The sequence below is a fragment of the Pollachius pollachius genome (assembly GCF_949987615.1).
Source record: "Pollachius pollachius genome assembly, chromosome: 17".
Taxonomy (NCBI): domain Eukaryota; kingdom Metazoa; phylum Chordata; class Actinopteri; order Gadiformes; family Gadidae; genus Pollachius; species Pollachius pollachius.
In genome coordinates this window covers 21,245,419-21,317,507 of record NC_136950.1, presented here as the reverse complement: position 1 = coordinate 21,317,507, position 72,089 = coordinate 21,245,419, and the positions used below count along the sequence as shown (strand labels likewise).

Below are 72,089 nucleotides of genomic sequence, written 5' to 3'. Positions count from 1 at the left end.
GATAATAGACAACTGCTTAGTCGCATGAATAGGCACGGGCTACAACTTGGATCTGGCAATGTAGCCTACCTCGAGTCCCACCTGCCGTACCCCTCACATTGCTCTCCCACCGTCAACCCTGCAATCTCCCCAGCACACGTCTGGACGCTTAAATAAACGCAACAATAATGTCAATCCGGAACCATAAGTCATTCAGGACCGCCCACATTGCCTATGGTGGCCCCAAAGGTTACAACTTTGACTGGCTACAATTCGTCCCCGTTTTCTTTTAATTGTCGTCCCGACAATTGACTTCGTTAACACCAAGGCCTAAACATGGCTGACGTTGAGCAGCTTGAACCAGGCACCTGGGAATTCGTAGCCCCACCCCCTATCGTCACTGGTAGATGATGGGGATTGGAATGTCTACCAGCTGTATCACGGGTAGACCTTCGTACAACCCCTTCGAACGGACAGGGTCGTGGAGTGACGGGAGCAATTGGAATGTCTGTGTCCACCGGCAGGTCAGAGGGGGCTTTCTCAACTGGGATTGCGACCAGTAAGACGTCTGGACGGCCAGTAGATGGCCTTATGGAGTCAGCCGGGCCAACCACGATGCAGAGTTCACCGTCTTCTTCCTCTGCATTCCTTGGACCCTGGCGGGTTTGTATTTCTCTGGGTGGGGAAACAGAACAATCACAAGGTACCGGCTTAAGCATAGCGTGATGTACATGGCGTACTTGAGACAAGTCCTGTTGAGGTGCCCTAATCCGTTCACGGGCCACCTCCACCGCCACCTGGAGTCGCCGTTGATGTTCTCGGACCCACCCGCAGACCTCCCCGGCTACAGGTTCCACCACGCGACCTAGCAGGAAATCTACAGGGAGCTGAGGTTCTCTACCGAACATCAAAAGGAATGGGGACTCACCAGTAGATCGTGGTAGCTGAACAACAGCTGTGGGAGATGCTCTGGCCAGCGGGGTTTCTGCTCAACAGGTAAGGTACGGAGTAAATTATGTATTGTCCGGTTAAAACGCTCACATTGTCCGTTACCTTGTGGATGGTAGGGAGTTGTACAGGATTTTTTTATGCCATACATGGCACACAGCTGCTGGATAAGGGTACTCTCAAAGTTTCGGCCCTGGTCGGAATGGAGTCTAGCTGGAACTCCATACTTGTAGAATCATTCCCGGACAAGTATTTCTGCAACCGTCGATGCTCTCTGGTCACGGGTGGGAATGGCCTGCGTAAACTTTGCGAATGCATCGGTTAAACAAGCACCTGTTCCCTACCATCTCTAGCAGGTTCTAAGAGAGTCAAGTCAATAGCCAGGACCTGGTTGGGCTTGGATGCCAACAAATTACCCATAGCGGCCCTAACCCGTGACTGGGTATCTCTCACACAGTTGGCACCACTGTTTGATAGTCTGCCCCATACCCGGCCGGTTGCACCTCTGCCGGATCAGCTCAGTGGTGCGCTCAGTTCCTTGATGGCCATGGTTGTGGTGTAGTTGGCGAAAGACCTCCTCCCTAGGACACTCGGGGAGTAGCAGCTGGTGGACTTTACTCCCTCCATCCGACCTTCTGTATACCCGGTACAGTAATCCATCCTCCAGGGTGAGACGATCCCATTGTCTCAATAGACCCAGGGTTTCAGGGGGAAGGCCATGCTTCTCAATACGTCCCGGCATTCGTTGCTTCTGCCAGAAGAAAAGGAGAGCAACAATAGAGGCAGCAGCAGCCTGTAAGGCCATCAAGTCAGCATTTGACAGTTCTGGAAGAGCAGAAATGGCTGCCTGGGTTGCCGTGAGAGCTGGCATCTCTCGTGCAGCTTGCTGTACAGCCAAAGGAAACAGGGTTCCCGCATGTGCAGGTAGATCCCTTGCAGCAGACGGGTTGGATTGTCTGGACAGGGCATCAGCGTTCTGGTTGGTTCGTCCCGGATGGTAACGGATAGTGTAGTCAAATTCAGCCAACTGAGACACCCAGCGTTGTTCAGTGGCAACCAGCTTGGTGCCAGGCAGACGTCCGGATGCTTAAATAGCCCCAACAATAATGTGAATCCGGAACCATAAGTCATTCAGGACCGCCCACATTACCTACGGTGGCCCTAAAGGTTACAACTTTGACCGGCTACATATGTAAATAGTGGTGCACTTAAGATAATTAGCACACTTTGGGCCCTCTCTTTTCATGCCTGTTACTGATCAGCCACAAACCCCCTCATTACTTGTGTTTCCTGTTGTCGTTAGTGTAAAGTTTGTCACCTGTGTTCACCTGTGTTCCATGTGTTTCCTTTCCTTAGTGCCCCAGTCTGGCAGTTCCTGGTTTGTTGTGGAGCTTGGTTTCAGGCAGTGTAGTTGTATGAAGTAATGCTTCCTTTTGCATCCACCCTGAGTTTGAGCGTTTGTTCAGGTGCACTCTCCTGGGTTAGCTGGGACACTACCTTCCCCTTATCCACCTTTTTCCAGGCTAAACAATGGATGCCCCCATGACGACCAGTCCGGTTTCCCATTTCCGGTTAGAAGTGAGAATACGTAGCTGGTAGTACTTCAGTGAGAGGATGAGTTCGGGCTCCACTTGTGCTGTTGTTGTAACTTTTACAACTATTTCCGTAGCCTTTAAGAAATGTGCTAGAGTGCAAATGTGCTAGCCACTATGTAAACAGCACTCGACCGGAAATGGAAAACCAGTGGGCCAGTATGTATCATGGGAAATAGAACGGTCGCGGAATAAGGTGGATATACAATGCGACTTTGGGTGGAAGATACTGGTAGAATAGCTCAATATGTAACTCTTGATTATCTAAATGACAGTTTGGGATTATAGGTCAATTTTCCTTCTATATCTAAAAGCAAATGGCATAAATTAAAGTTATAAGTTTGATTATCTGACAATTCTATATTTCTACCGTCAGATGTGAAAGTGGTGCTGATTGGCTGCTGTTCATCACAGGGTGTATTCTGATTGGTGTTTCACTCATAGAGCGAACAGGGCTCCATTCCAATGCTCTCTAAGCTCAAGGAAGGGGAGTGAACACATACACTCCAAGCATTGGTAAAGTCACACACCCCAGCTCGATCCCTCCGTTCAACTACCTCAGCTGGACGTCTGGTACCGCCATCGCTAAGAGCAAGCAAAGGTCGATCAGCAAAGTCACAACTTTTCTCTGTTTTGGGACCTCAGTGGTGGAACGAGCTCCCTGCCGATGTCATGATCGCAGAGTCGCTCACCAGCTTCCGCAAAAGACTCAAAACTCACCTGTTCAGAGTTCACCTCGACTCTACATAGCTACCCAGCCCCTTCCAGCCACCATCGTATGTTGTACGTCCTGGCACCTAATGTACGCACTTATTGTATGCACTTAATCTACATTGCACTTATTCATAGTACTTAATTGTGTAACATCTGCAGTAGCTGCTAACATTGCTGTACACGGGGAATGGGTTAGCCTAGCGATCGTTAGTACTTGCACTTGGCTCTATGAACATCTTTACTGTACTGACAGCGATATATTGTTTCACTTCTTATGACAAATGTACTTATTGTAAGTCACTTTGGATAAAAGCATCTGCTAAATGCCCTAAATGTAAATGTACTACTACCACACTACCGCCACAATGGTACACTTTGCTTACTTGGCAAAACTGTGTGTTTGCTATATTAAATAAAATGCAATTGTTCTTTGATTTGGTTTCCCCAGACAATTTCGTTGTTCCTCCGAAAACATAGCCCACACGTATGGGATGTTCTGGTGAAATAACAAGGATAGTCTTCTTGTTTGCACAGGTGATGAAATTCATTCCCCCTGTAATTAGAAAATTACGCTTCACCTGCAAACAAACAAACGCTGTGATAAATTAGCTTCGTGGCCTACTGGTGTGTACATGTACCGACAGCATAATGAAACGCTCAGACACTGACGAACAAAGACACCAGCTGAGAGGAATCTTGTAGTTCTGTTGATTCTCAAGAGGCAAATTTCCAGCTGAGACCCAAAGACTTTAATATGTTTGACTTTGAAAAGGATTTAAAGTTGTGGATTGAAGATATTCTTGTAAATATCATCCCCTTTGTTTGAGTGTTTGACGCTGAATGAACAGAACATGTGTGTGTGTGGGTGGGTGTGTGTGTGTGCGAGAGAGAGAGAGAGAGAGAGAGAGAGAGAGAGAGAGAGAGAGAGAGAGAGTGTGTGTGTCTGTGTGAATTTGTGTGGGTTCCTGGAGATAGACCATTGATGAGTAACTGCCATGAATTTCTTGCTACCGGCAAACGTTTCTCTGAAGTCTATTACATAATTTAGAATCAGGGCGGCGTGCTGCGGCGGCCCGCGGTGAAGCCAGACGATCACCTGACTTGGCACCGGCGTCCTAGGGTGCGACACCCTGCAAAGTCACCCTCAGAAAGACGCGTGTCACAAAGACACGATCCAAAGCCCTCCTACGAACAGAGACGTCTTTCAAAAGGAAAAACCCTTACAAAATATATACCAAATGGCTCCATATTAAGCACGAGGCACTTTATTTCGTTTTATGGCCGCCACCTAGTTCAGGATTTTCTTTATGAGTCTCGCAAAGCGCAACGGAACGCCATCTGCGCCGCCATAAAAGTACCCGCCATGTTTGAGGATTGATCGTACTTTTGTACTTTTGGGATGGGGGGGGGGAGGGTGCAGACACGTGTTGGGTTTATACTCTGACACATGCCGATTTAATGCTAATCACGCAGTAGCCGTAGTGATGAGACTGTAGAGATGAGCAAGAGAGAGAGAGAGAGAGGGAGAGAGAGAGAGAGAGAGAGAGAGAGAGAGAGAGAGAGAGACAGCAGCAGTAGCAGCAGGGGGTAGCGCCCTGTATGCTCCTGGAATGAACCTGCTACCAGTCTGTCTCTCCCTCTCTCTCTCTCTCTCTCTGTCTCTCCCTCTCTCTCTCTCTCTCTCTCTCTCTCTCTCTCTCTCTCTCTCTCTCTCTCTCTCTCTCTCTCTCTCTCTCTCTCTCTCTCTCTCTCTCTCTCTCCCTCTCTCTCTCTCTCTCTTTCTGATCATGTGGTCTCCACATAGGAGGGAGAGGAACCTACTTCCCCTTCTTCTCGCTCTTCTCTGGGCAGTAGAAGCATGAGGAGGGGAGGAGTGTCCAGGCCTCCAGATGCTTTAATTTGTAGATTATGTTATTGATATTTGAGCATGGCAAACGCTCTCTCCGTGCAACACCTGTTGTGTTATTTACCATTGTTGATTCAAACGAAAAAAACATTTGTGTCCCCTTTAACGCATAACTAGATGTGTGGAACGTTTGTTGCATATTTCCAAGCCTCTTAATACGTTGCGGGTCTCCCAACGATTCCCACAGACCTCTTTTTACATCGACACCCATTCTATATTACTTAGCATTAAACCTAAACGCCACACAGTCAATTAGTCTTCTCATTTCCCGAGTTACGTGTATTTAAAAAGAGAGGCAACCTCAACAGCGACTTAATAAATTGCCCTCAATTATTTTGCATTAGGCTGCTGTTGAACGATCCATTAGACAGCAGATACTAAAACAATGCACTCAGCCGCGTGGCGGTTTGAACAGAATCCACCGCATTGTGAGAGAGGAGTGGGAACGGGGCTAGCACTCTCGCCCCGCTCCTGGTAAAAAGAAGGCCTGTTTTTTCAGAAATACCTTAACAACGGTGATGGTTATTCAAAAACACTTTGGCCCTGAACCATTTTGATCCAAACCGTGTGCCCTTACGGAAATGCATAAAGCATAATGCTTCTCATTCGAACATCTTTGGAATTTCACAACCGTATAAAGTGTCCACTAGAAATGGAGATAAAAATCCCAGGTAGGAATGGTCATTTCAGTGTGACCTTGGTGAGCAGAGAGACGCCCAGCCAGCCACGATGAGCCCTGGCCAACTACCCGGGGGTCTGGAGGCTGGACATGTGGTCATGGAGACGATGGATAGGTCAAAAAAAGAAAGATTAATGATGCATTCATGTGGTTTCATCATAGTCGACGATTGAGTGGAAAAACGTTGATTTGTGTTGGGATATTACTCGAAACCTCTCTGGTACAGATATTATATTATATTATATTATATTATATGATATTATATTAGATTGGATTGGATTGGATTAAATTCGATAATAGATTGCAATGGTGTTGTGTTAATGTTAAAATGTTGTTGTCCAATATTTGGGTTTGAGAATCAGAGTCAGGAATACATTTGGTTCTAAATCAAACGTGTTGCATTCGGTGTTTGACCGCGGATGCTAATCACGGCCTACCATGTAGGCTACCCCTGAAATCAAAAGAGCATACTAATGAACAGAAATCTATAGCAATCCCAATAGGCAAATCTGTCATTTAGATTTTGCTTCTGGGGGTGGGGGTGGGGGAGAAAAAAAGAAGACTGAAGGAAAAAGATGGAGGCAGGAGGATGAGGCGACGGTATGAGGGGTGAACATGTATATTTTCCATCTGCCCTTTTTTCTTGTGTACATGAAACCTGCTGACGTCAATCAAACCATTATTGGCGCCCTTTTGCGAGGTAGCCTGGCGGTTAGCATGTCTACTAGCCTGCTTACTGTTGCAGCTGGTTTTTCTTTTAAATATGAGTGGGTCCTACGAACCGTTATCCTGCGATAAAGTGCTTTATTTTCTTCAGGTAGGGGGGATGTGGGGGGGTGGGGGGGGAATGGTGCACTGCGTATCGACGCATCGAAGTTACGGCGCAACAATTTTAGCACCTTGAAAGGCGACCAAGTCGCCCTGAACACAGACACTAAGCCCCGTGATGTTTAAACATTATTAAATATATTATTTTGTTTGTTTTGCCCTTTCTTCTCTAAATCCAAAGATATTACTGGCATTCCAGATTTTTATCTTTTTGTTCCATTCTGTGTCAGATGCGTAACGGTGATAGATGCGCTTAGCCTCTACGATATACCATACAATAGATTTTATTGATCGGGACATATAAGGGCTGTTTTTTTTCTAATATTTTCACAATGTACATTTAGTGAGCGACGTCACTGAACATTAAATCAGTCAAAGCTACGCAGATCTGAAATGTATAGAGAACACACAAGTAATCGGAATATGTACTTTTATAAATAATATATTATTTAATAAAAGGGCTCTAAATCGTCTCCAATGGCTGAAATATGTCGCCTTTTTTAGTCTTTTTAATAAACTCTGAATAGTAGGCGGCCTATTTGGCTTATTTTCAATAAGAGGTTCAGCATCCAAACGCAACAACCATGGACAGCACAAAACCAAAACCAAAAAAAAAAGATCTTCCACCCGTGCAAAAAAAAAGGCTTTTTAGCGCACTTCTCTGGATGCGCGTAATAATCCCACACATCTCACCTGGACGGAAACCAAAGGGCTATACAAACATAAAACAGAGCATCACACACGCAGCCTGCAGCTCGGGAAACACACGCTCCTCTCCCAAATCTCCTCTTATTCTGGTCCATCCTCCCCCAAGTACATTATGTCTTGTGCCTTTTTCTCGGGCAAAGTTAGTTTTTCCAAGCGTTACAAATCCAAACACCCGACGAGCGCACATAACGCACGGGCCGATCAAACTGTGGGTTCACCATCCAGACTGCGTTGAAGTTGATTGATCGATTGATTGATTGACGTGTATATATGAAACTCCAAGGAAACGTTTATATTTGACTATATAGTAGTAGACAAGTGTAGAGAGAGATACAGATATTCGTCGTCGGCTTCCTTGGCTGACCCGTTCCTTTCAGTTCAGAATAAAATGGGGATGTGGTCTTTGTGTGTGTGGGGGGGGGGGGGGGGGTCTTCTCCCCTTCCCCTCGACCTCCGAGAAGACCAAGAAGAGTCACTTGCGCCACGGATCGAGGGGGGGGGAGGGTGGGGGGGAGTGGTGATGGTTCGGGGCGGGGGGGGGGGGGGGGGGGGGGGGGGGGGGGGCGGCGAATCCACGGGGTTTTGCGGGATTATACGGGGAAGACCAGAAAGCCCGAGAAGGTGGAATATTTCCATCCGCCCATGAGGGTTCCCCTCTCTAGCTTCAGGTACACGCGGTCCTCGCGCTCCACCATCAGCAGCACCCCGTTGCTGGCCGCTTCTCTCGTGACGTCCTGGTCACCGGCGAACGCGGAGATCACCGGGTAGTCGTTCTGCATCAGGTTCACCTTTCAGGGACGAGAAACGGTATCAGATATTGTGTACGTGTGTGCGCGCGCCCGTGTGTGTTTGTGTGTGTGAAAAGCGAGTGTGTGCTTACGTGTGTGTGCGTACTTGTGTGTGTCAGTGTATGTTGCGTCTAACTACAGGGAAGGTTATGATGAGGAATCGTGAACTCGGCGGCAGCGCTCCTTGGACACTTGTTGGATGATGGGGAGGGAGACGCGGTGACCGTGAACGCTCACCTGTATGGTTTGTCTGTTGTAGACCTTTACAACGTGGAAGCTGAAGCTATAGATGCCCCGCCTCGGAGCCTGGAACACGCTGGCTTTGAGGTCGAAATGGTTGCCGATGTTCACTAAAACCTGCGAGGGGAACAGTTTCTGGGCATGAGGACGTGCCGTTGGAGGCGCACGCAGGAGAGGCTGCATGCTTCGACCACACTATTGGCCTGAAACTAATTATCCCTATTTAGTGGGCACACGACAATTAGGATAGAGTGGTTCCTGAATTAAACTAGTCCAGTATTTATTTTATTGAAATTAAATGGTTGGTTGTTTGAGCCAACAATAAGTAAAAAAAAAGGCACAGTGTCATTAGAGAGGCGTGAGCAATTATCACACCAAACCATCCGCCCCGAAGCGATGCACGACATGTCTGCACAATGGAGGCGTACACACACACACACACACACACACACACACACACACACACACACACACACACACACACACACAATTAAGGATCTTCTCCAAAAAAGGTTTCAAAAGTACGCCACACTATTACGCACAGCATTAAACTATAGAACGTGCACAATAGACGCACGCCAATGCATCAGGCCTTCAGTGAATGGACATATATCCATAAGTTATAAACGACCACATCACACATTCTCTCATTCTTCTTTTTCAATTGAAGGCATGCAGGCAGGCTATGCACCAATTGGTTGTGCAGGATCCACCATAAACACACATTCGGGGTGACTCAAACAGATTTTGAGGGGGTTCGGGATGGGGTTCGGGGGATTGGGGACACCTGACCTGGTCGAAATAGATGGTCATGGACGTGTTGCTCATCTCGGAAGGCTCGTGATTGGTCCCGCGCACGGCGGAAAATGCCACCTTCGCCCCGGCGGAACGCACGGATATCCCGAGCGAGGAAGTTACTCCTCCGTCCGAGGACGGGTTCGAGTCGCACACCACCAGGCACTTCCCCTCCAGCACTATGGGCTCCGTGTCGTTCTGGCCGAGGCATAGCACCGTGCCGGGTCCCGTGAGCAGCAGGGTCACAGCCAGGAGGACGGCGCAGGGTCCCGGGCAGCGTGCTGGCAGCCGCATGGTCGGAACGCTGGTCCTGTGTGCGCACACTGATACAAGCCGGCAGCCCCTTGGAGGTTTGTTAGCACTCGATCACCTCGGTCCACTTGGTCCCCTCTCGCGCGCTCTCTCTCTCCCCCTCTGTCTCTGTCTCTCTCTCTCTCTCTCTCTCTCTCGCGCGCGCGCCCTCTCTTTTGCTCTCTCTCCCTCCCTCGATCTCTCTCTCTCTCTCTCTCACACTCTCTGATTCTGTCTCACTTTCTCAAACAAGAGCGCACCCCTTCTGCCGTATACTTATTGCGCCTCCCTCCCCTCCCTCCTGTACTCTTTGAGTGGATTAAGGAAGCACGTTTATGGCTATTAAAGTATAAACTATTACGCACCATTACGCACCGATACTATGAAGTTATATTTGGAGATAATGCCCAAAATGATATTCCGATTGATTCCAGGCAAAGACAGGTTTGTTGCCGTCGTTGTTGTTTAAAACCAAAATGCTACCTGTTAAAAAAGTAGGTCCATTTAAAAAAACACTCTATCCTCTCTCCATCCCGCTGGCGCGAGTTCTCGCTATGCGTACGCAGCGACGTGCAGACTGAACTGAGCCGCTGGATCGCCGGCGCAAAGGAGAAGAGGAAGAAAAGGATGAGAAGATGATGAAGAAGAAAAAGAAGAAGAAGAAGAAGAAGAAGAAGAAGTAGAAGAAGAAGGAGTCGCCTCTTGGCTTCCTTTGGAGACAGGATTCACGCCCATTCTCCGGAGGCAGGAGGGCAGCGACGGCGGTGAAACGCCATCAAAGTTAACCTCAGGGCGCACGGACTGTGGGGGTTGGTTTAATGAGCGGCCACTTGTTCTGACGGCGGCGCTCAGTTGCACCTCTCCAAGTATGCAATTTATATAGTGGCAGGCATGGTGGGCTGATGTCGTTTTGCGTATTGATTAATCCGTCATGAATGAGAGGGGGGCGGGGGGGAGGGGGGGGACAGCAAATAACCTTGCTTAGCGTGGTGAATTCGGCATGCATATGAATCTTGACAATTTGGGAGAGAACGAGTGCTTCTTTTCAAGAAAGGTACGTGCGCGCCATCTACTGGTTGATGTTGAGGCTGCAGCGTGTGTCAATCATGCTGTTATTATTATTGTTATTATTATTATTATTATTATTATTATTATTATTATTATTATGATTGTACTCTTTTAGCATCACTAATGGATTATCTTATTCGTTTGCTTGTTTTAATTTGTGTGATCTTTATATGTTTCACCATTTTGTAACGTGTGTGTGGGTATCCGCCCACTCAGCCATTAGTGGCTCCACTGTAAAATCATGCCGGCTTTGGGATGGCACACACACACACACACACACACGCACACGCACACACACACGCACGCACGCACACACACACACACACACACACACACACACACACACACACACACACACACACACACACACACACACACACACACACACACACACAAAACCCTTTCCCAACACTGTTTTGACAAAAATCACACTGTCAGTGCCGACTGGCCGGCCGTGCGGAAGAGTGACTTGAGGTCGCTGGGAGCCTCGACTGACCCTGGGACTGCAGAAGGACACATTACTTTAGATATCATAAAATGTCAAGTATGGAGGGCATGGGAGAGGACGGCGTGTGCGTAGCCCATGACATTACCACACCGGAGGCTCCCGGTGACCCGAGAGGGCCATCACGTCCATCAGGGAAGGGAATGAGTAGAATCAGGACTTCATGGTGACTTAGCCAGACGTGCTAGCGGACAGTAAGAAGAGGTGGCTCATAGGATTACGGCTCGAAGATGTTGAACACGTGAATGGATAAGTGTAGGTGGCCACAACACGCTGTACGTTAGGCTTTTAAAGACTTACATGAAGTGATGTACATGTAAAGAGACATTATTGATTTCTTGAGACTATGAAATTCTGTGAAATGGGTGAAATGTAACAGCTACATTGAATTTAACCCAATGAAGGATTCGAATTTTAGGCTATATGACTATTTTATTATAGTCTACATTTCATAAGATAAAAATGCAATGAAAAATAACAAAAAATAATTAATACATTTAAGAAAATTCAGACACATTGATTCGGCTTGTGTGGTCGGTAATAGTTTCTTTCGATTTTATTGGATGTGCTTTTATCTTTTAATTCGAAACCGGAAACCGAGGCAGTCGATTACCTCCCCTGCGTTCCAATACCAATACCTCCGCTTTTGGGCTATTTTGGGCCCCAATCCTCTGCGCAGCAGGAGATACGAGGTTGGCACTACAGGGGTGCTGAGTGACATCACCTGTGGCATGTGGTATTTTTTTTCATTCCATGTACAATAGATCGTTTCTTTGTAAGGGGTAGCTGCAGAAAGCGCTACAAGTAAAAAAAAAAAAGTATGCGATTTGGAACGCCGCCCTGAACCAGTTCACCATGGCGACCGCACGCGGAGGGTTCAGTCGGGTCAGCGAAGGTGCAGAGAGAGGTAACCTCACCGTACCTCACTTTACCGTACCCGAAGGGACGAGTACCGCTGAGGAACCCTGCACAGATACTACACCGTCACTAGACATAAGGTGTGCAAGGGAAAGCACACGGAGCAACTGTTATCTTATTCCTTATGTTTTGAACAAATATCAGCACTGGGGATAAGTGGTGTTTCACTATGATACTATGATAACCTTAACCCTGTTTTCAAACCTTTGTTTCACAATGATGTTATGATAACCGTAACACTGTTTCTAAACCTTGGTTGCACTATGATCCTATGATAACCTTAACCCTGTTTTCAAACCTTTGCTTCACAATGATGTTATGATAACCGTAACACTGTTTCTAAACCTTGGTTGCGCTATGATCCTGTGATAACCTTAAACCTGTCCTTAAACCTTGGTTTCAATATGATACGATACTTTTTTTGGTGACATGAACGTTTACTATTTTATTTTTGAGCCGTGTCCTCTGAAACATTGTAAATGTATCCCATACGAAACATTACATGTACCCCATACGTTACCTGAATTGTAACGTTATGTGATTCTATAGTTTAACGTCCACTTAGCTGAAACATTGTACACATGCCCCATAGTTTACCTGCAGCATTATATATTATGCACCCCATATGCAATGTGAAAAATTACATATACCCCATAGGATAACTGAAACATGACATGTACGCTTAAGGTAATATGAATCATTATACATGTACCCTTAAGTAAATATTAACAATGTTAATGTACCCGTACATCACCTGAAACATTTTAGAGCAAATGTCAAAACAAAATGCCACCATATCTTCGAAATCGGAGTTGCGTCGGGCCAAAGGTGAAAAGTCATCATCAAAAACGCAGAAGCAATGTTTAATTCAAAGGTAAGTGTCAGATCAAGAGATTCTCCCAGTTTGTCAGGGTCAGCGGTTGCTGTGTGTATTTATCTATCTTAACTTGATACAGAATTGATAAAAATCGACACCTTGTTTCCTCTAAACTAGCCCTTTTTTAATGCTCAATAAGTGGTGACTGAATGTTTTTTTGTTTAACCCATCGTCCCCTGTCTCAGAATGCCCTCCGAGGTCCTTGTGAAGATTCTGCACTACCTCGATGCATCTTCCCTTTTCTGCATTAGCCATGTCAACAAGTTCTTCAATCGGCTCGCTAATGATGAGTAAGTACATTGCAGATATGCATTAAATATTTAATGTTTGTGCACACGTCTTCCTTATTGCAGTTAATGGTGGAACCATTATCTCCTTGAATTATTGAGAATAGTGTTCATTCGTAAGATGTTCTCACAGGGATTTAAATAGTTTCTTAAATCAAAGGTCAACATTTTTCACACCGTAGCTTCGCACTTCTCTCTCCTCCCGAACGCCAAAACACTTTCTTCACACTAAATTGCCTTTTTATAGTTTATAAACCTTCTTCAGCACTGCATAGGAGCCTGTCTTTCTTTTGTCCGAATGAATTCAATAGATAAGGTCATGCAAACACGTATAGCGCATTGTCACAGTAACGTCTCACAGGGGGCCACGTGTCCACTATGATGTTTACCTACTAGGTGGGTTGTGATAGTGTAATCACCAACCCACCTAGTGGTTAACCACAGGCCTTTAACATGGTGGTGTTGTTGCTGGCTGATCACCTGTGATTCCCGCCCCCTGCAGCACCATCTGGCTGAGGCTGTACTTGTACGAGATTGGCGGGGGGAAGGAACGGAGGCCCAAAGGACCCGTGGAGAACACGGTGCCCAAGCGGACCGCGGTGTCCGCGGTGTCCGCGGCGGCGGCCGAGCCCCCAGGGCGGGCCCCCGGCCACTGGAAGAGGCGCTACTTGAAGGCGAGGGCCGGGTACAACGTGTCCGAGTGGATGAGAGACCTCCGGGCCATCAGCCCTTACACCGGGCTGCCGAGCCAGACGGAGTCCTTGCTCCGGTGAGAGGCTCCCAACCCCCCCACCCACTGGCACACACACAACTTCCCAACACCCACGCTTTCCCAAAGCCTGTTCGCGTCAAGCGCGTCCGCTGTCGGGTCGATGCGCTAGCCCCTTGATGTCGGGCACTCGTGCGTGACTCCCAGCTACTGGGCTCTGCTGTTCAGTGGTTTCGTCGGTATGATCTTTGACATGAGATCAGTGGTATTTACCTGTCCATCATTTTTCAGCTATTTTGAGTGTTTTCATGTGATTTGGGGACCGTATACAGTTTGAGGTGAGGATAGATTCAGCATGTGTTACGTAGTGCTTTATTCTCAAACTAAGGGCCGACATATTTCAGTGGCAAACAAGAGTGGAGAACGAGGCTCGTTCTCCGTGGTTATCTTCAGCACTTGGTTTCAAACCCGAGGCTGGTCTCAGCTCGGTGCAGCCAGAAGATGTAGTCCATTTTTGCCAATCAAACCACGGCCAAGATGCGACGATGAGACTTTATTTATCCTGCCAGGAAATGATTGGACCACAGCATCTTCCTGCGTTTTGACTTCTTTAATCTCCACAAGCATTGGAAATAAGCATTAGCATTATCTTCATATAATATCGATCTTGATTCCGGTCGTTTCGGGACGTGCCAGGTATAAACTCGTATAAAGATGTTTGACCGCCAGGCCGCTGGCACTCTTTTAGACATCAAAACGAAAGGTTGATCCGAGACACAGACGCTTACCACAGCAGAGTACTGCTTGTTTTCCCTCCGTCTAATGGCACGTTCTTATTAAAGGTGAGACAGGAGGTCTCCGTCTCCATGTGTGGGGCCCTCGGGGGCGGGGGTTGTGCTGTGTGGGTGTGTGTGTGGGGGGGGGGGGGGGGCGACTCATCCCTCCTCCTGTTGATCTGACCTCTGGTCATCGGCTCCGCGGCCCAGTGGCGTTGGGACTCTGCGACCGCTGCCTCCGGAGAGGCTGGCCGAGTACAATATAATTGTGTTCCTTGGCGTGGCTGTGCGATTGTTGTTGAAATAAACGACTCCCTCCCCCCCCCCCCCCCCCCCCCCCCCCCGGAGCCCAGGCAGACGGTTTCCGGGGGGGGGGGGAGGGGGGTTATGTCTGTGAGGAAACGCAGGGCTGTGCAATTTAGCCCCGTGATAATCATTTGACAAAGCGTCAAGTCCTCGTTCTGCTGGTGGAAGTGAATTCCCATGAGTCAGCCAGCTCCCCCGGTCCCCTCTGCATCATCCTCGATGCGCCCGCTCTCATTCACGGCGGACTTTGTTGTTTGGGCGCTCGGGAACAACACAGCAGGGACATCCCATAATCGCAGGTTCGGACACAATCGGGTCACGTGCTCTGTCATGAGCAGAGAGTTTTCTCTCTCCTTTGGTCGTGTCTCGCCCTGTCTCACTGGTTAGTGTTCGGTTTCAGACACATGGTACAATGTGTTAAGGCCCCCACCTCATTAAACAGATTCAGTGGATTCAGATTAAAGAGTGCTACACTGCAAACAGCCTCTAAGTGAGGGCCCAGGAATGGCAGGGGAAAAGGTAGATGAGGACTCCCACAGCAGTTACAGCAGTCCACTCCGAGCTATCGAACGTTTCCTTTGGAAAGGCCGAAGTAAACACTGACTGGAAGTTAAATGATTATTTACTGTATTAATTGTTATCATAAGCCACTCATGGATTGTAAATTCCTGCAGATTTTAAGTGAGTTAGTCTTTTTAAAAGGATGAAACTTGTTAGGATGCCACCAAAATTAAAAAGTTAGTGGCATCTGTATAAGTACAAAACCCTACCCTCAAACCCCCGTCAATAGTGGGCATTGGAAAAACAAATGTAGGAACGCTCGTTTGGCTCTTCCCAGGAAGCGACGCGTCGCGTGGGAGCTGACCGTGACCCTCGGATCGGGGCGGGAGGCGGCCTTTGAGCAGAGCCAGGTGCACTTCTTCCAGTCGGCCGTCACCGTGTCCTGGAGCCACAGCCGCTGGCCGCTCTGCAGCCAGGTGGCCTCCCTACAGCTGCACGCCGTGGTGAGGGTGGCTCTGACCTGCCCCAGCCTCCAAAGGTGTGTGTCGACTCATCGATGGCCGTCTTCATGGACCCTGTGTTGGAGGATTGCAAATTGCTGGGCTCAATAAGAAGAACTCTTAAGCAAATAGCCAAATACTGCTCTGTGTCAGCAATCCTAGGCAGTCTGCATTTATGGAGAAGGCGCTGTCATCTCTACCCATCATATAACTCTACAGTATAACTATATTTTTATCTCTACTGATTCACTCGGTTGTGGATACCTGCAAAGTGTTTGGGTTGTTGCGTGAGACATAATTGGCTCTTTATTAATATTTGGATGCTATGGTGTTGTAGTATTGGTCTGTGTGTGTGTGTTGATAAACGGCACCCGTTTTTACATTTGGTATAAAAAAAAAAGAACAAAAAGCCTTTTCAAGAAGGCTTTGTATTTCCCTGGCCCCTGAACAACCAGCGACCAGTTTGAGTTCATGTTATTTGTAACCAAACTAACCAAATTCCCTTTGGTCAGTAAACAACATGTCTCAAGTAATGTGGAGTTTACTCTGCGCAATTATTGCTGTTTTCAGCAAGAATTAGGTTCCCCCCCAGAGGAGCTGAACTGATGATTGGCATGCCACCCATATAACGTCCGCACGGACCTCGGAATAGAAGCCAATGTTTCACACGTTATCAACCGCAAACACCGGCGTTCATTAGGCCTTTTGACTTCCAGGAGTGAACAATGTATTGGTCCGGGTCAAGCACTGAGACCACCCCCCCCCCCCGAGCCTTCACTGAGGCTTGACCCTGGAAACCACGATCTGTTAAAACGTGCTGCCTGCTCACCAACCGTGCAATATATGCATATTTTAGATCGACACCTGATTCTGTGCACTGTGTACCTCTGCGTCTCTGTCCCACTGGGTTCCCGTCCGGTTGGCCTTCGGCAGACCGGGCTGGCGCTCCCTCATGGCCTCGGTCGACGCCCAGGCGCTCTCTGATAGGGCGCCCCTCGTGGGCCACGACCTGCTGGTCAAGGTGCTGGTCCTCCAGGGCGTGCTGGTTGGCGTCTGGAGGGTGAGTCCCAGAGCCGCCCGTCCCACAGTGGGACCTTCCAGGTCACACTTGGCTCCACTTAAAAATAGTAGTTTAGTTGTTTAGCATCTTACCCTAGCGACCTGTGTTGTGTACGGGGAGTGGGTTAACCTAGTGATTGTTAGTGCTTTGTTCTATGAACATCCTTATTGTACCGACAGAGATATATTGTTGTTTTTCTTTCTTCTGACAAATGAACTTTGTTGTAAGTCACTTTGGATAAAAGTGTGGCTAAACGCCCCTGAATGTAAACGGGTTCTTTGGTTAAAAATGTAAAGTTACCAGAAAGTAGTGATTTGTGTTGAATTTTACGTTTGGCTTTTACAGCGTAAATTCATTGCATTGAAAGCTGGTCGTACAACGGTGTTCCAAACTGAATTGAGACGCTGTGGTGGATTGACTCCAGTGGTCCGGGGGCATGCCCCCCGGACCACTGGAGGGTAACTTAACCTTTTGAACTGCGCACTGTGACGGAGCTCAGATGCTTTCCGTTCTTCATGCTGAGGGCCAGGGGCTAAGGGGTTTCCCGGTTGTCTCTGCAGGGCACGGCCTCCATTGCCTTCGTCATCGCCTGTTTCCATTTCCACCGGCTGGTTGAGAGGAGTCTGCTGGGCACTTCCATTTGGTCAGTTTACGTACACTTTGGACTTCTGTGGGTTGTGTTAGGGCTCTGGTTTGGGTGATTGGGGTTATCTCAATGTAAAGACTAAATGCAGGACGAGTCTTGGCTATTCAACCACCTTTTGATAGATATTATTTATCTGAAATATTAATTATTGCGCTTTATTTTCAAGCAGTATGCCATTTTTTAATGCAGTGTAGGCACAGCCCCCTCTAGTGGTAGTTGGTAGGAATGGACTGAAGTGAATAATCATTAGAAGACAAAGGAGGGAGAGACCCCTGAAATCCATGTCAAGCCATTTCAATGACTCTTTGGCCTCTCCCCAGTCCCTACTCTGGACCAGTCGATAAAGCCCCCTTTGATGACATAGACCCGGAGTATGGTCTCCATGGTTACACCCTACACATCGTGCTTCACAACACGGTGGCTGAAATAATGTCCGGCCGCTTCTCTCATCTCTTCTGCCGGAAAGGTGAGTCTCTATTACATTTTGCACGTTTTATTAAAACGTCTATTTTGGATAACCAATCTTTGTTGGAACGCACCCTGGTCATTTAAGTCCACACCGTGGTTTGGACGGACTGTTGACCTGTGGCGACATCGCTGCAACCCCTGGTCCTTACCTGCACTGCCTCGGTGTCTCCCCCAGATCAGATCCAGAACGGTCACATTGAGCTGGTGGCCATTAGCCGGGCCGATCTGTCCCAACACACGCCGCTGTCGGGCAACATCAGCCTGCCCTGGAGGTGTGAGGGCCTGGACGGCACGGTGGAGGTAACACTTTCGCCCCCGCTTGGTGTATCGTGGCAGGTAGACGCCCGTGGGGTGTGACTTTCAAATTTTGCATTTGATTTATTATTCGAAAGGCGATTTTTTTTATTTTTAGAGATATAGTAGATCAGGCAGAACGTTTTTATAGAAAAACTATTTAACATGGGATACAGTTTATGTTTTAGTTTTTTAAAGTGTAAGAGCACATTACTTGCGTGGGGGGACCATTAGGAAATATAATACAACTAATCTAGTAAACTCTCAACCAAGTTTCAACATTGCCCTTTCATGACTTTTCTGAAATGTGTCTTGTTCACACACCAGTGTCCTTAAAAAATAGGAAATTGTATATAACAAGGTTAGAGGTAATAATCGGCTTTATAGCTGTAAACAGGATCGCAGCTGTAACTGCAAATTCGCAGTGTACCTTTTCTCCAGCAGGCGTCACCATGGTGCCAGTTTGCTATACGATTAATAATGAAATGGCAGAGTACATTACTAATTCGAAGCAATTGCACTTGGGCCAAAATAACAAATGTTGTTATAATTATGAATATTTATTTTCACTCAGGAACTTATTCCCAGTGATGTAACAAATTGGATATTTTTACATTAGAAAAATGTCTTAGTTGTAACATCTGAATGTCTCGACTCATTCAAATTTTTTAAGGCTACTAATAAAGCATTGCAAAACATTATTATTGTAATATAAAGCTTTGGTACTTTGGGGGTTATTGGTGAGCAAAAATAAATCCCATGCAGTCCTATCTATAAAACAAACACATCTTGAAGGGACCAGGCATTGTATGTGGCATTTTACACCCTGAGAGAAAAAAAATGGACAAAAAAAAAAGTTAAGAAATAAAGTGGGGAATTAATCTTTCTACGCTGCCCGATGAGGACGTACTTGATTTGACAGAACTTGCAAGGCTTAATACTACTGGCAACCGTGATGACAGTACTTGATTCTCATTGTATTTGTGGTGCATTTACCACAGACACAGTGAGTAGTATTTAGTCAATAGTTGTGTTCCCTATACATCTCGCGCCCTGACACTGGTGCGCCTCTGAAGGAGCTGGTCCAGAGAGTGTGCCCGGCGCAGACCATTTGAGTGATCTGCTTTCTGTTCAGCTGCCTTCTGAGCCACGACCATTCCCCTTTCAGCAGTAAAATACAATTATTATTTTTCTCTCTGGATTGTTTTGCCTGTGTGTTGATTATACGGAACGTGTGCAACGATGCCTTCGAGGTCGAGCACGTTGTAGAATACAGCAGCTGGCCTTCTGCGCGTTCCACCTTCCACCGCATAGCCCATGGTCATGTGGTCCGTAAGGTCGGCCCCCATTTGGGTTTTATCAAAGCCGAAGGTACTGTTCAACGATCCCCACTGTTCAGTAGGGAGGTGTTCTTTATTAGCCTTTGCCTGTTCAATTGTGAGTGTGGCATTTACATGCTTGATCCGAGTGGGTGAAAGTGTTTCTGCGCCACATTGTGATCGATGAAGACCGTGGTGTGATAAAGGTGATCGATGAAGGCTGTGTTACAATTACAATTACAATTAGGGCATTTAGCAGAATGTGTTGTGATAAAGGTGATCGATGAAGGCCGTGATGTGATAAAGGTTATCAAATGAAGGCCGTGGTGTGATAAAGGTGATCCGATGAAGGCCGTGTTGTGAGCCTAAGGTGATCTGTAGTGGTGCAACGGATCACAAAACTGTGACAAATGTGACTTGGCTTTCAAATGCTTTTTTGGATTTATTTCAACATCAACAATGAATAACTAAAAAAAAATATATAGATATAAATATTTCAATACAAAATAAAGTACAATCTGAGGCATTATTCTTCTTCTTTTTAAGATGGATAGTAAAAATAAAAACTGTGAGGGTTGATCCGATCATGGATCATCCGTGATCCGTTGCACCACTAGTGATCGATGAAGGCTGTGTTGTGATAAAGGTGATCCGATGAAGGCCGTGGTGAGATTAAGGTGATCCGGTGAAGGCCGTGGTGAGCTAAAGGTGATCCGGTGAAGGCCGTGGTGAGCTAAAGGTGATCCGGTGAAGGCCGTGGTGTTCTCTAAAGGTGATCCGGTGAAGGCCGTGGTGTTAAAGGTGATCCGGTGAAGGCCTTGTTGTTCTCTAAAGGTGATCCGGTGAAGGCCGTGGTGAGCTAAAGGTGATCCGGTGAAGGCCGTGGTGAGCTAAAGGTGATCCGGTGAAGGCCGTGGTGAGCTAAAGGTGATCCGGTGAAGGCCGTGGTGTTCTCTAAAGGTGATCCGGTGAAGGTCGTGGTGTTCTCTAAAGGTGATCCGGTGAAGGCCGTGGTGTTAAAGGTGATCTGGTGAAGGCCTTGTTGTTCTCTAAAGGTGATCCGGTGAAGGTCGTGGTGTTCTCTAAAGGTGATCCGGTGAAGGCCGTGGTGTTAAAGGTGATCCGGTGAAGGCCGTGGTGTTCTCTAAAGGTGATCCGGTGAAGGCCTTGTTGTTCTCTAAAGGTGATCCGGTGAAGGCCGTGGTGTTCTCTAAAGGTGATCCGGTGAAGGTCGTGGTGTTCTCTAAAGGTGATCCGGTGAAGGCCGTGGTGTTAAAGGTGATCCGGTGAAGGCCTTGTTCTTCTCTAAAGGTGATCCGGTGAAGGCCGTGGTGAGCTAAAGGTGATCCGGTGAAGGCCGTGGTGTTCTCTAAAGGTGATCCGGTGAAGGTCGTGGTGTTCTCTAAAGGTGATCCGGTGAAGGTCGTGGTGTTCTCTAAAGGTGATCCGGTGAAGGCCGTGGTGTTCTCTAAAGGTGATCCGGTGAAGGCCTTGTTCTTCTCTAAAGGTGATCCGGTGAAGGCCGTGGTGTTAAAGGTGATCCGGTGAAGGCCGTGGTGTTCTCTAAAGGTGATCCAGTGAAGGTCGTGGTGTTCTCTAAAGGTGATCCGGTGAAGGCCGTGGTGAGCTAAAGGTGACCCGGTGAAGGTCGTGGTGTTCTCTAAAGGTGATCCGGTGAAGGCCGTGGTGTTAAAGGTGATCCGGTGAAGGCCGTGGTGTTAAAGGTGATCCGGTGAAGGCCGTGGTGTTAAAGGTGATCCGGTGAAGGCCTTGTTGTTCTCTAAAGGTGATCCGGTGAAGGCCTTGTTGTTCTCTAAAGGTGATCCGGTGAAGGCCGTGGTGTTAAAGGTGATCCGGTGAAGGCCTTGTTGTTCTCTAAAGGTGATCCGGTGAAGGCCGTGGTGTTAAAGGTGATCCGGTGAAGGTCGTGTTGTTCTCTAAAGGTGACGCGCTGTTCTCCCCGCCGGTAGAACTGCTGCCTGATGAGCTTCACCCTGCTGGACGAAGCCCAGCAGCCCTTCTGGTGCCTCAGCTCTCCCGTTTACATGGCGCCCGCCAAGAAGCCCGTGGCGTACGACTACGACGGAGAGCACTTCTCACTGTGCTGCCTCCGCCCGGAGGGCCGCGTGGCGATGGAGCTGGTGCGGACGGATCGGCAGAGGCAGCTCTTCCTCATCGACCTCCGGCTGTACGTCGGTCTACAGGAAGTACACCGCCACTTTGGGAAGAGCTACTGAAGTGTGTGTGTGTGTGTGTGTGTGTGTGTGTGTGTGTGTGTGTGTGTGTGTGTGTGTGTGTGTGTGTGTGTGTGTGTGTGTGTGTGTGTGTGTGTGTGTGTGTGTCAGAAACATTGGTGGATGTGATTTATATATCTGACTTAGTTTTTACCAAGTTATATGTTGGTGTTTTTAAGGTGTCAGCCTTTCTAAAGTTGTTATGCTACAACTATATTATTTAAAAATAATTTAGTTTGCTTAGGATAGTAGTAGTAGTAGTGTGAATATTAGTTAAGCCATTGTCAATTGTTTTTTGTTCATTTATTTCAAGTTCGGGTTTCCCTTGAGTTGAATTTAATTGGAGTAAAAACATGCATAGTTCATATGCATTATTCAATTTTGTTTAGTTTTTACATAATTTGTCATCAATGCCATAATCTTAACGGTATTAATAAATACATCAAAAAGTGAACACACTGCATTCAGATGATAATTAATTGATGACTAATGCATCACAAAAGCTCTGAAAGAAGCACACCTTTACAGGGAAAACAAAACAACATAAAATTGATACAGAAGGAAAAGGATGAAATTAATTGTATTGACTTAGCTATGTGGTTTGGTGTCCTATATAAAGCTCATAACCCTTTGGCCCAAACTAAACAATTTTGTAAATCTTTTTTAAATCGATTGTATTTAACAGTCTATATTCTAATTCTATGTTTGTTACTTGATCCGACTGAACTACATGCCACATGGCTTCATAGCGGGATAGCGATTTCTTAGCCTGGCGCCTTGTCTGCCATTCTGGCTAAGGCAATGCCTAACGTCACGGTTTGAGTGTCACTGGATGTGTGAAGGTCTGTCAGGGACAGCGCTTGATTCTATTGTCTGCGTCAGAAAACATTTTTCACTGCCAAATATGCCCGTCTTATGCCCGCCTTTTTCCCGGCATGGTCTGCACGTTTACACTGACTGAGGTAATATACTGGCCTGATTTCGCAACCCAATAAACCCTCTCGTACCCTATGCATTGGCGGTTTGATTTTGATGTAAATGCGATTAGACTGCTTCGCGGTTCCAGAGGCGGGTCTGGTGTTTCCGCCAGGTGTTGTTGCGTTGTCTCCACAACAGAGACAACGCAGTGATATCAATATGAGTAGTTATAACTGGAGCGACGGTGAAAGATGCTGACCGTCATGGGAGAGAAGGTGATGCAATCGCATTTAACACAGAAGGGGAAAGATGGTGCGATCTACGAGAAAGTATCAGAGGAACTTTCCTTAGGAGGCTTTTGTCGGGGAATAAAAACAGAATATGTTGGCGTTTTTGCACTTGAAAAATAGTAAATCACGTTTGTAGCCTACACTCAGATGTATACTCATTCTTGCATGAGTGTCTTGAATCATGAAAAAAATTAAAGCATTTGGAGTATGCAAATTATTCTAAAGAGGTTTACTCTCCGTGCGTAGCCCCGCCTCCTCCAGTGAACCAACAAAGCCGGCTCCTTGACGAAGGGGAGATGGAAAAATGCATTTCTAGTTATACTTCTAACATGTTGGTCAAAGCACAGTTGAGGGTCCAACAGGACACCAAGATTTCTGACAGAAGCACTCTGTGGGTTCCAACCGCAGTGAGACATTCTCAAATTCTCTCTGGTCCGGCTTTGAGCCAATAATTATCAGCTCTGTCTTCCCAGTCTTGAGCTGCAGGAAGTTCTGTGACATCCAACTCTTCACCGCAGCCAGACAGGACTCAACCTTCTGGATTTGGGCCGAGTCCCTTGGTTCTACAGGAATAAAGAGTCGGGTGTCATCCGCGTAGTAGGGGTGTAAATCTCTGGTTTCATCACGATACGATATTAAATCGATTCATTGGACAACAATGCGATATTTGCCGATATCAAAAGTCTGCCGCGATACTATTTCGATTCGATTGATTCAGGTGCATGCGATCGATATGAGACGATATCATATGCCCATTTAACGCAACCTCTTACATTCACATCAACTTAATTATAGTTTCATCATTTTATTTATTTGCTCTTCCAGACATTTAAAACAAAAAAAATCAATTTTTAACAAATAAAGTGCCACATTGCATTTAAGTGCAAAATGATTTTTATGGCTCAAATTAAAGAGCCTGTAATGATCTTTCATTTTGAACATAGACCATTCCTAACCTATCTGTGTGGATACTTTTCTTCTAAAAACAAAATATCCCTCGGAATCATCTTGGCTATTAAGATAAGCCGTTCTTGTTGCCAGATTGGGCTAATTTTCCCGCCCAATTTGGTTACTTTTAATCACGTTAGGCTGGAAAAACAGGAAATATGCCCCGTTCGGTTTGCAAAACAAACCGAAACTAGACATCTTCGTGCTCACACATGTGCTCGCTGTTACTGCTTGCCTCGTTTTACTGGTGAACGGATGCGAGCGGCTTGGCGCACTTGCGCCAAAATAGTTTCACAAACACCCGCGCAAGGAGATTGTCAAAATAAAAGCGTATAAACAGCGATATGCATCGATGCTTGGGCGTTGCATCGATGCAGTTATATCGTTCGCCAATCAATCGATGTATCGATCTACATCGATGGATTGTTACACCCCTACCACGTAGCAGTGGAAACTAATTCCAAAGCTGCGGATAATGTCACCCAAGGGAAGCATGTAGATTGCAAAAAGCAATGGACCAAGGACCGACCCTTGTGGTACAACAAAGCGTAGTTTGCAGTGCTTCGATTCTGTACCCTCATGGATCACAGATTTTGTTCTATCTATGTTGGTGCTCAAGATGGTGAAGAAGAATGCTGTGGTCGATCGCGTCGAACGCAGCACTGAGGTCCAGCAGCACAAGCGTCAAGCTTCCATTTGTATCCAAAGCAAGAAGGATATAATTTACAACTCTTGTCACAGCAGTTTCAGTTGTGTGGAAATTCCTGAACCCTGACTGTAAAGGTTCGAAGAGATTGTTCCTCGTCAGATAGTAGACGATTTGCTTTGCTACAATCCTTTCCTGTACCTTGGACAGGAAGGGCACGTTCGATATAGGCCGATAGTTGCTGACTAATTCAGGATCTAGGCCAGGCTTTATGAGTAGCGGTTTTATCACAGCAGCCTTGAAATTAGAGGGAACAATTCCTGTGGAAAGCGAGAGATTCATAAGCCAGTGGATTGCAGGCCCCACTGTGGGAAGAAGTTCCTTAAGAACATTGGAAGGAAGAGGATATAACATACAAGTTGTTGGTTTTGATGCCTTTATCACCTTTTCAAGTTCAACCAGAGGAATTGCCTTGAACTCCAGGAGAGTTGCCTCAGAGTTCTCCGTCCTACTGGGCAAGACCCCATTCTGCCCCGCAGGATGTGTAGGACAAGTTGCACGGCAAGCATAAATTTCCTCTCTAATCGATTGAATCTTATTTTCAAAGAAATACATGAATTGACCTGCCAAGAGGGAGGAGCCTACGCTCTGAGTCTGTTTCTGAGTCAGACTCTTCACCGTATTGAAAAGAAACTTGGGATTGTTTCTATTCAAGTTGATGATACTGGAAAAGTAGGTTCCTGGCAGTAGTCAGCGCACCCTTATAGGTGAGCAGACTGTTGTGCCATGAAAAATGAAAGGCCTCAAGTTTGGTCAAGCGCCATTTGCGTTCAAGGATTTTTGCACGTGCGCGTTTCTGCATTAAACCAGGGAGCTGTTTTTTCAATGATCGTTTTTTAATTGCAAGTGGAGCTACTGAATCAATGGCAACAGACAAGGCATTTTAGAGGTCATCAGTATGGCACTCCACAGAACCCCTATAGTTACAAAGAGGAGCAAATGAACGAGGTAACTTATCTGCCGTCGCTGTAATGGTTGCAGATGTGATGCGGCGACAGCTGAAAGTAGCCTGCTGATCGTCGCAGGGGCAGGATACCACCACCTGGAAAGTGAGCAAAAAATGGTCTGATAAAGCTGAGGTGTAGGGAGAGACCACTAGCTGTGAAATGTCTGCACTGCGGGTCAAGACGAGGCCCAGAGTGTTTCCACCGATGTGGGTTGGGTACTGGACGAGCTGTTTGAAGCCAAGCGTATCTGTAATGGACAGAAAAGCCCTTGTGAGGGCATCAGATGGGTTATTCACATGAATGTTGAAATCCCCAATAAGCAAAATATTGTCTGAATATGCAGACAGAGCAGGTGCAAAATCAGAAAACTCATCAACAAAAACGGTTCTGGGGGACGGTATACTACAGCTAAAAGAAAAGAGTCTGGAGCTTGGCCCCTTTCACGAAGGCCCAGTATGTCGATCTTATTATCAACAATTAGATCCTGGACCAAGAGCGCTTTAGATGAAAGCAACCTTATATTCATGAAACCTATTCTGAGTGCTTCCATTTTATTATTTTCAGAGGGACACTCAGCTCTGAAGCGGTCAGGGAGATGGCACGATTTCGACATACTGGTCGCGGTGGTTAAGTTGCTGGAGGACAACTTTCTCAATATAACTGAACTTTATGAAGGATAGATTTGATATTGGTCTGTAGTTGTTAATAATAGAGGAATCTAGGCTCCGTTTTTTTTAAAAGGGGTTTATTAATTGCAGTTTTCAAGGCGATAAGCCTGGTTGCTAAGCATAGCACTTGAGGATTCAAGTGCTATGCTTGTGACGGCCCGCAGCCATATCACACAACACTGGCTTCAGTTCTAATGGGATTTATCTGAGATCTGTCACCTTCGAAATATGCTTAATTTCCACATACCATCACCCAACTGCCTTGGCACTTGGTGTCCAAATTTTGGTAATGAGCCAGGGAGACGAGAAAAAGAAAAAGTAAAATACAAAGAATTGGCTTTCGATGCTGGAAGAATAGGAGATAAAACAATAGAGGACATCTTGAGAGAGAAACCCTGTGTGAAGATTAAAGGGGTCATATTGCGCTTTTACTTTTTATTTTTTCCCCTTTATATAGTGCGTTATATAGCTTTTTATCCATTGATAAGGTCTGCTAAGGTACAAAGCTCAAATGTCAGGCCAGGGGGAGTCCTCTCCCACAGAAAAGATCTCTCCTGAACTGCCTGAAACAGCTCTTATGCAGTCAGCCTTTATTTGCAGTCAGCCTACTACATAAAGAAATTGGCGGTTGAAAAAAAATGACATCCACACAATTTATATTAAACTCACTGAATTCACTTTCTGAGGTTTTCTAACATTAATATGAGTTCCCCTAGCCTACCTATACCTGTCCCCCAGTAGCAAGACATTTCGTTTGGTGTAAAACGAGCACTAGGCATTCTGCTCCGCCTTTGAAAAAACAAAGCTCAGACGCATCATAAAGGGAGATGCCACCTCCCCTTTCTCTGCCTTGCCAGCACAGAGAATTTGGCCCGCCAATGAGATACGACCGTGCGAGCGCCGTGTGTGTGTGTGTGTGTGTGTGTGTGTGTGTGTGTGTGTCTGTGTGTGATTACACACACTGTAACGCAAGTGTTGTACACTTCTTTGTTATTTGGATAACCGTTCTGCTGTTGGTGTTATGGCGCTTAACACGTCGGACTCTCGTCTCTGGTATTTCCACAACGAGACTCGTAGTGGGGGTTATCTCCGCCATGGTTGAGAAGGAATTGGGGGAAAGGAACTTTGACTCCCTGAAGTAGGTATGAACCACGACATGGAGGAGAAAGGGATTGTTGCCCACGAATGTCTCCCGCTTGAGCCCAGCTTTCCGCTGCCGAGGGACCACCGCCTCGGCGCTGCAGGAGGCGGTGGTGCCTCGGCAGCGAGGCTCCGGCGGGAGAAAACCGCGGTCAACAATCCCTTTCTCCTCCATGTCGTGGTTCAGTCTACTTCAGATTGATGTCGACGTGGAAGAACCAGAGAGAGAACCAGAGTTTGAGATTCATAATATCATCTGGAAGCTCACACAGCTTTTAGGCGTGATAATATATATTATATGATATAGATATCTATGTCTAATATGATATTATTTAGATTTAGAGCTCCAGGACTCACGCCAGAGCACCCAGAGTGTTCTTTAGAATATTTACATCTAGAATATAACACGGCCAAAGGCTGTGTGCGCCTCACCATTGCGATACACCACTGTAAACAGAGCGCATGGTACCGTGGCCGCAAGCTGCTCAGGGCCACACCCCCACCGTCCACCTTGACCCGCCTCTCTCCTGCTCATTTGCATTAAAGCTACAGACACCGAAACGGCGCGTTTGGGGAAAGCTCAATGTGCGACTGGCTCGTAGTGGCTGTAATTCTGCACCTAGGCTAAATTTCGGGAACGTCTTCAAATACTTTGTTAGGGGCCCACTAATGTCTATGGGCGTATTCACACCTGCCTTGTTTGGTTCGAACCAAACCAAAATAATTGCTGGTGCGGACCTTTTGGGCTGGTGTGAATACAAACCATCGAACTCTGGTGCGGACCAAACAGCCGGTCCGAGACCCAGCCGGAGAGGTGTTCTCGGTTCGCTTCGTGCAGTTCGCTTGAGAAAGCGACCGCGCTCGGTCCGACCCAGTTCTAAAAATAATATGCCTTTTTGGACGCAGCAGGCTCCCATTGCTGCTTTTTTATTTATATTGTTTGATTATGCGGTAAATTCAAAGATCAACTTCACGTCATCAGACCGGCATCACGTTATCAGACCCGATAAAAATGAGCCGTGGCTCAACATGGAGCGAAGAGGAGACGAAATGTCTTTTGGATATTTGGGCAGACACCAACATATAAAGTATGTTGGAGAACCCTTATAAAAATTCTGATGCATTTAATACATTCAGTACAAGGATGGGGGAGAAGGCGTTTGAGCGGTGCACGGATAGCATAACATCATAAAATCGGCGTTGTGCCAAACGCCTCTGATGCTCCAAAAGTACTGCAAATGTTTGTAACTGTATGAAACCAATCAGTATAAGCACAACGAGGGCAGCATGCTGAATCTCCATAATCTCCATAGTTAGTTTACTTTGTTTCTTTGCTTACAATTTTTTTTTCATGCGTTAGCCCGCCCCCGACGGTCTTGTCTAATGATTGAACAATCTATGCACACACGTGCGTTGTTGACAAATTCTAGGACTGTTGCGAAAAATTGCAATGTGAAAAGGAACCGCACAAAACCAAAAAATAAACATCACGTTTTGGTCCGGACCAAAGAGATCGATCTAAGGACTTCCCTGGTGTGAATATGCCCTATGTTAAAGCATCCATAAAGTAGCATGCCATGGGACCTTTAAGACGAGGCATCAAAATGTGCGTGGCCCAAATGACCACAGTTCTAACTGCTCAAGTAAGAGGAAGTAAATTGACAAAACAACATGGCTGCCAGAGGCCCAAAATGGTCCAATCAAATATGAAGGGGCAAAAAGGGGGGGTTAACTTCTGCCAATCATCATCAAACTTGGTGTAGTTAAAGGCACATGGGGAAAGATCCATTGCTCCCAATTGTATCCAGATCCTGCAATAGGAGGCGCTAAAGCAATCAACGGAAAATGCAAACTTTGGGACAGTGATATTTTCTGAACCATGATAGCTAATTCAGCAATATAACCATTCTATTATGTAAAGTTAAATCATATCATCTTCAGTCTAGGCCAATGAAACGGGGAACAGAGGTCAGACATTGTCCGGTCTAAATCCAACCATTGAACGTTCTATCTGTCGGAACATCAAAGTATGTATAACTCTTATTTGTGTTTCGCACCAAGTGGTGTCTTATGGAAAGGGCCAGCAAGAGTCCTGTGTTTACACACCTCACGGTATTGGATCAATACAGACAAAGAATTGAACACACAAAAAACTATTTAAACATCACTAAAGACAAATACTGTACTAGGTCTTGTGTGCACACTGGTAACTGTCCCAAAGCTCACCCTCAGGACATGGAGACCTGTTCTGAAAAGCTTAAGTGGGCTCATGAAGGCGTAAGCTATAAATGTGTCCTCAGACGATCGCTAGCCAGTCACAGTGCAGACTCTTCGCACATAGTGGATTTCATCCTTGCGGAATAGAAACATTGAAGGATCCGTGCATACCAGGTATAGTACATGCACTTAACAATAGTACTTAGTTCTTGTAGCATCTTATCCAAGATAGATTTGTTGAATAAGGGGAACAGTTAGTGCTTGGCACTTGGTTCTATGAACATCCTTACTGTACAGACGGAGATATATTGTTTATCTTACTTTTGACAAATGTACTCATCGTAAGACGCTTTGGATAAAAGCATCTGCTAAATGTAAATGTAGAACATCATCCATGAAACGGCTTGTGTTATTGTACAACCTAAAAACAACTAATTAGTGTTCCATTTGTATTCCAAATGTTTATACAATTACTTATTTGGACTGATCATTGTGACTTCTTTTCTGCTACACAGATTATAAATGATGGATGGGGGCTGTCCACCCAATTCTCTCAGTTTGTCCCTCACGGGCACTCTTTACCGAGAAGTTCCGGGTGCTGGTGGAGAATCTGCCTCCTGGTCTCTCAGTCACTTTGCACTCTCTTCACTGCTCTGAGAAAGAAGAATATTGGGAAGTTTCGGACACTATGTCGCTGACAATAAAGGGACTGTCGATGGTAGATATTGTTCTGATGGCTATTTGACCTCAAGCATTACTTCAATTCAAATGCAGGGCTTACTGCCTGAGAAAAAAATAATCGATGACGGTTCTTTCATGTTCCCTCAACTAATGCACAACGATTGATGACATGTTTGCCATTCCAACTGGTATCTGGGTTGATTCCACAGTTTCGAAAGATGCTAGTCTGGGGGGAACATACACTGGAAAGGAACCAATGGGTTTGCTGTGGAGTTTGATCCCTGCTCCAGGATCTAAAGAGTATTCAATGTAAGGTACTACCTCATCAGGTCGGATGAGGGTCAAAGCTTAACTCTCAGTTACGATACTCCTTGACACTTACGTTCTTTGACCTTCTCTTGTGATAATGGGAACGGGCTGGTTTCTCTTCATACATTTCAAACATGTTGAAATACATTGCGAGTAAGGCAGGGTTCGTTTGAACACATGATTGTCCTTCTGTTCCTCAGTTTGTTCAGGGCTGACGTGGTGACACCACAGGAGGTGCTCGTATCAGTGTTTCAGGGCCACCTCTCTGCAGGCTTCAGCCAGAAGCCTCCCCTGGCCTCAGTGGTGGCCCAGAGGTGGTACATGGCACCGGGGCAGAAGAGGATCAGAGTGCGAGAGAAGGAGATTGACGGCATCCTCTTCATCCCTCCGGGTATGTTCCAATAGCCTCCCCCCCCCCCCCCCCCCCCCCCGGTTCTGTGCAATCCTGAGCTGATCCGTTAGCCAAGCGTTCTCTGGATCTAAACTGTTGTACTCCTAAGGTCCTGGACCCTTTCCGGGAGTGTTGGATTTATGGGGCTATAGTGAGAAGGCGTTGGAGTGCCGTTCCGCATTGCTTGCGTCTCAAGGTTTCGTAGCCTTTGTGGTCAACTACATCTTTCCTGACAGAGAAGTCACGATGGACTATCTTCTGGTCTGTGATGTTTTCGTCCATCCTCACCTTGTTTCTGTCGATGGCTGTAGTTTCTCTCGGTCTTGTGCAGGTGTTGATCAGTGGATTTGTTAGGTAATCTAATGGGAGTGTTCTGGGTCATCTTTGTCCGTACAGAGGGCGTTTGGGTTTCTCCAGGAGCATCCGCTAGTGATCAGCAACAGAGTCGGACTCATTGGCATCTCTCAGGGTGCAATCCTGGTTCTCAATATGGCGTGCAGCACCGAAGCTATCAGTGTAAGTACTTCCAAGAACAAGGCGGATATAAGTTGTCTTCTTTCAACTGTATGATGTGTCTTAACTATTTTGTGTTCCAGCCTCGCTGCTGTGTCTCTGTCAATGGCAGCCCCTTATTGGTGGAAGAGACGGTAGTCAAAATGATGAACGATCTCTTTAAAATGTAAGTCTCCTTTTAGATGTTTATTGTTGACGAAATTCATTGCTATCTAATTCCATAGAAATTCCAACGGCAAAACAGGATTAAAGTATTCTTTTCTGGATTGCTACAATAGTCAACAAATGCCCATTTACGTCCCTAATACAAATATGGTTATTGCTTTATTTGAATCACATGATTAAATAACTTTTTCCATCAGGAAGGAACACACCATTCAGCGAAATGAGCAAAACCAAGTAATAATACGCGGTCTGACCCTACCTCACCCAAAAGATGCAACTATAAATGTAGGTACACGCATGCACATGCACGCACACACACAAAATGCACTCAATAATATTGTTTGTTATATCTTTGCTAGATGGAAAATATAAACTGTCCACTGTTGCTGGTTGTTGGGGAAGACGATTATAATTTCGCATCTGCAGAATGTGCTGAGTTGGTAAGTGGACAGACTAGAGTCTTCATTTATTAAACAGGAAGTCGAATCGAGATCGACTTCCTTGAGAGACCTGCATACAAATAAACACATATACACAAGTTTGACAAGATGAGCACAACTGTCAATACAAACCTTGTATCCAAAGTTAAGCAGATACAGTGAGCAGAAAGTTACATACATCATACAGAGAGGCTGACTTAAAGTAAGTGATCTGATTAGAGGAACTAAATCAGGGTTTCTAAATGTTCTTGTATGCTGAATACTACTTTAAACCTGATTTGCCAAGCTCCGTTTTTATAAGTGGTCCATCGAGATTTTAAGCCTATAAAACCCTTCTACCTACACATCATTTTGTGATAATTAATACAAATCCAACCATCATATCTGACGCTGTATATTGTACAGACCTTGTAGCTAGGTAAGGGAGGCTTGCTGACAGCCCACACAAGGATATAGATGGTCTTAAACAGTTTTGTTTTTTTGGGCTGGAACAAAACAGACATGTTTGTAAGAGATGCGGATTGGAACACAGGACTGAACAGAAGCTCACATTCCCTCACAGATAGCAAAGAGGATGCACACAGCAGGCAAAGAGCACCTGGTGACCATACTGAGCTATCCAGGTGCCGGACACATCATCAAATTGCCCTATGACAACTTTGTCCGGGTCTTCCCTTTCCGCTTTTCATTCTACGACCAGCAAGGTAAAAAAAAAGTAAATTGTTAATTTTTAGTTAAAAATGTAGTTCTTAATTAGGGATTATTGGTAATGTGTGTGTGTGTGTGTGTGTGTGTGTGTGTTGCAGTAATTACACTGTGGGGAGGACACACAAAACCTCATGCATTTGCTGAGGAAGACAGTTGGGACAAGACCTTGGCCTTCCTCAGGCGACATCTGTACCCTGATCCTCAAGGTCTCCCCGATGCAGCGCTGTGAACATACAGACAGCAGCTATGGCCTTTGGTGACAATACGTCTGAGACTACCAGGTTTGGCTGTGAATGTGTGATATTTCTTCTCCTAAAGTGTCACAGATCTCAGGGGTGGGATGTGCAAAGTGTTCTTGTTCAGGGTGGGATTTGCTGGGCAAAGAACCTGAATGGCCAGTAGTCGTTCCACCTCCCACCCTCGGCCTATGTACGCTGAGAGGGGAAACATTAAAATAGGCAAAGAGTGAAGCTATTTTAAAAGTCCCCAGGGAGACAGTGAAAGGTGGGACAATCGATCGGACAATAAATCCAACCAATGATTAGATGTATGGTTTAATATTTAGCTCCACCCCTTTCACAATCACAAATACAAATGTTGCAGGGTACTTCACCAACTTCAAATTATTAGATTATTATCTCTAGACCAGTATGTAGCCAAGTATAATCTGTAGCTTGGTATTTTATTTTATATATGCTATTGTGTGTAATTATATATATTTATCCTGTTATGTCTGGGTAATTATATATATATATATATATATATATATATATATATATATATATATATATATATATATATATATATATACACAGTGGGGCAAAAAAGTATTTAGTCAGCCACCAATTGTGCAAGTTCTCCCACTTAAAAAGACGAGAGAGGCCTGTAATTTTCATCATAGGTAAACCTCAGCTATGAGAGACAAAATGAAAAAAAAAATCCAGAAAATCACATTGTCTGATTTTTTTAAGAATTTATTTGCAAATTATGGTGGAAAATAAGTATTTGGTCACCTACAAACCAGCAAGATTTCTGGCTGTCACAGATCTGTAACTTCTTCTTCTTTAAGAGGCTGTTTACCTGTATTAATGGCACCTGTTTGAACTCCTTATCAGTATAAAAGACACCTGTCCACAACCTCAGTCACAGCCTCAACCTCCCTCAACAGTCACACTCCAAACTCCACTATGGCCAAGACCAAAGAGCTGTCAAAGGACACCAGAAACACAATTGTAGACCTGCACCAGGCTGGGAAGTCTGAATCTGCAATAGGTAAGCAGCTTGGTGTGAAGAAATCAACTGTGGGAGCAATTATTAGGAAATGGAATACATACAAGACCACTGATAATCTCCCTCGATCTGGGGCTCCACGCAAGATCTCACCCTGTGGGGTCAAAATGATCACAAGAACGGTGAACAAAAATCCCAGAACCACACGGGGGGACCTAGTGAATGACTTCCAGAGAGCTGGGAGCAAAGTAACAAAGGCTACCATCACTAACACACTACGCCGCCAGGGACTCAAATCCTGCAGTGCCAGACGTGTGCCCCTGCTAAAGCCAGTGCATGTCCTGGCCCGTTTGAAGTTTGCTAGAGAGCATTTGGATGATCCAGAACAGGATTGGGAGAATGTCATATGGTCAGATGAAACCAAAATAGAACTTTTTGGTATAAACTCAACTCGTCGTGTTTGGAGGAGAAAGAATGCTGAGTTGCATCCAAAGAACACCATACCTACAGTGAAGCATGGGGGTGGAAACATCATGCTTTGGGGCTGTTTTTCTGCCAAGGGACCAGGACGTCTGATCCGTGTGACGGAAAGAATGAATGGGGCCATGTATCGTGAGATTTTGAGTGAAAACCTCCTTCCATCAGCAAGGGCACTGAAGATGAAACGTGGCTGGGTCTTTCAGCATGACAATGACCCCAAACACACCGCCCGGGCAACGAAGGAGTGGCTTGGTAAGAAGCATTTCAAGGTCCTGGAGTGGCCTAGCCAGTCTCCAGATCTCAACCCCATAGAAAATCTTTGGAGGGAGTTGAAAGTCCGTGTTGCCCAGCGAAGGCCCAAAAACATCACTGCTGTAGAGGAGATCTGCATGGAGGAATGGGCCAAAATACCAGCAGCAGTGTGTGAAAACCTTGTAAAGACTTACAGAAAACGTTTGACCTCTGTCATTGCCAACAAAGGGCATGTAACAAAGTATTGAGATGACCTTTTGTTATTGACCAAATACTTATTTTCCACCATAATTTGCAAATAAATTCTTTAAAAATCAGACAATGTGATTTTCTGTGTTTTTTCTTTTCATTTTGTCTCTCATTGCTGAGGTATACCTATGATGAAAATTACAGGCCTCTCTCATCTTTTTAAGTGGGAGAACTTGCACAATTGGAGGCTGACTAAATACTTTTTTGCCCCACTGTATATATATATATATATATATATATATATATATATATATATATATTATGTGTGGGTATTTAAATAGTCAATATTTTTGTGAGGTAATGTTACATAGGTGCATTATTTGATATTCTAGGTAATGGTTTTCTCTGTCTCCTGTCTCAGGTGTGGGGCATCACGGGGGAGTTGTCTATAAGGGTTGGGGTTTATTCTGTTTGGGGTGGACAGGGAAGTTATGTTGAACGCCATCGGGCATGGAGCCGGCTTCTGTGACCTCTGCCGTGTTTCTGTATTATGATCTTGCTCTCTTCTTCCTTAATAAATGTTCATCGTGGACTGCAGTTTGGGGTATTGGTGTTCTGTGTCCTGATTTCCCGCTCGGCGACAGAAGAACCCGAATGACTGCTCATTAATGTGTTCGCCTCATTGGTTAGGTACTGGTTATTAGCTCATTAGTTTCCAAGAATCTGACTGCCAAGACACAGTATGGCATTAAGGGGAACCTCTTCGTTAACCATTTTTCCTTCATAATTATCTGTCATTTTTATATTTCTTCTGTTAGTCTTCTTGACTACAAATGTTTTATTTGTAACTCCTGTAACTCTTCAGTAATTACTGAACAACTATTCACTTAGGGCCCCGTTAGGGCCCCCGTAAGGGCCCCAGTAAGGGCCCCAGTTAGGGCCCCAGTTAGGGCCCTGGTCATTCATCATTCGTTACTCAGGAACTAATACAGTAGTCCCCTAGTCTGTTTACCAGTAACTCCTCAGTAGTTACTGAATGACTGTCCCTTAGGGCCCCGTAAGGGCCCCAGTTAGGGCCCTGGTCATTCATCAATTGTTACTCATTCGTTCCTCAGTAACAACCCACGTTTTTGCGTACCTTATTGTTAAGTGTTACCCATTTGATATGTATTATTCTTTAATGGAAGCATCGATTGTGCATGTTTCTTTTATGATCTATTTACTTCCATGGTCAACTTTTACGTTAATTTTTTTAACCTTTAGTCTCTTGGTGATCAGCTTGAACCCAAATTTAGTCATAGGAGACTTTGTGTTTTAAAATAATCGAGAAAATAATTACTTGACAACTGACAACATCTTTCTACTATAATAGCAGGCCCGTCGGACAAGTTGAAACTTGGTCAAGGGCGCATGTGCCAAGCAACCTGTGGCAAGCAGTGCGTAAGGTGCAACACAATTTTCAGCTTCAGAAGAAGCTGTTTGTTATTATTTTCAACTAACCAACAATATTTGCCATGTCGCGTGCGAGTCGCGTGTTGATGAAGCTTCAGTCTGCATTTGCTTTTGTTCGCTGAATGGTGAAAGATTATTTAAATGTTGGCACAGCTTTTCAGAGTCATTAGTGGTGAACGCTAAAAGATAGGTCTTATCATAACCCTAAAAGTACACATCATACAATAAATTACAATACATGAGTTCACAACTGCACGCGTATATAGAAAAATATTTGTTTTATTGACAACAATTAGCTGAACATTAAACGGTCCTGTCCTTCCACTCCCTGTTTTCCCAGTTAAACACAGAAATCGACTACATTTGTCCCAATGTTTGTTATATGTGAAATGAAGCAAAAAAAAGACACTCTTTCTCTGGTAACGCAGTCGTTCGCAACACCTTTCTTCTTCATCGTTTCTTCTATTTGTCGTTAAATCATGCTCCAATCTTTCATCGATCGATGCTTTGGATGTTGTGGATGCAACGGAATATATGATCCATCGTTGCGGAAACATTTATAATGATCGCGATGAGTTCTGACCGTTCTGCCTCCATTTTGTCTGTGGTCAAACTAAAACAAACAAGTGACAGCGGCCGCACTTATCCAGCCTCTTGCGAACTTAGACCCTACATCATACCCCGCCCCTTGCAAGCCCACCCCCCTAAACCCCCCGTTGATTCTACTGATGTCTAAACAGCATCGATGTCCGCATATAAAGCATTAATCACCATCAACTGTGATTCACCCTCAGGGTCGAATCTCCTGATATACAAATGCGGCGGAAATGCCGAGGACATGTGTGAAAACGGTTGCTGGTATGTAACGTTTTGGGTTGTTCAGTACCCCCCCACCCCCCAACACCCTTTCCCATTCCAATTCTCGCCTGGACATGTAGATAATGATAATAACACAGACAGAATAACTGAGGATGGAAATCGATCAACTTGTCTACTTGTTTGAAAAAGGACAAAATGCCGCCGCCCTCTTCTTCATTGTAATGCATGGGATTACCCTCCATTTAATGTGGATTGCATCAATTTCCCTTATATTCTTAGCAGTGCCCTATTTTTGGGCATTACCTTTATAGTAGATGAAAACACATATCTTAATTTCTTCACCAGTGGTAACTTATACTTTATTATACATCCTCAGGGTTTTCTTTTATCCTGAGTACCTGATTTGAGTCCAATTCATCTTATGTTTAACATATCCAAAAGCCCAAAAAGGGCTTCAATGGATGGTTAATATCAGTTGGATTCATTCAAGAATTTCACAATGTTATGGTTGCCATGTCAGCCATGTCAAAAGATGGAAACAGCCCGCTGCTGTTGACGCAGTTCCAGTTCACAGTGCTCTGTAGGGCCTCTTTAGAACTATAGAAAAAGACACTGGAGTAGACATAATAGAAATAATAGAAATCAAGCAGTTCAGCCATCGGCTACCATGCAGAGTTCCTATTGATCTAAAGCAACATGAGAGGGATCGTATGAGGGAGGGAAGGCGTGCGAGAGACTGCAGACGATATGCACTACAGAAGCCCTCTGTCCATCAACCCGTGGGCTCAACCAGCGTGCTTCGACTCCTAACATTGTCGAGTTGCATTCGTTTTTAAACACTATTGTATGTATATTTATTGATATATACCTTAACTGTAGTGCCCAATTTGGATGAGTTAGAAATCACGGGGGTAATAAATGAGGAAGCTAAAGTAAGTTCCCAATTTTTAGCTCCTTATTTGCAGCTGATGTGTGACCAGGTCGATTTTTTTTAAAAGTTTTTTAATGACAAACTGGCTACCACTGGTGCTGTGACACGTTTATTGATAAAAAACAACAATGCATTTGGAATCAGTCCTCTGTACTGCCATACATCCCCAGTATAGGATTCAGTTTGGCCCGAATGGTTTTTCCCACATGTAACCGATCTCAAAAATGGTTGTAAAGGCAATGTCAGGCCAGCGTTTTCCATACTGATGGTATGGGAAAAAAATATATATATATTGTTAAAATAAGATAATAGATTCATAATCATACATAATTGCATGCTTCCTCCATACTTCCAGACTCACCTAATCCAGTTTGAGGCTTCCTGACAGGGGGGTCGCGGGTATGGAGAGATGGAATTATTTCAAAGCTGTTCTTTGGCTGTTACTCATCGAGGGAGTGCATAATGGAAAAAGGGTTTTTCTGCAATCCTGGTCCAATGTGCCTTGAATCTTTAGGAAAGTATTGATAGACAACCGCCATCGCTTTACTGCCATCACAGTGTCTATGTCTGGCTTTTATTTTCTGTACTTTTGTGGTTGATTTATGTCATATTATTCAGAAAGGGTTGTTTGAGGGAGAGATTACACGTTCCTTTTCTGAACTCATTTTCAGATTAAGTAAGCATACATACAAGCGTACATCAACGTCAAACCTATTGCGCTGGTCTCACTGTAGTACATTTTTGAAATAAGTTTGGTTCTGTAAGTGCTGCCAGAACGTCAGCAGCACTTTCCGCTTGTTCAGTACTGACGGAAAAGCCGCCGCTGTTATCGACGCGGTTCCCCATTACAGCGTTCTCGCAGTGCGTCGCGAGACCCAGAACTAAACAGAAGAAGGTGATCAATGCGCCGCGTATGGCGACGGAGAATCACCGAGCAGCAGTTCAGCCTTCGGCTTCCGCGCAGGGCTCCTGGAACAACGCCTTTTTTGGTGCAAAGGCCCGCGCCTGGGGCTCCCTCCATTGATCCGAAGCCACAATGGAGAGAGATGGCGAGAGAGCGGGGGAGGGCGAGAGAGCGGATGAGTCACTGCAGACAATGCACTCACTCCCGTCGTGTCAACCGGCGTGCATAGGCTCTCCCAACGGGTGTTGGGGAGGGGAGAGGGGCCTTCCTGCTCCGAACGCCAGTCTTTCATGGTTGTGTTTTGATGGAAAACACTACTGTGTTTTGATCCGTCAAATCGTATCTGCTGGGGTCCTTTTTATCGCACGGCAGGCGCCTGTAGTTTCGGTCAATTACAACCGACTTCCCCAGCGTTCTTTATCCGGAGACCCTCTCTGGGTGATAATGAATTATTGAAAGCCCACCTCCGTCGAGGACCCCCGTAGTGTGTGTTTGTCGATGGGGGTTGTTTGTGGACTGTTGACACTGGGAGGGCTTTTAAAGGAATATTACTCACAGGCTTCACTTTCCATATTACCCTGCATAGCTGGGGGTGGATTCTGAGCGGCCAGCCGATGACAACACACTGGTTTCGTTTAGAGACGCTTACAATTCTCCAGTATGTCATGTGAGAACATTTGTGGGAATAATACTTTTTTTGGGGTTTTATTTACAGAAGGTGCGATTGATGGAGACCTCAGCCGACATGCACATCCACACCCAATAGAGGAAGGTCAAAACAAAGGACTTTAATCATGTCTCTGAGGGTGGGCTTTGGAGAAATATTGAAGATGACAGCCGTGTTGAGGCAGGTACAACACTTGCGATTCTCTCATGGCAAATGATGACGGATAGCGTTGGGGCTGTGCCTTGTTAACAAAGGGGATTTTTTGCTGCTGAATTGCACCTTTGGCTGATTGTCACTTGTATGTGCTGTACAAAGTGAAAGTATATTGCGAAGAAGAGATGTATTATATTTGGTTTTAGGATCCATGAATAATAATGACTTATTCTTTGTATTACCTTTTGCTTCCTTTGTTTGGTGTTTCGATAGAGTATCTAACCAAGTGGTCAGACAGATACTGTTGCTGGCAATGAACCCTTTGAAGGTATCGTTGATCTAATTGGCCGATATACAGGCCAATTAGCACAAGATCTCTGTTTCAAATGAAAAGGCGAGAGGCAAGAATAAAGCATATTCTTGCAGTGAACTTTGTTGCAATGAAGGAATACAAATTATCCTTGCTCTTATGTGCTCTTAGAAGGTGAATAGTTAGCCTTTCTCTATATGTCTTGTTTCTATTCTTGGCCAAGAACCTATAGTGTGCAGATGAATAGAGTGAAGTAGGCGGTCATTCAAATGTGTTACGCTGTCATGTTATTCAAATGTATTTCTTTTCACTCAGCCTGAGTGTCAGTCAGGTTTTTCTGTGTTTCTGAACCAATTACACATAGGGCGTAATATTTGTGCTTACAGCCCATTGTGTTGCGGTTTGAGAGCTGTCATTTGCTTATTGTCCAGTCCATGAGCAGCAGGGCTTTGATGAGGGATCTACACACGTAAATGTATTGTATGTGACCTGTATATAGGTCATATACCTGTCGTATATGACCTATGACCTATAAGTTTTAAAAATCTATAATCTGTATATTTTTGAAATATATCTGCAGTCTTTGATCTGGAAAAGAGTTTCAGGTTTCAAACATAGTACATCGTTTTCATAATCGGTTCACATGCTTAAACAAAGTCTGCGATCTTTATTAACGCTTTAAATTAAAGTTAAACGCTGTGAGCTACATTTATGTGTTCAAATACGGGTTAAATAGCTCTATATTCCGACAGCCGTCAATGATAAAGTGTTTGGTCGGGTATATTGGTCTCACAGTCCTGCAGCTCTGCACTGAATGGAAAAATATATATGATAGCCTGCTTTATCCAATCAGGAGAGAGAACTCTACAAAGAGACGGCCCTCTGTACGCATTCAGCGGCAGCCAGCAGGGGTTCAGTGTTGACAGACAATAGCGGAGCAGGCGAAGCTACTGGTCCCAGCGCTCCCAGTAACCGCTTACAAAACCAAACCGACAAAAGTAGGAAAAAGTGCCGCCAGGAAAAAGAGCTCTATATCTATAAGATCTATATCAGTGGTGCCTTCGATCGATGGGAAACTTGGTGACGTACGGAGCAAGGGGGGCAGGGCTAACTGCAGAAATGTACAGGAAGTAAGCCTGAACGACGCTTACAGGGACTTTGAGTAAGAGCTGAGTCATCTGGATGAGCGCTGTATTAACCGTGTGACTCAAGCAGGTGCACGTCATCTCTGGTTTTCCATCTTCATTTCTCCCCCATTGCCAGAACCCTTAGAGCAGATGCACAATTTCTATTACGGCAGGCATATATCTGTTTTTTGTTTTTATATTGTCCATAACTTATTCATCTATTTTTAGTCGTGTTTGTCATTGTTGCAATGTCTGCTCTACGTGCCTTACCCTTAATTGTCCCCTGGGGATAAATATATATTTTTTGAATCTTGAAACTTGAATGTATAAGATGCTGACACTGCTCTGGGTAGCTCCGTTCTGTCTCTTGAAAGGCACTGGATTCGATCCCCAATGTCTGCAGCCATGCCAGGTGACATGATCTGAACTAACTGCCTCTTTAATTGGCAGTGATACTGAACAGTATCAATGTCACAAAATCAGACAGACGGTGCCATAAGATATGTGGCCTTGTTTCAGAATTCAACTCTCAAAAGTAAATAATATGGTCATTAAGGACCCAAAAGGGATTGTGATTTTCTTTTAAGGTCATATGATAAATTATTATTATTTTATTATTATTATTATTATATTTTATCCAATAACCAACAGCAACATAAATCCTGTTTGAATGAATCAAGATTTCAGGATTCATCTACCACTTGTATGATGGATGAATCACCATTACTCAGTGAGTCCGCCTGCTTGCCAACTCCCAGAGTGAGTTCCAGAGTGTGAGATTACATCTGCAGTGGCTGTGGATGCTGACAAGTGTTCCTTCTGTAATTTGGAATAAGTAAACATCCGTGGAAGAATGATCAACTACTCGCTGCAGGGGGATGGCGTTAAAGCCAATTATAATTCAAAACAAATGAAATCATATCACAAAACTGCAAATAATGGATGTATCAGGATTTGTGCTGACTCAGATTTTAAGGAGCATCACCAGAAAGTAATTATGAACGTACTGGTTCTGTGTCAACACAGGGGAGATTGAGTAGACTGCGTGCCTTGCAGGACTGTGCCTTCCTCTTGGCTGCCTGTAGCTTGAATAGTTTCAATTAAAACGCTATACCAACCTATGAGGAGGAGACAATTCATGCCGACATCATTTACCAAAACAAGCAGTTTGGCAGGCCTTTATTTTGTGTAACGTGTCACTTGTCGGCATTCAGATTAAGTCACGTAGACGCTGAGAACAATGACGGCAAACGGTAGGGATTGTATGGTTAGATGCCCAGTGTGATTGTGCATTATACACCGTGAATGTCTATATACGCATCGTAAAGTATACGCTATGGACATGCATGTTCGGTGTGAACTGCACCCCCTACACGAGCTTAGACCACACACACACACAAACACAAACAAACACAAACATGAAGCAGACGTTTCAGACGGAGGACTCTTGAGTCCACCTCATGTTGGACTCTGGTCATCACTTTTGCTGTACTTGGTTACAACCTTGCGGTCATAATTGCAAAACAAACACAAAACAACACACACACACACACACACACACACACACTGCATCCCATCAGAGAATGTAACCTCCCCCACGAGGGTTGCATTCATCAAAGTCGTGCTGCGTTTTGCCAGCAGTGCGTTTCCTTCTCTGGGTGCCTCATGTCCATTTCAGCTTTCCTACCACTGGGTGCCTGAGCAACACACACACACACACACACACACACACACACACACACACACACACACACACACACACACACACACACACACACACACACACACACACACACACACACACACACACACACACACACACACACACACACACACACACACACACACACACACACGGTTCTCAAGGTTCTCCGTCCTTCAGTGTAGGTGAAGGCATCTTCTGCAACATAGACACATAGGCGCCCGATACGATCCATGGCATCGTTTGGACGTAGCTGTGTGCTACATTTGACATTCACTTATTGGAACAAACGCATGGCCTGAAGGCTGCAGTCAGCAAGTTGCAAGTTGTCACTTTGCCCGCACTGCTCCAGTATCACACAGACAAACACACACACACACACACACACACACACACACACACACACACACAGGCACACGCGCACACACACACGGTCGTTTGGTTCTTTCATGATTTGTTAAAACGCCTAAACGCATTTGTTCACAATGATTCATGCAGCGGTTGTTAAATTAGTTCATCGCTTATTTAACACGCTCTTGTAAAGCGGCAACACCCAATTTGAATAATGAATATCAGCGGGAATAACACACCCACACCGATACACAACGAGGGAACGCAAGGAACGGAAGAAGAAAAAAGACGGGTTCCTCTTAATTTTTCAAACACTGCATCAGTGACTCTATCGTCGCGGGGGGGGGTCCGGCGTTCACGCAGTAAACACAGCTGTGAGTCTCTTCGTTATTTATGGCCGCCATAAATCACGGCCATCTTAAAACACCCCGGAGAACCGCGGGCCGGTACGTGGATCTCAGGTGGTCACACACACACACACGTACACGCACACACACACACACACACACACACACACACACACACACACACACACCTAAGAAACACACACACACACACACACACACACACACACATCTAACATACATATGCACTTACACACCTGCGTCACACACACACACACACCTGCGAAACACACACACACAAACACACCTGCGAAACACACGCACGCACACACACAGTCACACAAACACACACACGCCTGCGAAACACACACACACGCACACCTGCGTCCCACAGAGCACAGAGAGAGGCATTAGCCACTTGGTTTAAGGAGCACATCTAAGCCGGGGCCTCCGGGCCCCTCCTTTATCAGGAGGCTCGGTCGCAAGAAAATGAAATCTTGTGGTGTGATTTATGGTCTAGAATTTACTGGTGGACAGTAGCGTGCTGTAACCTTGACATTGTGTACCAGTGTGTGTGTGTAAATCTTGGATTAAGTGTTTTTTCGGACAAAAGGGCGACAGGGGAAAGTGTTTGGCCCTGTGATAAACGAAGGACGCCTGAAGTAGCGCAGAGCTATAGTTAATTGACTAGTTTTTATTGGAGCTAAGAAGTCTGGAAATCAAATTAATTAGGAGGACTGAATGCGTTGTGATACTAGTTTATGAACCTCACTTGAACATTTGCAATTTAATCGAAGGGATGCGCTGATATTTTTTAATTGTCTTTTTAACCAGATTAAAACGATTCAAGTCATTCCAGATTCCTCGTTGTGAATCAAGAACAGGAGTTATCTGGGTTAGCATTTGCTTTCCACCAGCCGCTTCCATTGACTTGCAGAGTTACAGTACCCGAGCTCCTGTTCATGTGAAGGGAAATCACTTTTAATTACTTTACAAAGTTTTCCAATGTGTCCGATTAGTCACTTCATTAAAACATGTGCCATTAACAGCACAATACGGTTGTGGTTTGTCCACAAACACAGATCCAGCGGCACTATTTGCAGCCCTTCGATTTTTGCGCTGATGTACCGTGGACAGGTCAGCCTCTGTGTAGACGACCAAGCTACAATTAGCCATAGCAGAATTGCCCCAAAGGCAGCTTAACGTAGCAGTTATCCCTGCCCCACACCACCTAGGGGGCTCGTCCAGGCCGCCTTCAGCCCAGGACGATGTTATTCAAATCCAGTTTATTGTACCGACTGAAGCAATCTTACACACAGAGCAGGTGTTCCTTGAGGCCACGTCCAAGTTCTCCTGAGTGTGTGTGGTGATGGCTGGGTTAACCTGCGGAGCATTGGTTTCTCAATTCCCCCCCAGGTGTGAAGCCTCCTCCAGCCCCAGAGTCCAATCAGCCTGACCCTTGCTGGGTGGGTGAGTGTGTGTTGCAGGCATGTTGCTTAGGGAGGTAGGGCATCGAACCCAGAACAATTGGAGAGGACGCTATCCTGCCAGCTGCATGCCTGAATCAAAGAAAATCAAATAAAAAATACTCCTAATGAGGATTACCAAAGAGCATTAAATGAAACATCTGCTTACCAACGCAACGCAAATCTTCGCCCTGTTCCTTCCATGCATTTCATGACTCATCTCGCCCTATTTTTGTTCCTTTCTGATTCCTCTCTACTTTCACTTCTTTCAATTTTTCTAAGCTGATAGCTGCGGCAAAAGGCAAGTGGCTGACCTGGATCCGGGTCTGTGCACAGGTACAGAGCAAAAGCCAATTTCAGATGTGTCATTGGGGCTGACATCACCAGCTTTCTGTGACACTCTGAAAAAAGGGAAGGAGAAATACCTGGCTCTCTCCATCCTTGCCTCAGCCTGCATAGTTACAACTCTGAAATGTGTTAATGTGGGGTTAAATGTAAACAACAGCGAGTCATGAGAACATGCTTGGGTCACGTTTGTCCAGCACACGACAGTAAAAGCATTTCTCAGATGTGATCGCAAAAGATTGACTCAGTTTATTTTGAAACAGCTTAGTCCTTCGCACATGACTCTCTCGCCGAAGGTTCCTTGACTTCATCTTCCTACATGTAGAAGTTGGCCTCCTGTTCATCTCCTAATCCAGCATTCCCTCCACCCCCTGAAGATCAGCAGTGCTTCCCAGCCCCCTGTACTTTAATGTCTCCTTTTCGAGATCATTGCCATCAAACATCATTGGATTTAGAGTCTGTGAGCCCCCCCCTCCTCTCCCTCCCTAAACCACTATCTCAACCAACACCCCCTGTGTTGCCCCAGAGCTGGGTGCTGCATTATGTATAGCGTCTTTCCCTCTGGTAAGAACACCCACTCAAATCGGGCTTTTGTCTTTAACGGTTTCAATGGGCCATCATTCCCGGGACAAATGACTCTGCAGCCGTCACTGGGATTTGTGGGGTCCGGCTCCGATCAGCAGTGGTGGGAATGGGACACCAGGGTGCAAATATTTGCCCCTTTTCCGGAGCGATGCTATGAAGTTCAAGTAGGCGAAGTAAATGGACAGGAACAACATTGCTGAATTTTCAGCATTGCAACTAACATAACATTTGCACTGGCCTCTATGTTTCTTTAAACTGTTTACTTACCCTATTTTCTGGCAGTTTCGTGATGTCAAACGGGACTGACCAGAAAAAGTGAACAAAGGCATACCTGCATGGTCGAACCGCTTTCGGCGTGTGAATGTGTGCATGAATGGGTGAATTTAAGGCAATATTGTAAAGCGCTTTGAGTGGCCACTGGTTATAAAAGAGCTGTATAAAGGCAGTCCATTCACCATGTACCATTCCTGTCCAGTGGTTATGGTCAATCTCCTATTTTCGCAGGGTTTGCGTGTTTAAAAAACCTGCATAGAAGTGTGGTCTTTGAGGGGGGGGCTGTGAGTTGAGTGTGTGTGTGTGTGTGTGTGTGTGTTTTTGTGTGTGTGTGTGTGTGTGTGTGTGTGTGTGTGTGTGTGTGTGTGTGTGTGTGTGTGTGTGTGTGTGTGTGTGTGTGTGTGTTGAAAGATGAGGGGATTGGGGGTGGGTGGTGGGGTGAGGCATTTGTTGATGGATTCAGTTGAAACACCTGAATATTGTCACAGTGTGTCACGTGTCTCTTTCCACGTCCATCCGGATGTTTATTGTTATAATGTCGTTGATGCAACCTGAGGTTGAGCTGGAGCTGCATTAATAGCTCCGGCAGCCTTGGAGGGGGCGGGTTGTGGTGTCATGCGATCATTAAACTGTCAACGACTGCCATGACTCAGGGTCAGGGCTGACACAGCTCTTCCTGTCTTCTCTTTCCCGGCTGCAGGAAGCAAATGGCGTCCACTGCCGGCGATGCCACACAAGCAGTGGAGGCTGGGGTCTGGGTAAGGATTAATTAACAGGGAGGCTCAGGGATTCACTGATCACCTCGTTAACTTGGTCACCGACATAACCGGTGTACTCAGCAGAGGTCTGATAAGAATCAGTTTTTTTTCTGTGCTTAATTGGTTTGGCTCGGGGAAGGAAAAAGTGTTTCTTAACCAGGCTTCGTTTATCACATGGCAGTTAAAGGGGACATATACCACCTGGTGTGAGTGGGATTTGCCATTACAAGCCGTTTTCAAAATGTGCAGCATTGTGACATCACAGGTGGGCATGTCCACCTAGATGCGTGACGGATAGATGAGCACCGTTTGCCGCAGTCCACTGAGAAGGCAGGTAGACTGATCTATCCAGCACACATCTAGGTGGACACGCCCACCTGGGATGTCACAATGCTGCACATTTTCAAACCTGCTTGTAATGGCTAATCACACTCACACCTGGTGGTATGAGATGTCCCCGTTTAAGAACCTGAGGATATCGCCGTAACCAGGTTGAAATCATTTTTTTTGTGTGCATGTAAACCCACTTAAAAAAAAACGAAGAAAGCACTGAGAAAAAAACAATGCTTAGGCCCATGCATGTTGCAGATACACCCCCCCGATCCACACACAACCATCCCCTTCAGCTGTGGGGCTCTAACGGCGGGTACTGGGACTGGGAGGGGAGGTCCACTGGTCGGACCGCCCTCCCAGTGGCAGAGGGCCAGGATTTATCCATAAAACCAACAGTTTTTTTTATGAGTTGCTCTGGTGTTAGTCGTGTCACAAGTTATGGCTGATGTTGAGCCGGGGAGTAAATCCCTCATTCTGAGGCTCCGGTGGCACAGCGGCCAAGTGCTGGGGGGTTTCCTCCACTGGTTGTTTTTATTATTGCTGTTACACACCGGTACAGAATGGACACTGAAGAGTCTTTCAGCGTGCCTCTTAGGAGCAGAAAGACCACATGTTTGGATGAAAGAAAAGTCGTTTTTTTCACCAAACGTCATCCAATCATAACAGTCCTAGAAGCATTCATGCAAATACATATCCATGCTTAATTACCTAATACTGATAGATCTGTGCACATAATCGTTGAGGTTTTAATCTAAAGCTAGGACTACCAGCGGCTGCTCCCTGGATCATATAAGGCTATTCCGCAGTATAAATCTACAGCGGAACCATCCGTCAATGCGTTGTGACATTTAATATCATCAAAAGGTATGGTCTAAAGCCTTGGCAGCTTGAGTGACCTACCGACACATGCATGATACCATGCACGCGGGTGATATCATGTAGAGAAGGGAGGACAGGAGGGTAGAAATGCCAACTTGTAATGTTAAGCTCGTGAGCAACAGCATATTCTTGGTGTATAGCTTCTGGTCATCACACATCGAGGGTGTGTGTGTGTGTGTGTGTGCGACCAATTAAAAAAGTGCTTATGAAGTAGATGTCTATAATTGTCGAGGTTGCTATAAATACCGCCTCGCATTAAATGATTGTGGTCTTCCCGTCTCATCCCTCTCCTTCATCTCTTTGTCACCTCTTTTGTCATCCCCTCTCAATTTCGATTTTCCCGCCTTTCGTCACAGACTTTGTAGAATCTGGCTCACGGACACTAAGGGCGGCCATAGTGCCACCCTTGTCAGCTCACAGATGATTCATAAAACGGACGCCTTGGCTCATATCACTGAAGCGCCACTGGCCCCTACGACCATGTACAATGTGCTTGATGTACGATAATTACTGCGGGGGGTAAATTGTGTTGGACTGGTCAAGGTCTCCCCACAACATGCCAGTGGCCGGGGGGGGGGGCAGCGGGGTCAACAGTGTAATTGGAATTGAAGGCGCTGACACGCTCGCTTGATGTGACACCGACCTTGGGTTTGTAAATAAAACCGCTGTGAGGATGGAGGGGGGGGGGATGGTGTTACACTGGAGGTGACGGGCGGATGTGCAGGAAGTACTTTGGGGACGTGTTTAGGAGTGGCTCGCTCCCGACCATGTATTTTGCTCTTGTTGGGTTTCAAAAATTCCACGTTTAATGTATTTGCCATCCATACAAAAAAACGCCTAAATATCAGATTGGACTCACATTTGTTGAGGCTGTCGATGGTCATTAGCCGTCATCAGCTGCTTCTAAAGACGAACAAACTGCGATCTGATCGTTAATCCTCGCTCAAAGCCAGCGCACACACTTTGATATTGCTCACCATCAGCTCACCTCAACCACCACTTTAGGAGCCACGCTCTCCCTTAGATGTGGCCCTTGTGCTTTTTGCCGCCAGAAACACTTCGGTCTTTTCTCTCCCTCGGTTGGATTGTTAATTGATTTAGAAAGAAAGTAGGTCCCTTTAAAATGTTGATCTGCTTGTGTGATTCAGAGCCAGCCCGCCCGCCGTCCGCAGCCCAAGATATTACCAAGATTGAGTGTCTGCTCCTTATGGAACCGCTGTTGAGGGACTATTACGAGTGAGCAGTGCTGGAGGCTAGGCTATTACTGTACCTTCCTCTGCTGTGAGAACAGTTGTATAGCGACAGGATTACGTGATAAAGTAGCTGCGTTTCAACCTCCGGTCCTTCAGCTCTTTAGTCAAAAGAGATTTTATTTTAATGCTGAACACTTTCTTTCACACAGACCTCCATAGGTAGAAGGGATGGCTAACAATGTGACGGAAAGACGTGCGCACGTTATGTTGGCATGCAAATCTGAACCAGGTTAGGGTTGTTTTCCCAGTGAGGGATTAACAGAAAACAATATAAATCCTATATATTTAAAAGTCATTTTCAAACAATGAGCTAACAGAATCCTAAGGCCAGAAGAGTCTGTTTAAAGTGGGTAAACATCGGTGCATTTTCTGTTGTGACAAGCATGAGTGTGTTTACCAACCGTAGACACTCCGGAAGCTGATTGCTTCCTCAAATAAAGGGGTTGGGGTAAAGGCGATGCAATGAATTTCAGCAAGGTTTCTTTGAGAGCAATTTGCTGTACTAGGAAGTGTTTGAATTACAAAGATACAAAGAAATCACCCCCGGAGTTTATTCTAGTGCTACTGCTGAATACATATGATACACAGACCCCAGAGGTGGAAAGGGAGGGTTAGACAGATGATACACAGCTAGACCAGGTTAGGGTTATTTCCCCATTGAAAGATTAACATAAAAATGAACATGTTTACGCGTCAAATTAAATCAGATAATTTTTGGGTTATCTTCTTAGCTGGGTTAGTCTCTAAAAGGACTAAAAGGCAGTAAGAAAACTGTGTTAATGCAGGTTAGTCTCGTGCATGTAAACGCACAGAAACCAGAGAGAGCCATGAAATTGTCTTATTTTCTTTATGTATTCAACGGCAATCTATTCCAAGTCATAATTATGTAATATTATGACATTGAAATGACATAAATCCTATATATTTTAAAGTCATTTTCGAACAATGAGCTACCGAATCCTGAGACCAGAAGTCTGTTTAAAGTGGGTGTACGTCAGTGCATTTACTGTTGTGTCAAGCATTAGTGTGTTTACAGCTCGTACACACTCCGGGAGCTGTTTGTTTCCTTTATTTGTGTCAAAAAAAGAAGAAAAGGCGATGCAATGCATTTGAGCAGGATTGCTGTGACAGCAACAAGCTGTAGAAAGTGTTTGAATAACAATTACCACAAAATCACCCCCGCAGTCTCGGATGGGGGGGTGTCGAGGTCCCTGCCGAACAGCAGGTCCTTCGGAATGAAGTTCAATCTTATTCTCTCTCACTCACTCAAGAGAGAGCGAGGGAGAGAAACCTTGGAAGGAAGTGGAGCCTGTGGCTCTTTCCTCTCTGAATCCTGACATCAGGGTTTCTGACAAACCCACTCCGGGATAGTCCTGGTAGGAAAGTAACGGCTAAATGTGGCAGGTTTTATGACCCCCTCCCCCCCTCCTACAGCTTGTCTACCTGATTGCTTGGGACTCTGCACCAGGATTGACTGCTTCCAGGGTAAGTACACTACCTTCCCCCCTCTGGAGGTGGCTAGTTGATGGTGTAACTGCGCCAACCAGGGACATGTGTCGGATTTGATGACCTAAAATACAGGTCGCAAATAAGCGATTGCATCTCCCGAAACAATGAGCGGTAACGTTAACACTAGTAGGGTTAACACAGCCTTAAATGCGGCTGCTGCAGAAATGGCTCAATTGCAACAATTAAAGGAACAATAGCATAAAAGAACAGCATACACTAGGGGTAGTTCTCGACGGGAAGTACGCTTTTGCCGTTCGGAACAACGCACACGACGGCGTCACGTGTTTGGTGACGCTGATTGACTGGAGCAGTTTGTCCGTCATGTTGTGAATTTGTGCGGCTTGTCAGGTCAGAACCGTGTAGCAACGCAGAACGTGAGGTCACGTTATCACGATGGTCTCCAGGCTAGCAAAGCGTACCCGTGAACAGGATTATTCCTTTACTGGTTTTCTCCCCTGGAACGATAATGACAAGATGTAAATGTAAATGGACTGCATTTATACAGCGCTTTTCTAACCTATTGGCCACTCAATGCGCTTTACAAAATGGCGACGGCAGAGTCAGCCATGCAAGGCGACAGCCAGCTCGTCGGGAGCAGTTAGGGTTAGGTGCCTTGCTCAAGGACGACTCGACACTCCGGGGAGGAGTAACCGGGGATCGAACCAGCAACCTTCAGGTTACCAGCCAACCCAATCTACCTCCTGAGCTACTGCCGCCCCGGAAATGTGGACCTTGTGCTTTTATGGGTTTGTTCTCTCTTCACCACTCCATTGATCTTATTAGAAAATACAACACAACGACTTCCAAATCATCGCATTTATCCCCTCATGGAGCACCAGATCGGTGACAGGCAATTTAATTCCTCCCCCCTCGACAAATGGCATGGTGTTATAGGTCCAACACAGCCCGGGTTGAAGCCACACAATCAGCTAACATATCAACAAAATGGCGTCTCAAAGCGGTTACCCCCACCAGGGAGATCCTGGGGCCGAGGCCCGGGGGATTTCATTAGACCACCCAGCGCGTCGCTGACTTGACTCATGGTGCGGCCGTTCACGACAGATTGAGGCCATTCGTGTTAAACGGTTCGGAGAACCGGTCTGAGCAAGCAGCAGGGCTTTCTGTACGGTCTCAGTTACCTCAGCTGTGATGGGGTCGCTTCGTCTCCATGGTAAATATTTTTTTTAATAACAAAAGCGACTGCGTCTTCTGTATGACTTCACGAGTATGAGTGTGTTAGGATTATAATAAGTCAATGGGGCTGCCCTGCCTCTGCTTTCTCATCATCACTGGAGGGTGCTGTTTTCACTCCGATTCTCTGAACCCCTCGTTCTGGCAATGTGTAGGAACGCTCAACACTTGAGGACTGTTGGAGGGTTTTCTGCTGCCGCTCGCTGATTAATGACAAAAATTGTTTCACAATTCTAATTAATTTAATTTTCCACTCAAATAGTGCTTTAATATTTTACCGCCTGAGAATATTTAGGGGATTCATATTTGTTACTCATAAAGGTTACTGTTTGCATCCGTCTTGCATCAAAATATTAATTTATGGATAAATCAACATATTGCGCTCTCAAAATCGAAGACCATTTAAAATAGTAATTTGTACAGTTCCTGAAATCTGAAATTCAAACGAACAAACTGCACATTTTATGGTTATATAATTACTTTGTTTACTCTCTAACAGAATATGAATTAATTCAAATCGGTGCATACAGCTGCCTGCCAAATAGTTCTGCACTTCCAACTCTTCAACTGCCAAGTACACAAGTGACCCCGATAAAATCCACCAATCCTGTATTTGTAATACCTGAACATTTGACATGAGGAACAGCAGCCGCAGAATCTCTACCAGGAGATATGCTTTCTGAGCTTCTCAAAAAACGTTTTTATAGACAGACACATTTTACTTTTCCCCCAGGTTAGCTTTTTTATTTTTTACTATAATTACCTTTTTGCAGCCTTGTTATCTTTAATCCCTCACCGGATTACCTGTAGAGTATCTTGATGAATCCCATAGCAACGACATGCCTTGAACTCACAGAACAGCCCTATGTAACCGCCGCATCTGGACTGGGGGGGGGGGGGGGGAACAGTCCAATACACAAATATTACATTATGACATCAAATGAATGATGATCATAATTAAATACCCGGCAACGGTTTTCTGTTTCCTTCGGAGGAATTTGATACCGTCATCCCCTCCCCATGTGGCAAGACCACCTAGCATTCTGCTGATGGACCTCCACCACAACCCATAAATCAATGGAGAACATCAATCTTACCCTTTACCATCCCCCACTGCACAGATACTGAACACCCCCCCACCACCCACCCATCCACCCAGAAGCTACGCCCGCATCTTCCCCTTATCGACTTTAGCTCAGCCTTCAACAGAGCGCACCGTAAACCCATTCAGCCTCTACACTAAAGCACCGGGCGTGATCCTTCACCCCGGCGGCTGCCGCTGGATCTCCCATGAGCTCCGGCCGGAACAGCGGACAAAGGAGGGGTCAGCGGTCCAGACCACCGGTCTGTTCCGCTGACCCACCGCCTGGCTCTCTCAGCGAGCACACGCTTCCATCAGAGCTTGGTCCAAATCCTCCATGTTTGCAGAAGGCACGAGAGTCACTGACCTAGTAATAAAGGGCTGTTAGTGTCTGCGTCAAGTGCAGATGAACCAACTAGCAAGTTAACCTATTTTATGACGTGACACCGCCCTCAAACCCTCCCAGACTCACGGCATCATGCGTCATGGGCTATATGGGCTGATATGGTCTTTTATATTAATTTATGTTTCGTGGAACTGAGCTGCCTAAAAAATGTAAATGTGGATATGTAAAATATGTAATTCTCATATTTAAAGACTGCACTTTCCTTTTGTACTACATTATTAAAACAACCCTTCCATCATTTTGGCAAAAATATTCATTTTAGTGAATATTCATAGGCAGCGACATCATTCTAAGTGAGACCAAGGCCTTCATACATTTCACTTATTTTTTAAAGTGAACACAAAGCAGTGTTATGCACTTAATCATTGTTATATATTTATTATTTGATCACTAATTGATAATTCAATAATTGTTCATACATCTTGACGAAGGTGCTGGCAGAATTGTCATGAGCAGGGTATGCGCCGTTTGCTTGATGTTTCTGTCTACAGCCATCCGCAGTCTGTAAGTACATCTTTAAGTACCTGTCAGAGTCTTAGGCTGAGCTTATGCAGCTGTTCACGTGGCCTGCTTTTTGTTGCGACTATCAATCTAAGGGAGTGATAATGTCAAAGCCATGGATGCATTTTGTGAGCCTTGAGACCTACAGGAAGTGATGCAAACACACCATTCATGGAGGCACAGTGACTCGGGAGTGAGATGGAGGATCCTTGTCTTTTTCATATGAATCAGGGCATTAAGGTATACGGATAATATCAATTTGGAGGCTCTAATCCTACATGAAGCGATGCAATTAGCAGGTGACTTCAGGGTCAAGGGAACTTTGGAGTGAGCTAAAGACCTTGGGTCTCTTTTATATGAAAGAAGGCTGCGATAACATACAGGAAGAGCAATATGGGGACTCTATGCTCACGGGAAGTGACTCACAAAGCATGAAATGCGCCTTTGAAACACATCTGGATAGTTCTTCTTAAATCTCGAGTCTCTCCGGCAAGAAGGGGGCCGCTCGCTACGACGATTCCCTAAGCCCCCTCTACCTCCGCACATTATAATGCCGTCACTACCTTCAAATGTTGCATTCTTCACTTGGAACAAAACAAATGTCATCCATTTTGTTTTGGGAGACAGAATCTTGACATACGTCAACGTATTTCTGTTTCTTTGATCAGCCGATAGAACTGTTATACGTGTCGTTTTGGGTCGTATTGACGACCTACGAAACTGTCGTTTCGGTTGAAGATCACGTTTGATGTTCATAATGCAATGATGCAATACGTGGAAATCCTTATTTTTATTTCTCAGACATAATCTGAGAGGGGAAACACAACACATTTAAAGCTGTGCATTACTGCCACACAGAGGGGAAAAAGAAAGAAGAACCCATAAAACGTTATTTTCTCGAGTCAACAAGATTTATTACCTACTATTAAGTAGTTGTATTCCCAGCATTACATTAATGCCCAGCCATACAAACCTTTTATTTTGCAATGAAACATCTCATCTGGTAGCATATGGTAGCCTATATTATTTTAACTTAATACCATAAAAATACCTAGTACGGTCCACATCATTACGTTCCAGTGTGCTGGCCAATGAAAGTTAACCGGACCTAACAAGGCTGCGTGGTGTGCTGCAGCTTAGATGTTAGTAGACAATGGCTTCTTTATTACATGAGGTCAGATGACTGGAGGTGGAGGTCAGATCCATCTGGCCATAAGCTCATCATATCCAGCTGGTTGGTTGAATATTATAGCATGAACAGAGAGCTAGAGAACATCATGTATTCATGTACATATATGTTATTATCTATCTCTACCTCTGCCTCTTTATCTGCCTCTCTCTCTCTCTCTCTCTCTCTCTCTCTCTCTCTCTCTCTCTCTCTCTCTCTCTCTCTCTCTCTCTCTCACCACTTCTCATGGTCTGGTGATTCTTGGGTACTATTATCTCTGTAAGTTATGTAAATCACATTCAATCCATGTATTTATCTAACCCTATTGCCATAGAGTACAGCCTATGTATTTATTTCATCCCTGAGAACCGAAATTAAAATGGTCTTCATCCTAAGCATTCTAATGCAGTATTATCAATCTCCTCCTACTTAAATATAAAAAGATTTGCAGTCAAAGACTTTATTTTTATTTTTTTTTTACCTCTCCTCCCATCACCACCGCTGTCCCACCAACCCCTGTCCCTCCTCCTGGGCCCACTGTCACCACCCTTCTTCTCCCAGTGACAATCAAGTGAGGTTCAGGAATCCTAACCAAGCGTGGCGGTGTTGAAGTCTCAGTAGGGAGGACACTGTCGTCAGGACTCCGCGGTGAGGACAGGTGTAGGCGCCGATTTCGGCAGAGTTTTCATTTTGAAAAGCCCTGCATTATTACAGTTGTATTCTTGCATTGTATTTTATTCGAGGACTTTTTGGTTTGAGGAGCTCTCTTAATGTCCATGTGTTTGATTTTAATTTACTCAGACATCTTAACGGGTGGCGTAGCAGCTTCCAGGAACTGGTTGACAGCAGTAGGGGCAAAAACAAGACGCCTGCATTAACGCAACCGACGAAAAACAACGTGGAGGCTGATGCTGTCATGTTTGTTCCGCTAAAGATAAAAAACATGAAACAGTGGACCTGGGAGGGCTAGTGAAACGGTGTCCATGTTGATCATCATCACTTTAATCTGCTGATCCATACAAAAATCGGCCTTTTCTAATTCTGTTGCAGAATCCAGCCCAGGACAGAATAGCTGCTGTACTTCAATGCTCTACATACCAAGTAATAATGCAGAGAACCCAGCAGCTCCTCCTCTAAAAGATGCTCCATCCTTCCACCGAGGGAAGGTTCCTGACACGGTGCTGCGGTGCATCACTATTCAATCTGCTCTTTATCATTCACCTGGGCTCCCTGAACCGCCTCTCCCCCCCCGGCTCCACGGCCCCTCTGCCACACGCATGATAAACGCCCCCGGTCTCCTCTCCGTGTCACAGAGACTGAGCAAGGTTAATAACGCGGACACAGCTCCCCCCGGAAGACACGTCCGCTGTCTCAGGATCCACCCGACAGCACGCCTCTGACACGGAGAGGGCGTCCTGCAGGATCTGAGGTCTGTACGCACACACACGCATGTATGCACACACACACACACACACACACACGCATGAATGTACACGCACACACACACACACGCACGCATGAATGTACACACACACACACACACACACACGCACGCATGAAGGTACACACACACGCACATACATGCACACGCACACACACACGCATGAATGTACACATACGCACACACACACACACGCATGTGCACACACACGCACACGCACACACATGTACGCGCACGCACACAGAGCATGTGCATGCATGAATACACACACACACACACGCACACGCACACCTACACGCACACACACAGCACTTGCACACAGAGCACGTGTATGCAATAATACACAAACACACACACAAACACAGACACAGACACACACATACACAGCACGTGCATGCATGAATACACACACTCATTCACACACGCTAGGAAATCGAAACTCTGTCTGCCCTTCTCCCTCTCTCACACACACACACACAACCACACACACACACCCACACACACACGCACACAACCACACACACATGCATGCATGTTTGAATAGACACACACAAACAGACACCCTTAAATCAAAACTCTCTCTCTCTACCATTCTCTTTCACACACACACACACACACACACACACACACACACACACACACACACACACACAACACACACACCCTTAAAAAATAAAATTCTCTGCCCTTCTCCCTCTCACACACACGGCCGAATGTGCTCACACTAACCTTAAACACACTCTGTCTTATTTACACACACACACATAAACAAATACACCCTAATAAAAAACATGCATTCATTTTCCTCCTGCCAGTCTGCAACTCGGTGAGTCAGCACTCGGGTGGTGGCATCAAATGCAACAACTTGATATGCAAGCATCTGCTTCTCGGCTTATCTGCACTGCTCGACTGTGCAGAGCAATAGCTGCTTGGCTGGAGCCTCTTTTCCTCTCTCTCTCTCTCTCTCTCTCTCTCTCTCTCTCTCTCTCTCTCTCTCTCTGTCTGTCTGTCTGTCTGTCTGTCTGTCTGTCTGTCTGTCTGTCTCTTTCTCTCTGTCTCTGTCTCTCTCTCTGTCTCTCTCTCTCTGTCTCTCTCTCTCTCTCTCTCTCTCTGTCTGTCTCTTTCTCTCTCTCTGTCTCTGTCTCTCTCTCTCTCTCTCTCTCTCTCTCTCTCTGTCTCTCTCTCTGTCTCTCTCTCTCTCCCTCTCTCTCTCTCCCTTCATTATTCTCCCCCTCGCTCGCTCACTCTGCGATGTGGTCTTACCCGGTTGCCACGGCTCCCCTGCTCTTAATTGCTATTTTGGAAAGACATTATGGGAATCATTTCCAATTACGTTGGCTGCAATCAAATGGATGATTTAGCCGTAGTGTGGGAGACGCTCCAGTGCCACCCAGGATAGGGCAGGAGCTTAGCGAGCTCTACAAATGGGATGGGAGTGTGAGGGCAGGGTCCATAGATCCAAAGAGAGAGGAGCGAGAAGGAGAGCCAATCACCTTAACCCTAACGAGGTACTGATGTAATAAAACTGATGAATCACTTTATCGCCCGGCAACAAAATGTTGTTACCCAAAGCGGATTAGCAGGCCATTATACGCCATAAAGATATTTCTTTATGCTTTATTTTTCCTCCACAACCAAATAAGATCGTTTTTTCCATCAGTACGCTATCAAAATTGTTGCCCCCGTCACGACCAAATCAAAGTTGTCCCTTAACAACGAGCGGCTTCCCGCTGTAAATAGGTCGTTCTCTGGAAGCCGTTGAATTGAAGTGGCGTTGGTCTCTTTGAAAGCCCGCGGATTGATGGAAAACCGCTGAGTCATCCGTCTCTTTAATTCTCTGTTCTAATAATCTATTTGTGTAACGGCCGTGCTCCTCACTCCCGTCCTGCTGGTAGCTCAGTCGAGACTTCATTGGGGATGTGAGAGACGATGTCTCTCGCTGGTGGCTCAGAGATATTCATATCTGTACGGGCTGTAGTACCTTTCAGGGGCTTCCCCAGATGTTTGTCTCCACAGATGTGCAGGATCTGTGGGAAAGAAACGGGGGTCGACCTTATGCTGGCTTTCATATTTTTGCCGATAATTTCTCGGGGTTATGCATTATGCATCCTATCTGCTAATTATGAAGTGTCCTCAGCAATACTTTTAGAGGGATACCCCCGCAAGGGAAAGTCCTGCACTGCACTGATGACTTGTGTCATTAGTGGAGTTATTTACCGGGGTTATTTGATTTACAGTGGTTCCCCATAAACGGGAGAACAATATAGAATTATGATTTACAGTTTGATCCATTTACATTTACATTTAGGGCATTTAGCAGACACTTTTATCCAAAGCTACTTACAATAAGTACATTTGTCAGAAGAAGGGGAAACAACATATCGCTGTCAGTACAGTAAGGATGTTCATAGAAACAAGTGGCAAGCACTAACAATCGCTAGGTTAACCCATTCCCTGTACACAACAAAGATAGCTAGGATAAGATGTTAAGTACTTTAACTAAGTACTAAGTACGATATGCAATAAGTGTGTACATTATGCGCCAGGACATACAACATACAATAAGTAGGAGGGGTGAGAGGGGGTGTCTATGCAGAGTCCAGGTGAACGCTGATCCAAAGGGAATTGCAGTTAATACAGATGCAGGTCATTGGGTCGCAAGCAGGGGTGAAGGCATCTTGCTCTCTAGGTAGACGATTGACAACGGGCATCGACACCCGGCCCAGACACGACACTAACATATCACCATCCTGCCCTCTACCCTCATTATATTATTTTGTTTACGTTCGGTTGAACCACCATTTGCAATTCCACACCGGATTGCCCAGAAGCAAAGCTCTGAGTAAACCCATCCATGGAGAGGCAGTGAGCTTGCTGGCAGCCGCCGCCATTAAAAGATAAAGCTTCATGTTAGCCATCACAACCTCATTCTAACAGCGTGCGATAAGCCAGAGTGGACCGGCGGAAAAAAAGCAAGCCAAATTTCTCCAGACTATATATTAACTCACTGGAATGAGGAGGGAAAGCGTTTATCTGTTTTTTGAATTTCAATGTCCGGATGGAGTGGACCCATCATTGTGGAGCGCAGCGAATGGAGACGGAGGGTCTGAGTGTGGAGCGATGTGATTGGCTGGGAAGATGGTGGACCGGTGGTAAAGGTTGACCTTGAGATAGGACGATCTCTGCCCCCAGTTCACGTTAAACATGAATTGTGTTTTCTAGTTTTGTCACATTGCAGGGGACAGTGAGTGCACTCGGGTCAAATAAAACGATGGAAGGAAGCAGAAGTATTGCAGCAGTAATATATTGTTTATTGGTCAAGGAAAACATAACACGGTTCAAACCAGCAGATTTGAGTGGAGGAGTGTGCCTTTTATTGTACAACAAACAGTGGTGAGGTTTATAAATCAGGAATGAAGAAATGTTCTGTCTGAGGCCCAGTCTACTCTGTTCTCCCTTCTGTCGCTTGTAAAGTGTAAACAGGTGATTAGTTAATTCATTCAAATGCTTTCTAATCAGGTCCCAAGAGCCACGCCCCTCCTACCTCCCTTGTTTCTTCAGATAAGTAATTGTATGTGTGTGTTTGTGTGTGTGTGTGTGTGTGTGTGTGTGTGTGTGTGTGTGTGTCTGTGTGTGTTTTTGTGTATTGTATTGTTTGTGTGTGTGTTTTGTAGTGTGTGTGTGTGTTTGGTTTTATTCATTGGTATTAATCAACACACAGTTTATATGTGCTTGTTTGTGTGTTCGTTTTGTATTGTGTGTGTTTGTGTGTGTGTGTGTGATTATGGCGTTGTATAAGTGATGCAGAAAATGTATTGTGGGGGATGTCATTTCTTTGCAGGATGGGACATTTGCTTTTTATCTTGGAGTCATCATCTTGTGTGCTGTACTTCTATGACCTCTAAAACCCATTTTACCGCTATGCTAGACTGGCAAAGGAGGAGGTAAGGTAAGCATTATGGACTGTTTGGCAGTTACTCCCAAAGGAGAGCCTTCTAGGACTTTCTATGAGGCCTCCTGCCAACTCATTTGACATCCTATATCTATCACTGGCGCTTTCTACCGCTCCATAGCAATAATCTCGCTTCTCGGGTGCCTATATTTAGCTTATTCAATGTCATGAAAGGACGGGCAAATATATGTTCTCTGAGTGTAAGCATGATGTAAGAGTCCATTCTTAACAGTTAACATTGTTTTGCAATTATTTTTAAAGATGTACCGTGATGTAATGCACAATTAATCAGATTATCTCTTCATTTCCTCAGCCCATTACCATTGACATTATGAAGTCTTATCATATACGTGTTTTTTTTGGCTTATTTAAATAAAGCATATATTTTAATGTTCAAGTGCTTTTCAAATGACTATCCAGCACTTGGATATTCTAATTAGTGCTTACAAATAGTGGTAAATGCTAGATATTGTTATGACGCGCAGACAAATATTGATTATGAAACTAAAGTCAAATTCCAACATGACTTGTGCTGCCGAGCTCATTGCTCCAGCATCTAATATAAATGGATTTCACTTCAGAGAAATGAGTGCGGTTACAGTATGATAATTCATCATCATCCAGACTGATAAGGATATGACCTGTTGGTTAATTTGTCATGTTTAATATATTCTTTCCATAACACATCATTTGTCAAAAAAAAAGGTCTGCTCAAAGTGTATAAGAAACCACAGACTGAGTTTGACGGTTCAATACAAATCGGCCGATCAACGACGTCAATCCTGCACTCCATTCACACTTTTTAAAACAACACATGACATTGAATAATAAATCAACTTGAACAAGGTCGGAGATTCCTAATTGCACTTTAGTGTGGCGGTTTGCCTGCAGCCATTATCCTGGCTGGTAGTTTCGTCCGCTTCCACGGCTGTAGAGGACTGCTGAGTAATGTCTGCTTGTGTGTGGCCTAAACTGCAGCCGTCGTACCTGCTTCATCCGGGCGCTTGGCTGATCTGAAGCCGTCTGGAACTCCACCTTGTTGCGCTAAGGTGACATTCGGCTTCTTAACACCTGGCAGGAAGTCAGGATGTAAGAGATTAATTGGAAAAAGGGCCTTGTATTACTTCCTGTGACACAGTGGGAGACATAGGCTTTGGCGTTAAGAAAGAAAAAGCTAAAAGGGGATAAAGGATAAGTGAGGAAGGAGACGCCCAAGCTAATACTTTCAAACAAGTGTTGGGTTTATGGGAGATTGTTCTGGAACTGGATTGACCTCGCTAAATGTTAGCTTATCAGAGTGTTAACTTTAGTTCTCCACAACAACAGTCCGTACCGCGGTTCAAATGTTTATTTCAACAGGAAACTGTATTCCCCTTAATTAGTTCCCGCTAATTACCTATTTGCTACTTTTATTGTACACACCATTTTCTTTTCTTTTTTTACCGATTTTCCACTGCTATGAGTCAGCAAACTCTGAAGATACACGCCACAAGCCCCACTGTTAATGAGTCCGGGGTATGCTTGCTGCTGATTGGCTCTGCCTTTCTATTCCTCATTTCAGATAGGGGTCCGTTATCAAGCGAAATGAGTCACTGCACCACTGGGCTCTGCCATCAGATACAACCTCACTGAAGGTTAATGACAGCTCGCTTTGAGGGGCACGAGAGAAGTGAAGAGCAGCACTGCTAAACACGCGCCACGCTATGTACCCCGACCACGTGTACCCCTCGAGGGTGGGGGGGTTGAACCGGCCTTTGTCTTGGCTCCCTGTGGTGTTCTTTGCCTTGTGAACAGAAGGCACCAGATGCCCACTATGCAACCTGCTACAACATCATTAATCAGGACAGGTAAAGATGTCGGGAGTTTAAGACGCTTGCTTGGGATGCTGAGTTGCATTAACACAAGACAGGGATGGAATATTAACTCTGGCCTCAGTTTGATCCAGTCTAATCCAGAGAGAGAGAGAGAGAGAGAGAGAGAGAGAGAGTGAGAGAGAGACTCTGTATCAGACCAATTGTTATTTTGCCTGCTTTGGTTTAAGACTTGAATCGTCGGCACAAAACTCTTTGCTTCTTTTTGAGGTGAGCAGTTCCGCCTTAGATCTGGGTAATGTGTTATATGTTTGAAACTCCATTTATTTAAACCCTTTTGTTTTTGGCCTAAGAGGAACCGAACGACAGCTAAGGAGTTTGAGGTCTCTTCTGTGACGAATCCAAAAATCCCCCAAAAATAAAGAAATATTTTGCCGTAGGTTAATTGCTATGTTTGACAAGTCGGCCTCCTTTGCCAGTCTTGGCAGGAACCTTTCTACGTCTCCTGTGAGCGAAACATTAAAAGAGAAAAGAAAAGAAGGAAAGGTCTGAATCCTCCAGGGCTTGATGGGGCCGACCGTCATTGTGGATGGCTTACTGCCCAGTTTCAAAGAAGATTCTTTCATTTGCAGTCGGCTTTCCTCCCAACAGGGGGATTGACCCAGGATACGTGCTGGATTTTCCTGTATTACAACAGACAAAACACTCTTTTTTATATATTTTATCAGGCCATTTTTTTTAAACCATTGTTTTTCAGGTTTTTTTTGTGTCTTTTGAAACGCAACCAAATTTGAAATGAACGAATTGTTTGAATTATTTATTTTCGACATGTTTATACTGACAATACAATAATTAAACACTTACAAGAAGTAAGGCCTCCCATGTCAGAACTGCCACGCTACTTTCAAACATGACTTTCAACAAAAGGGGATTCAATTCAATGAAGCATTTTAAAAGAGATCTTACCATCTGTTGTACGCTTGTTTTTGTATGCTTTAAAAATGCAGAGAATCATTTCAGTTTTCTCCGGCTGAACCACATGGCAGAAGACATGCCTCTTTCTCGAGGGCACTTTGCACTGCGGCACCCTCACAGACGGCCAAGTCTCCGACGGAGGCCCTCTGTTTAACCTTGTGGCCTGATTCTCAACTCGTAAAATAGTAATTTCTCACTGAATAAAAATTCAAAGAATTAATCAATTAAATATCTCAAGTGTTCCCAAGCCTGGTGAAAGGCTTTGCGGTTTGCACTTGGCATCCTGGACGCAGCAGTGCCGATCGAGGGATGGGTCTGTCTGGGATAAGGCTGGCTGGCCGTGAGCACTCTGGGGCAGGCCGGCTCCGACTGGTGTGCTCAGGAAACACGACATAACAGATGTTCGGAGGCAGATAGTTATTTCATTGTCGCCTTTTTGAATTCCTGCAGATAGTACGGTGGCATACGGCCGAGCGGTGCATAAATGATGATGACTTCTGCCTCGGCCCGGGTGATTAGTATTAATAGCTATTGCCTCCCGGTAGGATGGATCTCCTATCTCTGGCACCTGTAATCCAGAGCTGTGGATTAGGCCTATTGCCGATTGATTGCTTCATCGTCCCACTCGGTGTGACTCCCCGCCTGTGATCCTGTCTTGCCGCTCTTCAATAACACACACAGGAGAGCTGCGGGGTTTGTCTTCTCTCTAAGTTCCCGTCCTCTCCCCCCCTTCTTCCCCAATTAGAAATGAATAATTCAGCGCCCCCCCCCCCCCCTCGTTCCCCGTCGCCTCGCCAGCCCACACTACTCTCGTTGCCCTTTCGATGCCAGGCTCATCCGTTCATTAGCTCAATGTTGCCGAGTCCCCGGGACAGCCGGGTCGATGTCCCAGAAGACACCCAAAAGAACCCAGAGAGGCTCATGGGTAAGCGTTATGTCACACTAACTTCCTCCCTTGTTTCCTTCCCCCCCTCTTTCACACAGAAATCGAGAGAGGCTCCTGAACAACCCCAGCGCCTCGGACCGGCTGCGTCCCAACGGAGCGCGTAAAAAGCCAGCCACCACACCCACAAACAGAAGTCCAAACCCAGAGGTACTGCGGCGGACAGAGCCGTCCTGTTCCATAATTCTGCTTGAGTTAAAACCAGGTTGGGTGTTAAAGGTGACATATTATGCCACCAGGTATGAGTTTGCTGAGCCATTACAAGCCGTTTTGAAAATTGGCCTCTTCTGACATCACAAGTGGGCGTGTTCACCTAGGTGTTTGACGGATAGATGAGCTGGTAGACTGATCTATCCAGCACACATCTGGGTGGACACACCCTCCTGTAATGTCAGAAGAGGCGGATTTTCAAAACGGCTTGTAACGCCTAATCACACTCACACCTGTTGGTATAATATTTATCCTTTCACTATCCTCAAGTGTCCTGGTATCACCGCACTATCCCGTCACGGGTTAATGTCGTGCTGGTGTTGAATGGAGGGGGAGGATGGTTCAGTGGGATAACGTTCAGGCAAAACGCATGAGACAACACACACAAACACCGCTAATGATTCATGGACATGTGACCTATTTAGCATACACGCTGTGTGCAATGAATGGTGTCAGTATTATATAACTTACTGTAACTCCAAGGGAGAGGATAGTCAACTGGTGTTGGCGTGTGCATAATGCATAATTGATTCAGTGCAATTATGTGGAATCAAGCGTACGATTCTGGGCCGCTTTTCGACTGGATGCGATATATCCTTTTGGGATATTTCACCGGCTGTGCTGCAAATCTTGATTCAGTCACACTTTGCTCTTTGTCCAAGACTAATTATTCCTCACATCTGACTGTTTATTCTTTCGCCCTAACAAGCGATGGTTTAAGTTGGTGCAAAGTCTGCTCCATAGCTGCATTGTGATGCTGCTTGTGATCAGCCTAGGGGAACCCTTACGGATAATAAAAAGTCTGCTGCCCGCCAAGAAATGTCGATCCACGTTGATTATAAATGAAGGGCAAGGCAGTGATTCCAAATATACCACAAAACCAAAAATTTCGGGAGACAGAAATCCAAGGGATGGGCTCTGAACTAACTCGTACATCAAAGCTTCTAGAAGGAAAGATAAAGGAAACACTTGACCCACTAGTGACCCTCACACAACAGACAAATTAGAAGGGAGGGAGCCTTGCGCAACTAGAAACCAAAAAGCAATACACAAAAACACACATAAGGCCGTGACTCAACAATTTAGAAAGCACCGTTTTATATATAAACCTTATTAACCTCAGAGTTTATTTCTTCTTAGAGATGGACTGCATGGATTATTGTTTTCAGCACAGTATGCATTTATGAATAAGGCAATAAACGCCGCTGTGTCGGTGTATGCATCTACCGCTTGCACACGGCACAGGAACACAGTGCACGGCCAAACAATGTCACCGTGGTAACAGCTGACCCGGGGAAACTTTCCAGTCCTTCATCACCAGCGATAGCCAAGGACAGACCAGAGTGTCGGCCCTGCAAGGCCCCAAAATAATTCTTCCACCCTTCTTCCATCTCTCTTTCATCTCCGTTCAAAGTTAGGTCGTCCTTCCCCTTCCTGCTGCTGCTACGTTTTCCCTGTGTGTGTGTGTGTGTGTGTGTTAATACGACACATCTGTGTGTGTGTGTGTGTGTGTGTGTGTGTGTGTGTGTGTGTGTGTGTGTGTGTGTGTGTTCGACGGGGGGGCGGGGGGGGGGGAGAGGGGGCAGCTAATGTCAACCTTGGAGAAACATACCTCAGCTCTCTAAACATACATCACCGGGGTTTAGTATAAATAGCTCCTCCCCGCCCGCGGTCACCGGGGGTCAGAGCAGCGAGGAGGCTGCCAGCGGAGAGCATCTGACCGGAGGGGGGGGGGGTCTCTGGAGCTGAATGGAGAACAGCTGTGAGCCTGCATCTACATAGCCTCCCCCCCTCTTACGTACCTATTGTATGTTGTGCGTCCTGGCACTTAAAAACAGTACTTAGCATTGTGTAGCATCTCATCCTAGCTCTCTTTAGCACTTAGCATTGTGTAGCATCTCATCCTAGCTCTCTTTAGTACTTAGCATTGTGTAGCATCTCATCCTAGCTCTCTTTAGCACTTAGCATTGTGTAGCATCTCATCCTAGCTCTCTTTAGTACTTAGCATTGTGTAGCATCTCATCCTAGCTCTCTTTAGTACTTAGCATTGTGTAGCATCTCATCCTAGCTCTCTTTAGTAGTTCAAGTATACATGGCTGAATATCTTTATTATTACCAGTTTGTGGCAAAAGTTTACATTCAACACACAGCGAAACGTTGCATTGGTTCTGCTGCTTATAGTTGGCTCGGAACATGTTGACACCTAAAGGAAACCCCACAGAGTCCACTTACAGACAGACTGAGACCCCCGATTTGTAAGCGGGTCGATTTTGTGGTTTGATCCCACCCAGGCCTCGGATGAGATCTCAAACCCTCCCAAACACACTGTACTATCGGGGGAAATAGTCCAGGGTTGATGAAAAATAGACCAAACCACTCCGGTTTGAAAGCCCCCTTAGGCAGACCAGCAAAATAAAGTGACTTTGGCAAATGATATTGGTAACGGACGTTCTTAGTAAAGCCAGGAGAGATAATAAAAATGGTTTCATTGCCAAGACCACTATTGTCATTGTTTTAACTACGAATTAGCCTTAAGATGAAGTTGAGTACACTTCGAGTCAACTCATTTCAACTTTTTTTGGAGTCTACATTTTAGATTATTGCATGTATCGTATATCGTTAACATAAATAAAGCTTGAAAATAATAGCATACTTTCTAATACAACATTTACATTGCTGACATATTTTTATCACACGTAAGTTTGCTATTTTCTCACCTTGGATGACTTACAGAAAATAAAGAATATCTAATGAATGAACTTCCTTTGACCTTTTCTAACTTTTCCCTGTAGTAAAAGTATGTCTTCAATTAGATGCACACCAAGTCCTCCCATAGATACTTTGTAGATGTACTCATCGGATCGTACAAAAACACTACGCACACACGGTGCAATTTCATGCCTTCCTCGTTTCCTCAGAAATCCCAATTAATTAGAAAGTGCTTGAGTGTGAACAATATAAATAACCTTATTACATGCTTCCATCCATCCATTCGCTCAACCTGTATTTCCCTGGTCGGGGTTAAAGGGAATGCAGCATGTAATTATAAAAGAAATATTGTAAAAACGAAAGTCGTTGACCTCTTCATTGGTATGGTTAAAAATAGTGACGATAACTACAGAGAGGGTCAGAGGTGAAAACAACTACCGATTTCAATGTTGTTATGAATTAAACGTCACCAACAGACAGAAACTGAACTGAACCAAACTGCAACGCAAACCCACAGCGAACCCGGCGGCTGTTTACCTTTTAGAACCTGCTCTCCAAGGGGGGCTCGGTTCCGCTGTCTTAAGTACCACTCGGTGACAAATAAATATGTAATCAATAGTCTGTGAGGCCATAATTGAGAAGTCTGAGTTCATTGGAGAAACCCTACACGGACCTCCGGTGGGAAATCAAGGTTCCATCCCCACTGATTGTGCAGAGTCTGTCAGCCAAATCAGGACCACGGACAGAGACTCCAGTCACACCACAATATGGCCGGGACACAGCCCAACACACAGCTTATACTTAACCACTGAGCAGCTATAGCCAGCCCAACACACACACACACACACACACACACACACACACACACACACACACACACACACACACACACACACACACACACACACACACACACAGTGGGGCAAAAAAGTATTTAGTCAGCCACCAATTGTGCAAGTTCTCCCACTTAAAAAGACGAGAGAGGCCTGCAATTTTCATCATAGCTAATTTTCATCATGTCTCTCAGCTATGAGAGACAAAATGAAAAAAAAAAATCCAGAAAATCACACACACACGTCTGATTTTTTAAGAATTTATTTGCAAATTATGGTGGAAAATAAGTATTTGGTCACCTACAAACCAGCAAGATTTCTGGCTGTCACAGACCTGTAACTTCTTCTTGAAGAGGCTCCTCTGTCCTCCACTTGTTACCTGTATTAATGGCACCTGTTTGAACTCCTTATCAGTATAAAAGACACCTGTCCACAACCTCAAACAGTCACACTCCAAACTTCACTATGACCAAGACCAAAGAGCTGTCAAAGGACACCAGAAACACAATTGTAGACCTGCACCAGGCTGGGAAGTCTGAATCTGCAATAGGTAAGCAGCTTGGTGTGAAGAAATCAACTGTGGGAGCAATTATTAGGAAATGGAATACATACAAGACCACTGATAATCTCCCTCGATCTGGGGCTCCACGCAAGATCTCACCCTGTGGGGTCAAAATGATCACAAGAACGGTGAACAAAAGTCCCAGAACCACACGGGGGGACCTAGTGAATGACCTCCAGAGAGCTGGGACCAAAGTAACAAAGGCTACCATCACTAACACACTACGCCGCCAGGGACTCAAATCCTGCAGTGCCAGACGTGTCCCCCTGCTAAAGCCAGTGCATGTCCGGGCCCGTTTGAAGTTTGCTAGAGAGCATTTGGATGATCCAGAACAGGATTGGGAGAATGTCATATGGTCAGATGAAACCAAAATAGAACTTTTTGGTAAAAACTCAACTCGTCGTGTTTGGGGGAGAAAGAATGCTGAGTTGCATCCAAAGAACACCATACCTACAGTGAAGCATGGGGGTGGAAACATCATGCTTTGGGGCTGTTTTTCTGCCAAGGGACCAGGCCGTCTGATCCGTATGACGGAAAGAATGAATGGGGCCATGTATCGTGAAATTTTGAGTGAAAACCTCCTTCCATCAGCAAGGGCACTGAAGATGAAACGTGGCTGGGTCTTTCAGCATGACAATGACCCCAAACACACCGCCCGGGCAACGAAGGAGTGGCTTCGTAAGAAGCATTTCAAGGTCCTGGAGTGGCCTAGCCAGTCTCCAGATCTCAACCCCATAGAAAATCTTTGGAGGGAGTTGAAAGTCCGTGTGGCCCAAAAACATCACTGCTCTAGAGGAGATCGGCATGGAGGAATGGGCCAAAATACCAGCAGCAGTGTGTGAAAACCTTGTAAAGACTTACAGAAAACGTTTGACCTCTGTCATTGCCAACAAAGGGCATGTAACAAAGTATTGAGATGACCTTTTGTTATTGACCAAATACTTATTTTCCACCATAATTTGCAAATAAATTCTTTAAAAATCAAAATGTGATTTTCTAGATTTTTTTTTTTCATTTTGTCTCTCATAGCTGAGGTATACCTATGATGAAAATTACAGGCCTCTCTCATCTTTTTAAGTGGGAGAACTTGCACAATTGGAGGCTGACTAAATACCTTTTTGCCCCACTGTATATATATGCATGTTTTTCTTCATACATTGAATTAGCTTATTGCCTCACATAAATAATTGGTGGATTTAGTGATGCACATGCAATTATGTGCAACTATTGGGTAAAAATGTGTGTGTGCGGTCCCCAGCACAGATCGGACTAGGCTGAAGATGAAGAGGCCTTTCCCCCCAATTCGATTCCATTAGTATAGGTCACGATGTTAACTGGGTGGGTCCATGAATTATTTACCGATTGCAATGTTTAAGTGACTATATTTAAATATTTCAGGGATTTAAATACAATACGCAAGTGCAGATGAAGGATGAAGCAGCATTATAGAGAGCTGATCGAGGACTCAGTCACCTCATTGGTTTAAGCGGTTTCACAAACATTCTTAGAAAAAAACCATGCTTTGCGGCCAATGATGTTGAATGATGACTTCTATTAGCGGGCCAATTACAAGAGCATCTGAAGGAAAGGTGTTAGCACTCAGAACACTATTCATCATTTGGAGCAACAGCAACTTCTGTAGGCAGTAATCCAAACAGTTGTTTGTCTTTGGAAGCCTTAAGGGACTGGCAATCTGTCCCCACGCCTTGCCCCATTGTTTCCGTCTGTGTTTTGTGTTGACGACGCGCCCAGACTCTCAACTCTTTAGGGTGTGCGGTGGTATTGTGTCGTTAACCGTGGTTTGTTCGTTCTGTATGGCTTCACCTCCCTCTCTTGGTTTGATGGCATTTGAAGCATGCGGGTTTGATGTTCAAATTAAATGTACACTTCTTAATGAATAAATCAATGTTATTTATATGCATGTCACAGAGAGAATCACTCATTTAGTTTTAACATGCAATGTTTTAAGCAAATATACACACACGTACTGTAACAATATAATATAATAATTACAGTGCACCTTAACTTTGATGTGACCCACTTTGAATGCTACGCCACAAACTATATTACTTATGAAAAAGTAATAACAGCCCAGGGGAAATGGAGGTGTTTGAATATCGGCAAATAATAACGGTCAACGGGAATTGACTATTAAATATAAACATCGGTGGCAGCGGTGGAAATAAAATACACACTGGGAGCTCGTGAGCAGCAGTTAGCAGGGTGTGTTCAGATAGAGAACCAGCTGACTCCAAATTAATTCACCTAATAAGAGACATGCAGGATAGAGACAGCGGGGAGAAGATGGCAGGGAAGACAGAACGCTCCCCGGCCGCTGGGAAACAGTTAAACAGTCGGCACGCGCCCGGACGCCAATGCACAATGAATTATGTCCTGCGTGTGTGTGTGCGTTGGTGTGTGAATACATCCTCTCATTCTATCAACGCGGGCCCAGTCATTTTCCCACTGCTTCCCCGTCTGCTTGACTGTACTCTGTACTCCTGCGGAAGCAAAAATAGGTACGCCAGCGCACGGTGAACGCAAAACACTAATCTTAAAAAGGCACAGCAGCCCAGAGTCAATTTGAGCTGGAACCTCCTTCTTCATTGGGTTTTAACTACAGCTCCCACAGCCTATTCTTTGGGTTTCCCTGCCGCTGAGACAAGGACAGTACTTTGGGGAGAATGCTGCTAAGCCGCCCCCCCCCCCCCCATCCCCACCATCCCCCTGCACTTCCCCCCCCCCCCCACCCCCTTGTTATTTGAAAAACACATTACACCACCGCTAAGGAAAACACTTCTGTTTTTATGATCCTCTGCGCAGAAACCAGGAAAAAGACAGACGCAACATGCCCGGTTAAAACCCGAGCAGATGCCATTGGGAATCCTGTTTATCTCAGTTTACACACACTTTACACAGTGAGGTGCCTTTCATGCGCTCGTTGGAGTAACAGGAATTACCCGTCCTCCACTATAAAACACTATTTCCAAGCGCATTTCATGAAAAGAAAATACCCC

The 72,089-nt window shown here is 45.3% G+C and overlaps 3 protein-coding genes across 3 annotated transcripts; 2 read left to right on the top strand and 1 right to left on the bottom strand.

Moving 5' to 3' along the window:
• Positions 1–7,944: 7,944 nt before the first annotated feature.
• Positions 7,945–9,471, bottom strand: cbln2b (cerebellin 2b precursor; the record flags this gene model as incomplete). Its single annotated transcript, XM_079754481.1, has 3 exons — positions 7,945–8,142; positions 8,380–8,499; positions 9,175–9,471. The coding sequence occupies 3 exons, from the start codon at positions 9,469–9,471 to the stop codon at positions 7,945–7,947; spliced, it is 615 nt and encodes a 204-aa protein (XP_079610607.1).
• A 3,261-nt stretch (positions 9,472–12,732) lies between these two features.
• On the top strand, positions 12,733–21,939 carry fbxo15 (F-box protein 15; the record flags this gene model as incomplete). Its single annotated transcript, XM_079755150.1, has 9 exons — positions 12,733–12,833; positions 13,022–13,126; positions 13,626–13,892; positions 15,753–15,953; positions 16,849–16,975; positions 17,536–17,618; positions 17,942–18,087; positions 18,265–18,389; positions 21,673–21,939. 9 exons carry the CDS (start codon positions 12,733–12,735, stop codon positions 21,937–21,939), a joined length of 1,422 nt encoding a protein of 473 aa, XP_079611276.1.
• Positions 21,940–30,299: 8,360 nt separating this feature from the next.
• LOC307088969 (acyl-coenzyme A thioesterase 1-like) lies at positions 30,300–33,206 on the top strand (the record flags this gene model as incomplete). Its single annotated transcript, XM_079755049.1, is given in 11 exon segments — positions 30,300–30,444; positions 30,447–30,488; positions 30,661–30,760; positions 30,961–31,151; positions 31,261–31,412; positions 31,548–31,667; positions 31,748–31,830; positions 32,027–32,114; positions 32,189–32,269; positions 32,832–32,973; positions 33,076–33,206. Coding segments are annotated over 11 exon segments (1,275 nt in total).
• Positions 33,207–72,089: the final 38,883 nt, after the last annotated feature.